The sequence below is a fragment of the Bufo gargarizans genome, chromosome 6 (genome assembly GCF_014858855.1).
Source record: "Bufo gargarizans isolate SCDJY-AF-19 chromosome 6, ASM1485885v1, whole genome shotgun sequence".
NCBI lineage: Eukaryota > Metazoa > Chordata > Amphibia > Anura > Bufonidae > Bufo > Bufo gargarizans.
Genome location: NC_058085.1, coordinates 46,715,422 through 46,787,510, shown reverse-complemented (window position 1 = coordinate 46,787,510; position 72,089 = coordinate 46,715,422).

Genomic DNA, 72,089 nt, shown 5'->3' with positions numbered 1-72,089 from the left:
AATCTATCCCTAAAAGGGTAGATCATATTGAAGGTGCACATAGGGTCATTCAGAATAACTTCACACACCCACTACTGTGCATTTCCAAGTCTAATTCTGTCAGTAAACCCATACCTGTCACCCAGCGCCTAAATACTAGGCCTCAAATTTATATCCAGCTAAATCTGTGGTTATTGCTTTGGCTGGGCAAGTTATTTAGTGTCCGTTCAAGCACATTTTTTGTTCTGGGTTGAAATACAATTCCCAATTTAGCAATTTCAAAATTTTGTGGTTTCTGCTGTATCAGAGCTATTTGAAATCTATCCCTAAAAGGGTATATCATATTCAAGGTGCACATAGGGTCATTCAGAATAACTTCACACACCAACTACTGTGCATTTCCAAGTCTAATTCTGTCAGTAAACCCATACCTGTCACCCAGCGCCTAAATACTAGGCCTCAAATTTATATCCAGCTAAATCTGTCGTTACTGCTGTAGCTGGGCAAGTTATTTAGTGTCCGTTCAAGCACATTTTTTGTTCTGGGTTGAAATACAATTCCCAATTTAGCAATTTCAAAATTTAGTGGTTTCTGCTGTATCAGAGCTATTTGAAATCTATCCCTAAAAGGGTATATCATATTGAAGGTGCACATAGGGTCATTCAGAATAACTTCACACACCCGCTACTGTGCATTTCCAAGTCTAATTCTGTCAGTAAACCTATACCTGTCACCCAGAGCCTAAATACTAGGCCTCAAATTTATATCCTGCTAAATCTGTCGTTACTGCTGTACTGTTGTGGCTGGGCTAGTTATTTAGTGTCCGTCAAAGCACAGTTTTTGTTCTGGGTTGAAATACAATTCCCAATTTAGCAATTTCCTCATTTAGTGGTTTCTGCTGTATCAGAGCTATTTGAAATCTATCCCTAAAAGGGTATATAATATTCAAGGTGCACATAGGGTCATTCTGAATAACTTCACACACACGCTACTGTGCATTTCCAAATCTAATTCTGTCAGTAAATCTATACCTGTCACCCAGCGCCTAAATACTAGGCCTCAAATTTATATCCAGCTAAATCTGTCGTTACTGCTGTAGCTGGGCAAGTTATTTAGTTTCCGTTCAAGCACATTTTTTGTTCTGGGTTGAAATACAATTCTCAATTTAGCAATTTCAAAATTTAGTGGTTTCTGCTGTATCAGAGCTATTTGAAATCTATCCCTAAAAGGGTATATCATATTGAAGGTGCACATAGGGTCATTCAGAATAACTTCACACACACGCTACTGTGCATTTCCAAGTCTAATTCTGTCAGTAAATCTATACCTGTCACCCAGCGCCTAAATACTAGGCCTCAAATTTATATCCCGCTAAATCTGTCGTTACCGCTGTCCTGTTGTGGCTGGGGAAGTTATTTAGTGTCCGTTCAAGCACATTTTTTGTTCTGGGTTGAAATACAATTCCCAATTCAGCAATTTCATAACTTAGTGGTTTCTGCTGTATCAGAGCTATTTGAAATCTATCCCTAAAAGAGTATATCATATTGAAGGTGCACATAGGGTTATTCAGAATAACTTCACACACCCGCTACTGTGCATTTCCAAGTCTAATTCTGTCAGGAAACCCATACCTGTCACCCAGCGCCTAAATACTAGGCCTCAAATTTATATTCAGCTGAATTTGAATACAATACATTGGGCCAAATAATATTTTTGTTGTTGTGGTGAACGATAACAATGCGGAAAACATCTAGTAAGGGACGCGGACGTGGACATGGTCGTGGTGGTGTTAGTGGACCCTCTGGTGCTGGGAGAGGACGTGGCCATTCTGCCACATCCACACGTCCTAGTGTACCAACTACCTCAGTAGCCGCCAGAATTTACAGCGATATATGGTGGGGCCCAATGCCGTTCTAAGGATGGTAAGGCCTGAGCAGGTACAGGCATTAGTCAATTGGGTGGCCGACAGTGGATCCAGCACGTTCACATTATCTCCCACCCAGTCTTCTGCAGAATGCGCACAGATGGCGCCTGAAAATCAACCCCATCAGTCTGTCACATCACCCCCATGCATACTAGGGAAACTGTCTCAGCCTCAAGTTATGCAGCAGTCTCTTATGCTGTTTGAAGACTCAGCTGGCAGGGTTTCCCAAGGGCATCCACCTAGCCCTTCCCCAGCGGTGAAAGACATAGACTGCAGTGACGCACAACCACTTATGTTTCCTGATGATAAGGACATGGGAATTCCACCTCAGCATGTCTCTGATGATGACGAAACACAGGTGCCAACTGCTGCGTCTTTCTGCAGTGTGCAGACTGAACAGGAGGTCAGGGATCAAGACTGGGTGGAAGACGATGCAGGGGACGATGAGGTCCTAGACCCCACATGGAATGAAGGTCGTGCCACTGACTTTCACAGTTCGGAGGAAGAGGCAGTGGTGAGACCGAGCCAACAGCGTAGCAAAAGAGGGAGCAGTGGGCAAAAGCAGAACACCCGCCGCCAAGAGACTCCGCCTGCTACTGACCGCCGCCATCTTGGACCGAGCACCCCAAAGGCAGCTTCAAGGAGTTCCCTGGCATGGCACTTCTTCAAACAATGTGCTGACGACAAGACCCGAGTGGTTTGCACGCTGTGCCATCAGAGCCTGAAGCGAGGCATTAACGTTCTGAACCTTAGCACAACCTGCATGACCAGGCACCTGCATGCAAAGCATGAACTGCAGTGGAGTAAACACCTTAAAAACAAGGAAGTCGCTCAGGCTCCCCCTGCTACCTCTTCTGCTGCTGCCGCCTCGCCCTCTTCTGCTGCTGCCGCCTCGCCCTCTTCTGCTGCTGCCGCCTCGGCCTCTTCCTCCGCCTCTGGAGGAACGTTGGCACCTGCCGCCCAGCAAACAGGGGATATACCAACACCACCACCACCTCCGTCACCAAGCGTCTTAACCATGTCACACGGCAGCGTTCAGCCCTCCATCTCACAAACATTTGAGAGAAAGCGTAAATTCCCACCTAGCCACCCTCGATCCCTGGCCCTGAATGCCAGCATTTCTAAACTACTGGCCTATGAAATGCTGTCATTTAGGCTGGTGGACACAGACAGCTTCAAACAGCTCATGTCGCTTGCTGTCCCACAGTATGTTGTTCCCAGCCGCCACTACTTCTCCAAGAGAGCCGTGCCTTCCCTGCACAACCAAGTATCCGATAAAATCAAGTGTGCACTGCGCAACGCCATCTGTAGCAAGGTCCACCTAACCACAGATACGTGGACCAGTAAGCACGGGTAAATGTAGTGGCAGCTGGGCCCCAGGCGGAAAGCTGTTTGGCGCACGTCCTTCCGCCGCCAAGGATCGCAGGGCAACATTCTTTGCCTCCTGTTGCCACCTCCTCCTTCTCGGCTTCCTCCTCCCTTTCTTCCACCTGCTCATCCAGTCAGCCACACACCTTCACCACCAACTTCAGCACAGCCCGGGGTAAACGTCAGCAGGCCATTCTGAAACTCATATGTTTGGGGGACAGGCCCCACACCGCACAGGAGTTGTGGCGGGGTATAGAACAACAGACCGACGAGTGGTTGCTGCCGGTGAGCCTCAAGCCCGGCCTGGTGGTGTGCAATAATGGGCGAAATCTCGTTGCAGCTCTGGGACTAGCCGGTTTGACGCACATCCCTTGCCTGGCGCATGTGCTGAATTTGGTGGTGCAGAAGTTCATTCACAACTACCCCGACATGTCAGAGCTGCTGCATAAAGTGCGGGCCGTCTGTTCGCGCTTCCGGCGTTCACATCCTGCCGCTGCTCGCCTGTCTGCGCTACAGCGTAACTTCGGCCTTCCCGCTCACCGCCTCATATGCGACGTGCCCACCAGGTGGAACTCCACCTTGCACATGCTGAACAGACTGTGCGAGCAGCAGCAGGCCATAGTGGAGTTTCAGCTGCAGCACCCATGGGTCAGTCACACTGCGGAACAGCACCACGTCACCACCAATGACTGGGCCTCCATGCGAGACCTGTGTGCCCTGTTGCGCTGTTTCGAGTACTCCACCAACATGGCCAGTGGCGATGACGCCGTTATCAGCGTTACAATACCACTTCTATGTCTCCTTGAGAAAACACTTAGGGTGATGATGGAAGAGGAGGTGGCCCAGGAGGAGGAGGAGGAGGAGGAGGAAGAGGGGTAATTTTTAGCACTTTCAGGCAAGTCTCTTCGAAGTGACTCAGAGGGAGGTTTTTTGCAACAGCAGAGGCCAGGTACAAATGTGGCCAGCCAGGGCCCACTACTGGAGGACGAGGAGGACGAGGATGAGGAGGAGGTGGAGGAGGATGAGGATGAAGCATGGTCACAGCGGGGTGGCACCCAACGCAGCTCGGGCCCATCACTGGTGCGTGGCTGGGGGGAAAGGCAGGACGATGACGATACGCCTCCCACAGAGGACAGCTTGTCCTTACCCCTGGGCAGCCTGGCACACATGAGCGACTACATGCTGCAGTGCCTGCGCAACGACAGCAGAGTTGCCCACATTTTAACTTGTGCGGACTACTGGGTTTCCACCCTGCTGGATCCACGCTACAAAGACAATGTGCCCACCTTACTTCCTGCACTGGAGCGTGATAGGAAGATGCGCGAGTACAAGCGCACGTTGGTAGACGCGCTACTGAGAGCATTCCCAAATGTCACAGGGGAAGAAGTGGAAGCCCAAGGCCAAGGCAGAGGAGGGTCATTCTGAATAACTTCACACACACGCTACTGTGCATTTCCAAATCTAATTCTGTCAGTAAATCTATACCTGTCACCCAGCGCCTAAATACTAGGCCTCAAATTTATATCCAGCTAAATCTGTCGTTACTGCTGTAGCTGGGCAAGTTATTTAGTTTCCGTTCAAGCACATTTTTTGTTCTGGGTTGAAATACAATTCTCAATTTAGCAATTTCAAAATTTAGTGGTTTCTGCTGTATCAGAGCTATTTGAAATCTATCCCTAAAAGGGTATATCATATTGAAGGTGCACATAGGGTCATTCAGAATAACTTCACACACACGCTACTGTGCATTTCCAAGTCTAATTCTGTCAGTAAATCTATACCTGTCACCCAGCGCCTAAATACTAGGCCTCAAATTTATATCCCGCTAAATCTGTCGTTACCGCTGTCCTGTTGTGGCTGGGGAAGTTATTTAGTGTCCGTTCAAGCACATTTTTTGTTCTGGGTTGAAATACAATTCCCAATTCAGCAATTTCATAACTTAGTGGTTTCTGCTGTATCAGAGCTATTTGAAATCTATCCCTAAAAGAGTATATCATATTGAAGGTGCACATAGGGTTATTCAGAATAACTTCACACACCCGCTACTGTGCATTTCCAAGTCTAATTCTGTCAGGAAACCCATACCTGTCACCCAGCGCCTAAATACTAGGCCTCAAATTTATATTCAGCTGAATTTGAATACAATACATTGGGCCAAATAATATTTTTGTTGTTGTGGTGAACGATAACAATGCGGAAAACATCTAGTAAGGGACGCGGACGTGGACATGGTCGTGGTGGTGTTAGTGGACCCTCTGGTGCTGGGAGAGGACGTGGCCATTCTGCCACATCCACACGTCCTAGTGTACCAACTACCTCAGTAGCCGCCAGAATTTACAGCGATATATGGTGGGGCCCAATGCCGTTCTAAGGATGGTAAGGCCTGAGCAGGTACAGGCATTAGTCAATTGGGTGGCCGACAGTGGATCCAGCACGTTCACATTATCTCCCACCCAGTCTTCTGCAGAATGCGCACAGATGGCGCCTGAAAATCAACCCCATCAGTCTGTCACATCACCCCCATGCATACTAGGGAAACTGTCTCAGCCTCAAGTTATGCAGCAGTCTCTTATGCTGTTTGAAGACTCAGCTGGCAGGGTTTCCCAAGGGCATCCACCTAGCCCTTCCCCAGCGGTGAAAGACATAGACTGCAGTGACGCACAACCACTTATGTTTCCTGATGATAAGGACATGGGAATTCCACCTCAGCATGTCTCTGATGATGACGAAACACAGGTGCCAACTGCTGCGTCTTTCTGCAGTGTGCAGACTGAACAGGAGGTCAGGGATCAAGACTGGGTGGAAGACGATGCAGGGGACGATGAGGTCCTAGACCCCACATGGAATGAAGGTCGTGCCACTGACTTTCACAGTTCGGAGGAAGAGGCAGTGGTGAGACCGAGCCAACAGCGTAGCAAAAGAGGGAGCAGTGGGCAAAAGCAGAACACCCGCCGCCAAGAGACTCCGCCTGCTACTGACCGCCGCCATCTTGGACCGAGCACCCCAAAGGCAGCTTCAAGGAGTTCCCTGGCATGGCACTTCTTCAAACAATGTGCTGACGACAAGACCCGAGTGGTTTGCACGCTGTGCCATCAGAGCCTGAAGCGAGGCATTAACGTTCTGAACCTTAGCACAACCTGCATGACCAGGCACCTGCATGCAAAGCATGAACTGCAGTGGAGTAAACACCTTAAAAACAAGGAAGTCGCTCAGGCTCCCCCTGCTACCTCTTCTGCTGCTGCCGCCTCGCCCTCTTCTGCTGCTGCCGCCTCGCCCTCTTCTGCTGCTGCCGCCTCGGCCTCTTCCTCCGCCTCTGGAGGAACGTTGGCACCTGCCGCCCAGCAAACAGGGGATATACCAACACCACCACCACCTCCGTCACCAAGCGTCTTAACCATGTCACACGGCAGCGTTCAGCCCTCCATCTCACAAACATTTGAGAGAAAGCGTAAATTCCCACCTAGCCACCCTCGATCCCTGGCCCTGAATGCCAGCATTTCTAAACTACTGGCCTATGAAATGCTGTCATTTAGGCTGGTGGACACAGACAGCTTCAAACAGCTCATGTCGCTTGCTGTCCCACAGTATGTTGTTCCCAGCCGCCACTACTTCTCCAAGAGAGCCGTGCCTTCCCTGCACAACCAAGTATCCGATAAAATCAAGTGTGCACTGCGCAACGCCATCTGTAGCAAGGTCCACCTAACCACAGATACGTGGACCAGTAAGCACGGGTAAATGTAGTGGCAGCTGGGCCCCAGGCGGAAAGCTGTTTGGCGCACGTCCTTCCGCCGCCAAGGATCGCAGGGCAACATTCTTTGCCTCCTGTTGCCACCTCCTCCTTCTCGGCTTCCTCCTCCCTTTCTTCCACCTGCTCATCCAGTCAGCCACACACCTTCACCACCAACTTCAGCACAGCCCGGGGTAAACGTCAGCAGGCCATTCTGAAACTCATATGTTTGGGGGACAGGCCCCACACCGCACAGGAGTTGTGGCGGGGTATAGAACAACAGACCGACGAGTGGTTGCTGCCGGTGAGCCTCAAGCCCGGCCTGGTGGTGTGCAATAATGGGCGAAATCTCGTTGCAGCTCTGGGACTAGCCGGTTTGACGCACATCCCTTGCCTGGCGCATGTGCTGAATTTGGTGGTGCAGAAGTTCATTCACAACTACCCCGACATGTCAGAGCTGCTGCATAAAGTGCGGGCCGTCTGTTCGCGCTTCCGGCGTTCACATCCTGCCGCTGCTCGCCTGTCTGCGCTACAGCGTAACTTCGGCCTTCCCGCTCACCGCCTCATATGCGACGTGCCCACCAGGTGGAACTCCACCTTGCACATGCTGAACAGACTGTGCGAGCAGCAGCAGGCCATAGTGGAGTTTCAGCTGCAGCACCCATGGGTCAGTCACACTGCGGAACAGCACCACGTCACCACCAATGACTGGGCCTCCATGCGAGACCTGTGTGCCCTGTTGCGCTGTTTCGAGTACTCCACCAACATGGCCAGTGGCGATGACGCCGTTATCAGCGTTACAATACCACTTCTATGTCTCCTTGAGAAAACACTTAGGGTGATGATGGAAGAGGAGGTGGCCCAGGAGGAGGAGGAGGAGGAGGAGGAAGAGGGGTAATTTTTAGCACTTTCAGGCAAGTCTCTTCGAAGTGACTCAGAGGGAGGTTTTTTGCAACAGCAGAGGCCAGGTACAAATGTGGCCAGCCAGGGCCCACTACTGGAGGACGAGGAGGACGAGGATGAGGAGGAGGTGGAGGAGGATGAGGATGAAGCATGGTCACAGCGGGGTGGCACCCAACGCAGCTCGGGCCCATCACTGGTGCGTGGCTGGGGGGAAAGGCAGGACGATGACGATACGCCTCCCACAGAGGACAGCTTGTCCTTACCCCTGGGCAGCCTGGCACACATGAGCGACTACATGCTGCAGTGCCTGCGCAACGACAGCAGAGTTGCCCACATTTTAACTTGTGCGGACTACTGGGTTTCCACCCTGCTGGATCCACGCTACAAAGACAATGTGCCCACCTTACTTCCTGCACTGGAGCGTGATAGGAAGATGCGCGAGTACAAGCGCACGTTGGTAGACGCGCTACTGAGAGCATTCCCAAATGTCACAGGGGAAGAAGTGGAAGCCCAAGGCCAAGGCAGAGGAGGAGCAAGAGGTCGCCAAGGCAGCTGTGTCACGGCCAGCTCCTCTGAGGGCAGGGTTAGCATGGCAGAGATGTGGAAAAGTTTTGTCAACACGCCACAGCTAACTGCACCACCACCTGATACGCAACGTGTTAGCAGGAGGCAACATTTCACTAACATGGTGGAACAGTACGTGTGCACACCCCTCCACGTACTGACTGATGGTTCGGCCCCATTCAACTTCTGGGTCTCTAAATTGTCCACGTGGCCAGAGCTAGTTTTTTATGCCTTGGAGGTGCTGGCCTGCCCGGCGGCCAGCGTTTTGTCTGAACGTGTATTCAGCACGGCAGGGGGCGTCATTACAGACAAACGCAGCCGCCTGTCTACAGCCAATGTGGACAAGCTGACATTCATAAAAATGAACCAGGCATGGATCCCACAGGACCTGTCCGTCCCTTGTCCAGATTAGACATTAACTACCTCCCATTAACCATACATTATTGTACTCCAGGGCACTTCCTCATTCAATCCTATTTTTATTTTCATTTTACCATTATATTGCGAGGCTACCCAAATTTGAATGAACCTCTCCTCTGTCTGGGTGCCGGGGCCTAAATATATGCCAATGGACTGTTCCAATGTTGGGTGACGTGAAGCCTGATTCTCTGCTATGACATGCAGACTGATTCTCTGCTGACATGAAGCCAGATTCTCTGTTACGGGACCTCCCTCCTCTGCCTGGGTGCTGGGCCTAAATATCTGACAATGGACTGTTGCAGTGGTGGCTGACATGAAGCCTGATTCTCTGCTATGACATGCAGACTGATTCTCTGCTGACATGAAGCCAGATTCTCTGTTACGGGACCTCCCTCCTCTGTTTGGGTGCTGGGCCTAAATATCTGACAATGGACTGTTGCAGTGGTGGCTGACGTGAAGCCTGATTCTCTGCTATGACATGCAGACTGATTCTCTGCTGACATGAAGCCAGATTCTCTGTTACGGGACCTCTCTCCTCTGCCTGGGTGCTGGGCCTAAATATCTGCCAATGGACTGTTGCAGTGGTGGCTGACGTGAAGCCCGATTCTCTGCTATGACATGCAGACTGATTCTCTGCTGACATGAAGACAGATTCTCTGTTACGGGACCTCTCTCCTCTGCCTGTGTGCTGGGCCTAAATATATGACAATGGACTGTTGCAGTGGTGGCTGACGTGAAGCCTGATTCTCTGCTATGACATGCAGACTAATTCTCTGCTGACATGAAGCCAGATTCTCTGTTACGGGACCTCTCTCCTCTGCCTGGGTGCTGGGCCTAAATATCTGACAATGGACTGTTGCAGTGGTGGCTGACGTGAAGCCTGATTCTCTGCTATGACATGCAGACTGATTCTCTGCTGACATGAAGACAGATTCTCTGTTACGGGACCTCTCTCCTCTGCCTGTGTGCTGGGCCTAAATATATGCCAATGGACTGTTGCAGTGGTGGCTGACGTGAAGCCTGATTCTCTGCTATGACATGCAGACTAATTCTCTGCTGACATGAAGCCAGATTCTCTGTTACGGGACCTCTCTCCTCTGCCTGGGTGCTGGGCCTAAATATATGACAATGGACTGTTGCAGTGGTGGCTGACGTGAAGCCTGATTCTCTGCTATGACATGCAGACTAATTCTCTGCTGACATGAAGCCAGATTCTCTGTTACGGGACCTCTCTCCTCTGCCTGGGTGCTGGGCCTAAATATCTGACAATGGACTGTTGCAGTGGTGGCTGACATGAAGCCTGATTCTCTGCTTTGACATGCAGACTGATTCTCTGCTGACATGAAGACAGATTCTCTGTTACGGGACCTCTCTCCTCTGCCTGTGTGCTGGGCCTAAATATATGCAAATGGAATGTTGCAGTGGTGGCTGACGTGAAGCCTGATTCTCTGCTATGACATGCAGACTGATTCTCTGCTGACATGAAGCCAGATTGTCTGTTACGGGACCTCTCTCCTCTGCCTGGGTGCCTGGGCCTAAATATATGACAATGGACTGTTACAGTGGTGGCTGACGTGAAGCCTGATTCTCTGCTATGACATGCAGACTGATTCTCTGCTGACATGAAGCCAGAATCTCTGTTACGGGACCTCTCTCCTCTGCCTGGGTGCCTGGGCCTAAATATCTGACAATGGACTGTTCCAGTGTTGGCTGACGTGAAGCATGATTCTCTGCTATGACATGAAGACTGATTCTCTGCTGACATGAAGCCAGATTCTCTGTTAAGGGACCTCTCTCCTCTGCCTGGGTGCCTGGGACTAAATATCTGACAATGGACTGTTACAGTGGTGGGTGACGTGAAGCCAGATTCTCTGCTGAGGGACCTCTTTCCAATTGATATTGGTTAATTTTTATTTATTTTATTTTTATTTTTATTCATTTCCCTATCCACATTTGTTTGCAGGGGATTTACCTACATGTTGCTGCCTTTTGCAGCCCTCTAGCTCTTTCCTGGGCTTTTTTACAGCCTTTTTAGTGCCGAAAAGTTCGGGTCCCCATTGACTTCAATGGGGTTCGGGTTCGGGACGAAGTTCGGATCGGGTTCGGATCCCGAACCCGAACATTTCCGGGAAGTTCGGCCGAACTTCTCGAACCCGAACATCCAGGTGTTCGCTGAACTCTACTGGTCATCTATCATCCTCCACTCCCCTTTAGCATCTCCAACCCTTCAGCGAAAACCAAAAGTTATACCCGTCACCACTCTATTGAACTTCACTACAAACCATCCCTCGTCCCTGCAGTGCCCCAGAAACAGCAGCATAGGGGCCTCCAGATCGTTACCCACACTGTCAACATCAGCCCCTATCGTGCTACACCAATTTCTCCAACAACCCCAAGCCCTAGCAAATGCGTCCCACGTATTCGGGGCCAACGACGACCGGATCAGCCCTGCTACCATTCCTCCTGCAGATCCCACAAAATTGGGCAGGGGGACCTCCTCCACCTCCGGTTCCAGCATCCGAAAACGCTACCACTGGAAACGAGAAAGCGCAACATGAACTGCTACCACCCAAGTATTCAGCGCCAAACAGTCCAGGACGAAACGTTGCAACAATTGCCGACGCCAACAATGAATTGATCGCCTGAACCACTCCCAGATTATCGCAATGGAAACGCACTTTACTGTTATGAAATCTTTTGCCCAAAAGGAAAACCGCCACCAGGATCGTAAAAAGCTCGAGTAAAGCTACATTGCGTGATAACCACTCCTCTGGCCATTTTTCCACGCACCACTGCCCACCACAATAAACTCCAAACATCCGAGAATAATTCAAAATCAAAACAATTCACTGCCTTGCTCCAAAAATAGCGACCGCCCATTATAGGAGGCCAAAAAGAAACCCCAAACTTTGAAGTCGGCTCGCAATTCCCTTCCCAACCATATATGATGATGAGGCACCAACGCCTTGGAAGTCGCCATCGACAATCGCCGTGAAAAAACTTGACATGCAAAGTTTAATGTTCCTAAAAGCGACTGCAAATCGCGTAGTTGACTCTTATTCAGACACTGCACCCGCTGCACCATATTTTTTTAATCCTCCAGCTTGTCTGGCGGCAACCGACATTCCATCCTTTCAGTATCAATGATGATAGCCAAAAAACTTAGCTTGGTCTCAGGGCCAACAGTCTTCTCTGGTGCCAACGGGACTCCAAAACAGACAAACAACATTTTTAGCATGAGTAACAATAAAGACCAAACTGTCGAACCCGGTGGGCCTATGCATAGGAAGTTATATATGCTCCTTCTTGGGCACAACTCCCAGCAGTGACAAACGCAAATCTAACACCGGAGGTTTCAGAAAACGGCCCTGCCATTCGTCCCAGCCACACTTCCTCAAACAGCTTCTCCGTGACTACCTCCTTGTGCTCGTACACCGAACGCAAATTCCTTTTTAACAAAAACTCTTCCCCCGGAACAAAGGGGATTTGAAAACCGAACTGGAAGCCATCCCTTAACAAACGCGCCACCTCCCCATCAGGGTACCTATTCAGAAATGGCACCATCCTTTTTATTTGCACTGGTGTCACCCCCTTTTAAAGCTGCGACCCATCCCCTTTGCCCATTTCCTTTGAAACATCTACTAGCCCCATGTGCATTCATGCTTAAATTTGCACTTCACCCCAAACTTACACCCTCCCTCATTAAACTAAAATCACATTCCCTTGGCCGACGCTGTAGTAAACGTTGATTAGCCAGATCCTCCTGCTTCCCCCCCGAAGGGACTGAGCCGTTCTAACCGGTGCCGTGACTTTTAGCCATAACGCAATATCCTTGTGGTCCCAACGAATGTTGGGACGGACAGCCTTAGGCCGAATGCACACGGCCGTGAGCAGTCCGTGGAACCACGGGCTGGATTCCTGCTGAGAGCAGGAGCGCACGGCGTCATTGGTTGCTATGACGCCGTGCACTCCCTGCTGCCGCCGCAATACAGTAATACACTGGTATGATCTATACCAGTGTATTACTGTACTGTGGCAGCAGCAGGGAGCGCACAGCGTCATAGCAACCAATGACGCCGTGCGCTCCTGCTCTCAGCAGGAATCCAGCCCGTGGTTCCACGGACTGCTCACGGCCGTGAAAAACGGCCGTGTGCATTCGGCCTTATGCTGACGAAATTGTTAGCCAAGCTTGGCCACCATAAACCCGGTATTCCTCACTAATCGTGTCAAGGTAGCAAAAAAGAGCCGAAGAACATTCGGGTGCTTTTTCTCCAATAACACTGGCTAAAATAGCAAAAGCTTGTAGCCAGTTCCTCAAACGAACCCCCAGTCTGCATCTGTACTGACACAGACCCCACTCCCGACAGCCCTGCGTTTCCACGCTATGTAACTGGTTGAACCAAGTCCCTGATATACTTCATGCAGGGAGCGGAAACCCCCCGCATGGCCCCCACCCCACTGCTATCGCCGCCAAACTCACCAGTACATTGACAAGGCCCCCTCCCAAGTCCCCTGAAGATCCCTCAACCCCTCCGCCCCCAAAGGTACTAAGGCTAGATAGGAAAGGTCCCCATGGCAACTCACCAGGCTGCATGGGCGCTGTGATCCCACCAGCCACAGATCCTGACACCCGTCCAGACGGCGTTCCCGAAACCTGTCCATCCAACGATCCAGAATCCAGTGCCAGTAGATGATGCCACTCCCAGAGGCCCCGAAGAAGAAACGCTGGTGCTTATTGATGAAGAGACGGGGCCAGCATCCTGCTGCCCGTTTTCCACAGCCAACCTCATGCTGGCTATGGCACTGGCAAAGTGGGGGGGGCCAGTGTCCTGCTGCCTGCTCAAATGTCTCGGCCTGCCTATCCCACTGCTGCAGGGGGAGACAGCCCCATCCTCATCCCTATGTCTGCGCTGGGCAGCCTTCCCTGTAACTGATCCTGCGCGTCTCCTGTTGCAGGGACCTGTCCACTACCTCCACCTCGCTGAGCAGGCCCTGAAGCAGGGCCTGTAACCATTCTGGTCCCTGCGCCACAGCCTTCTCCCACAGCTGGCGGATTAACCCCTCAACCTTGGCCATTACAAGGTGAGCTGCCTGCATTTACTGTGCCCTTGACTGCTGGTGTCTTTTCTATAAATGGCCAATTCTTCCCCTCCAGTCACCTTATTTAAGGCCCCCCTTTTACTCCACCCCTACCTTTCAACTGGGGTTTCTTGGGAGGGGTAGTACCTCTGGTGGAGGGCATGTCATGCTCTTTTTAGGGCAGCTTGTACACCTTTGGTCCCCACCTGACACTCAGCTCTCACCTATGGCTCCTAGCAGCTGTCACATGCGCAGTGCAACAGCTCTCACCTATGGCTCCTAGCAGCTGTCACATGCGCAACAGCTTTGACAGGCTGGCTAAGCCAGGTTGAGAGTATCCATTGGGTCTTTGACCGTCGGTAACAGAGGGATTTGTCTATCCAGAGCATGCAAAGACAGAGTCTGGCGGAGTGAGCGGATGAGCGCTACTAAATAGGACCAACTGTCATGGAGGCAGTAGCTGCAAGCGATGTGGTACGCTAAGAGCACGTCAAGACACAAAAGATGCCCTGGTCAACCACTGCACCCAGCCTACCTCCAACCATCTCGACTTCTGTCCTGCCATTGGAGCAAGATGTAATCTGGGAAGAGAGAGAGAGGCTGACTCTGCGCACCTCTGCCTCAATTAAATCCAATTCACGTGCAAGTCTTGGCATCTCGACCAGTTCAAACTCCTGTAGCGATAGGCGAGCAATGAAGCAGCAGATGTGAAATCACTGGGAGCTGTGGACGCGGACCTGCACACAGGCAGCTCAGGTCTAATGGTCGTCTTCATGCTGACGAAGCAACAGCTGGATTTGGCATCTACCTGAGTGACTGAGCAGCCTTCTTTAGGATAACACTGCTCACCTCCGTAGTATGAGGAAGGGGCTATAAAAGGTGCCCTAAACATTGTTGCTTCTCTGAAAACCCTGTCCAGCTTACCGTGGCTGGAGAGAATCCCTTTTTATGTGGAATACAAAACCCAAGATGGGACAAAAGGTATTACCACTTACTATTGGTACATGGAATGTACTGTACGTACACTTCAAGACAATCCATTAGCAGATCGCCAAGAAAGAACAGCTCTGGTAGCTAGAGAGCTTGCAAGGTTTGTCATTGACATTGCGGCCCTGTGTGAAACTCGCTCAACAAATTAATGTTTTTAGCAATGCTGTCAGATGCCTTACAGAACAGTTCACTGGGAATCAATCTGAGGTATAGAACCGATGGGAAACTGTTCAACCTACGAAGACTCCAGGCTGTCACCAAGGTGAAAGAGACTGTGCTTCGTGAGTTTCTTTTTGCTGATGATTGTGCCCTAAATGCGGAATCAGAGCAGGCAATGCAAGACAGTATGCACAAATTTGCAGCAGCATGTGATAACTTAGGTCGCATCATCAGCACAAAGAAAACCAAATGAATGTACCAGCCAGCTCCGAATGCCCAATATCAAGAACCTACCACCATCACAGTAAAAGGACAGAAGCTGCATGCAGTGAACCAATATACGTATCTTGGCAGCACCCTCTCCCGTGCAGTGACAATTGACATCAAGGTCAACTGCGGAATTGCAAAGGCAAGTTCTGCATTCGAGTTAAAGTGATATAGTGGCTCACCTATCTGTCAGAAAGGCAAGTTCTGCATTTGGCAGACTGCGGACCATTGTGTGGGACCGCCGTGGAATAAGCCTACCAGGCGGTAGTGTTAACCACCCTGATGTATGCTAGTGAGACCTGGACAGTATACAAAAGACATGCTAGACAGCTGAACCACTTTCACATGACTTACCTCCGTAGAATCATGAGGATCCAATGGCAGGACTAGTTGCCAGATACAGAAGTCCTCTCCAGAGCCGGCTTACCATCAGTTTACACCTTATTGATGAAATCCCAGATGCGCTGGAAAGGCCACGTCGTAAGGATACCAGACCATCGCATCCCTACACAGATCTTCTATGGTGAGCTGTCCAAGGGTAAGCTATCGCACGGGGGTCAAAAGAAGCGATACAAAGATACACTGAAAGCCTCTCTCAAGTCCCTGGATATCAACATCACCTCATGGGAATCTCTGGCGCATAATCGTTACACATGGCGTTCCCTGCAACAAAACATTTAATGCCAACATAGGCCTTATTGGCCATCTAAGGATACATTGCTAATGGCCGAAGATCTATCTATCAGATGTCAAGGTCCTCATCGGAAACGATGGACAAACAACAATTATACTGCTCCTACAGCAAGCCTATAACTACTATAATACTGCCTCCTGTGTACAAGAATAACTACTATAATACTGCCTCCTATGTACAAGAATATAACTACTATAATACTGCCTCCTATGTACAAGAATATAACTACTATAATACTGCTCCTATGTACAAGAATATAACTACTATAATACTGCTCCTATATACAAGAATATAGCTACTATAATACTGCCTCCTATGTACAAGAATATAACTACTATAATACTGCCTCCTATGTACAAGAACATAACTACTATAATACTGCTCCTACGGCAAGCCTATAACTACTATAATACTGCCCCCTGTGTACAAGAATAACTACTATAATACTGCCTCCTATGTACAAGAATATAACTACTATAATACTGCTCCTATGTACAAGAATACAACTACTATAATACTGTTCCTATGTACAAGACTATAACTACTATAATACTGCTCCTATGTACAAGAATATAACTACTAGTGTTGATCTTAAATATTATAATCGCAAATTTTTTTGGCGAATATTGGTACTTCGAGAATTTGCGAATATCTAGAATATAGTGCTATATCTTCATAATCGCGAATATTCTAGATTTTTTTTCTTCCGTACCCATGATCCCTCGCTGCTTCTTGCTTGTGGGCCAATGGTACCACAATAGACATCCTACACAAGATAGCAATTATGTGGATGTGATAATCAATATAACAAAATAATAGCAAAGACAGGTGCACTCTGCGGTCTTACTAAACCCTCAAACTGATTTTAAAATTGAGAGATTAGCCAACATATCCTCCTGTGGAGGACATGTCTGAGCCCGAGCACCGCGCCAAGGTTTCTCAAGTAGCTCGGGACCTAACACTCACCTACCTGGGCCATGTGGGCAATACCAGGAGCCAGTAGGCAAATTACAGGAGCATGAGGCCGACTCACAAATAACTCACCATTTACCTCCAGCATGTAACCATGCTTGCAATGGGAGGAGGGAGGAGTCTGCGAGTCCCACTCAAGACTGGCTGATATGGCCCAGGCCTCACAGGTGCACCCAAATGTAGCCTGTAGATGGAAAGCAGGCACATTTTACTGTATGCATTTTTGCTGGGGATCGTCATTGGCAATGGGCCACAAGTGCAGGATTTGCTCCCCTATATATACAGTCATGTGAAAAAATTAGGACACCCTTTGAAAGCATGTGGTTTTTTGTAACATTTTTAATAAAAGGTTATTTCATCTCCGTTTCAACAATACAGAGAGATTAAAGTAATCCAACTAAACAAAGAAAACTGAAGAAAAGTCTTTTCAAGATCTTCTGTAAATGTCATTCTACAAAAATGCCTATTCTAACTGAGGAAAAAGATAGGACACCCTCACATGTATTCCCTCTTAAATTGGCTCAGATCTCACACAGGTATATCACACCAGGTGCACATAATTAGTAGATCGTTACTCTGCATGTTGAATGAGGCTTGCCCTATTTAAACCTCAGACATTTAGTTTGGTGTGCTCCTGACTGTTGAAGTGAGAGTGAGCACCATGGTGAGAGCAAAAGAGCTGTCAGAGGACTTCAGAAAAAAGATTGTAGCAGCCTATGAGTCTGGGAAGGGATTTAAAAAGATCTCAAAAGATTTTGAAATCAGCCATTCCACTGTCCGGAAGATAGTCTACAAGTGGAGGGCTTTCAAAACAACTGCCAACATGCCCAGGACTGGTCGCCCCAGCAAGTTCACCCCAAGAGCAGACCGCAAGATGCTAAAAGAGGTCTACAAAAACCCTAAAGTGTCATCTCGAGAACTACAGCAGGCTCTGGCTACTGTTGATGTAGAAGTACATGCCTCTACAATCAGAAAGAGACTGTACAAGTTTAACTTGCATGGTAGGTGTGCAAGGAGGAAACCTTTGCTTTCCAAGAGAAACATCGAGGCCAGACTGACATTTGCCAGAGATAAAGTTGACAAAGACCAGGACTTCTGGAATAATGTTCTTTGGACAGATGAGTCCAAAATTGAATTATTTGGACACAACAGCAGAGGACATGTTTGGCGTAAACCAAACACAGCATTCCAAGAAAAGAACCTCATACCAACTGTGAAGCATGGAGGTGGAAGTGTCATGGTTTGGGGCTGCTTTGCTGCAGCAGGACCTGGTCAGCTCACCATCATAGAATCCACGATGAATTCTACTGTGTATCAGAAGGTGCTTGAAGAACATGTGAGACCATCAGTTAGAAAATTAAAGCTGAAGCGGAACTGGACCATGCAACATGACAATGACCCAAAACATACTAGTAAATCAACCAAAGATTGGCTGAAAAAGAAGAAATGGAGAGTCCTGGAATGGCCAAGTCAAAGTCCAGATTTGAATCCCATTGAGATGCTGTGGGGTGACTTGAAAAGGGCTGTACGTGCAAAAAACCCCTCAAACATCTCACAGCTGAAAAAGTTCTGCATTGAGGAGTGGGGTAAAATTTCCTCAGACCGATGTCGAAGACTGGTAGATGGCTACAAGAACCGTCTCACTGCAGTTATTTCAGCCAAAGGAGGTAACACTCGCTATTAGGGGCAAGGGTGTCCTATCTTTTTCCTCAGTTAGAATAGGCATTTTTGTAGAATGACATTTACAGAAGATCTTGAAAAGACTTTTCTTCAGTTTTCTTTGTTTAGTTGGATTACTTTAATCTCTCTGTATTGTTGAAACGGAGATGAAATAACCTTTTATTAAAAATGTTACAAAAAACCACATGCTTTCAAAGGGTGTCCTAATTTTTTCACATGACTGTATGCACAACTGCATGTGGGTTTGAGCACTTCCTGCCTGTTTAATACCACGCCATTCTTTTCAGTTTGTATATATAGAGATGTCTGGAGGTGCATAAACTCCAATTTAAATGTGCCTGCTTTCCATCTACAGGCTACATTTGGGTGCACCTGTGAGGCCTGGGCCATATCAGCCAGTCTTGAGTGGGACTCGCAGACTCCTCCCTCCTCCCATTGCTAGCATGGTTACATGCTGGAGGTAACTGGTGAGCTGTTTGTGAGTCGGCCTCATGCTCCTGTAATTTGCCCACTGGCTCCTGGTAATGCCCATACGGCACAGGTAGGTGAGTGTTAGGTCCCGAGCTACTTGAGAAACCTTGGTGCGGTGCTCGGGCTCAGACATGTCCTACACTGTAGGACATGTTGGCTAATCTCTCAATTTTAAAACTATTTGGAGGGTTTAGTAAGACCGCAGAGTGCACCTGTCTTTATTTTGTTATATTGCGGGCCAATGAGAAGGCTGCAATATCTTTGACAATAGGAGTAGTGTTGATCGCGAATTTTCGTATCGCGAATTTTCTGATTGACGTTTTTTGCAATCAAGAAAATAATGACAGGAGATCACAAATTCTTGAATACATAAATATATGATGAATATTCGCTCAAATATTCACGAAATATCGCAAATTTGAATATTGCCCCTGCCGCTCATCACTGATAAGTACTATAATACTGCCTTTTATGTACAAGAATATAACTACTATAATACTGCTCCTATGTACAAGAATATAACTACTATAATACTGCTCCTATGTACAAGAATATAACTACTTCAATACTGACCCCTATATACAAGAATATAACTACTATAATACTGCTCCTATGTACAAGAATATAACTACTATAATACTGCCTCCTATGTACAAGAATATAACTACTATAATACTGCTCCTATGTACAAGAATATAACTACTATAATACTGCCTTCTATGTACAGGAATATAACTACTATAATACTGCCTCCTATGTACAAGAATATAACTACTATAATACTGCCTCCTATGTACAAGAATATAACTACTATAATACTGCTCCTATGTACAAGAATATAACTACTTCAATACTGACCCCTATATACAAGAATATAACTACTATAATACTGCTCCTATGTACAAGAATATACAGACGTGGACAAAATTGTTGGTACCCTTTGGTCAATGAAAGAAAAAGTCACAATGGTCACAGAAATAACTTTAATCTGACAAAAGTAATAATAAATTAAAATTCTATAAATGTTAACCAATGAAAGTCAGACATTGTTTTTCAACCATGCTTCAACAGAATTATGTAAAAAAATAAACTCATGAAACAGGCATGGACAAAAATGATGGTACCCCTAGAAAACACAGAACATAATGTGACCAAAGGGACATGTTAATTCAAGGTGTGTCCACTAATTAGCATCACAGGTGTCTACAACCTTGTAATCAGCCATTGGGCCTATATATATGGCTCCAGGTAATCACTGTGTTGTTTGGTGATATGGTGTGTACCACACTCGACATGGACCAGAGGAAGCAAAGGAAAGAGCTGTCTCAAGAGATCAGAAAGAAAATTATAGACAAGCATGTTAAAGGTAAAGGCTATAAGACCATCTCCAAGCAACTAGATGTTCCTGTGAGTACAGTTGCACATATTATTCATAAGTTTAAGATCCATGGGACTGTAGCCAACCTCCCTGGACGTGGCCGCAGGAGGAAAATTGATGACAAATCTAAGAGACGGATAATCCGAATGGTAACAAAAGAGCCTAGAAAGACTTCTAAAGAGATTCAAGGTGAACTTCATGCTCAAGGAACATCAGTGTCAGATCGCACCATCCGTCGTTGTTTGAGCCAAAGTGGACTACATGGGAGACGACCAAGGAGGACACCATTGTTGAAAACGAATCATAAAAAAGCAAGACTGGAATATGCCAAACTACATGTTGACAAGCCACAAAGCTTCTGGGAGAATGTCCTGTGGACAGATGAGACAAAAATCGAAGTTTTTGCCAAGGCACATCAGCTGTATGTTCACAGACGAAAAAATGAAGCATATCAAGAAAAGAACACTGTCCCTACTGTGAAACATGGAGGAGGCTCTGTTATGTTCTGGGGCTGCTTTGCTGCGTCTGGCACAGGGTGTCTTGAATCTGTGCAGGGTACAATGAAATCTCAAGACTATCAAGGAATTCTAGAGAGAAATGTACTAGCCAGTGTCAGAAAGCTTGGTCTCAGTCGCAGGTCATGGGTCTTGCAACAGGACAATGACCCAAAACACACCGCTAAAAACACCCAAGAATGGCTAAGAGGAAAAAATTGGACTATTCTAAAGTGGCCTTCTATGAGCCCTGACCTCAATCCTATTGAGCATCTTTGGAAGGAGCTGAAACATGCAGTCTGGAAAAGGCACCCTTCAAACCGGACACAACTGGAGCAGTTTGCTCATGAGGAGTGGGCCAAAATACCTGCTGAGAGGTGCAGATGTCTCATTGACAGTTACAGGAAGCGTTTGATTGCAGTGATTGCCTCAAAAGGTTGCGCAACAAAATATTAAGTTAGGGGTACCATCATTTTTGTCCATGCCTGTTTCATGAGTTTATTTTTTTACATAATTCTGTTGAAGCATGGTTGAAAAACAATGTCTGACTTTCATTGGTTAACATTTATAGAATTTTAATTTATTATTACTTTTGTCAGATTAAAGTTATTTCTGTGACCATTGTGACTTTTTCTTTCATTGACCAAAGGGTACCAACAATTTTGTCCACGTCTGTAACTACTATAATACTGCCTCCTATGTACAAGAATATAACTACTATAATACTGCTCCTATGTACAAGAATATAACTACTATAATACTGCCTTCTATGTACAGGAATATAACTACTATAATACTGCTCCCTATGTACAAGAATACAACTACTATAATACTGCTCCTATGTACAAGAATATAACTACTGTAATACTGCCTCCCATGTACAAGAATACAACTACTATAATACTACTGCTATGTACAAGAATACAACTACTATAATACTGCTCCTATGTACAAGAATATAACTACTATAATACTACCCCCTATGTACAAGAATATAACTACTACACTACTGCTACTATACACAAGAATATAACTACTATAATACTGCTCCTATGTACAAGAATATAACTACTATAATACTGCTCCTATGTACAAGAATATAACTACTAACTACAGGCTTCTAGTATCCGTAGTTTCAGGTGCTGCACATCTCGTATCTTCACAGCATATGCTGTGAAGATACGAGATGTGCAGAACCTGAAACTACGGATACTGGAAGCCTGTGCTAGCATTTCTCCTGCGGTGTTGCTATCACTGTGTGAAGAGTGGGAGAAGAGGGTTGCATTGACAATCCAACATAATGGGCAGCACATTGAACACATTTGTGGTCAGAAACTTGTAAATATATAATGAAAGAATAAAGTTATGTTAAAACCAAGCACACAGTTGTTTTTCTTGTGAAATTCCCAATAAGTTTGTCACATGACCCTCTTCCTTGTGAAAAAACAAAAGTTGGATTCAAAATGGCCGACTTCAAAATGGCCGCCATGGTCACCACCCATCCTGAAAAGTTTCCCCCCTCACATATACTAATGTGCCACAAACAGGAAGTTAATATCACCAACCATTCCCATTTTATTAAGGTGTATCCATATAAATGGCTCACCCTTTATAATACTGCCTCTTATTTACAAGAATATAACTACTATAATACTGCCTCCTATGTACAAGAATATAACTACTATAATACTGCTCCTATGTACAAGAATATAACTACTATAATACTGCTCCTATGTACAAGAATATAACTACTATAATACTGCCTCCTATGTACAAGAATATAACTACTATAATACTGCTCATATGTACAAGAATATAACTAGTATAATACTGCCTCCTATGTGCAAGAATATAACTACTATAATACTGCTCCTATGTACAAGAATATAACTACTATAATACTGCTCCTATGTACAAGAATATAGCTACTATAATACTGCCTCCTATGTACATGAATATAACTACTATAATACTGCTCCTATGTACAAGAATATAACTACTATAATACTGCTTCTATGTACAAGAATATAACCACTATAATACTGCTCCTATGTACAAGAATATAACTACTATAATACTGCTCCTATGTACAAGAATATAACTACTATAATACTGCTCCTATGTACAAGAATATAACTACTATAATACTGCTCCTATGTACAAGACTATAACTACTATAATGCTGCTCCTAAGTATCAGAATATAACTACTATAATACTGCCTCCTATGTACAAGAATATAACTACTATAATACTGCCCCTATGTACAAGAATATAACCACTATAATACTGCTCCTATGTACAAGAATATAACTACTATAATGCTGCTCCTAAGTATCAGAATATAACTACTATAATACTGCCTCCTATGTACAAGAATATAACTACTATAATACTGCCCCTATGTACAAGAATATAACTCCTATAATACTGCTCCTATGTACAAGAATATAACTACTATAATACTGCCTCCTATGTACAAGAATATAACTACTATAATACTGCTCCTATGTACAAGAATATAACTACTATAATACTGCTCCTATGTACAAGAATATAACTAATATACTACTGCCTGCTATGTACAGTAATAAATCTACTATAATACTGCCTTCTATGAACAAGAATATAACTACTAGAATACTTCTACTATATTCAAGAATATAACTATTATAATACTGCCCCTATGTACAAGAATATAACTACTATAATACTGCTCCTATGTACAAGAATATAATTACTATAATACTGCTCTATGTACAAGAATATAACTACTATAATACTGCCTCCTGTGTTCAAGAATATAGCTACTATAATACTGCCCCTATGTACAAGAATATAATTACTATAATAGTGCTCCTATGTACAAGAATATAACTACTCTAATACTGCTCCTATGTACAAGAATATAACTACTATAATACTGCCTCCTGTGTTCAAGAATATAACTATTATAATACTGCCCTAATGTGCAAAAATATATCTATTATAAGGCTGCCCCCAATGTACAGTGCAAGAATCTAACTATAGCTATTACATTGACTCTATAGAGAATATAACTACTAGCATTAACGCCTCAAACTAGACACCAAAAAGTAACAATTCAACTGTAGAAATAAACACAGCGACATTCTCATTAGCGACATGAGTGTTAATGTGCCTTTAATAAAACTGTCTTGTCAAGAACTGTGTTTTGTGCAGGAAAGAATAAGGTAACCTGAACTTCAGAGTAAAAATAACTCCTCATTTAACCTGTGTCATTAGGACGGTATGTTTCATTTATCAAATCTATCATATTGTGGGTCCTGTTTCCAATTCATTTCCAATATAAGTCGTGTAAAGCAAACAATTATTATAACCGTTGTACGACCAGTGCCAAGAATCTGATTTTAAAACAATACGTCTGCAGTAATTATGCCTGAGGAAGATGAATAAAGGGTTCAGTTTCAGAGAGTTTGTTGTTTCTAGAATATTAAAATGGATGGGATATTACAAGGCGTAGAGCGAGGAGCCGGGGTAACTCAGTGGCAGCAGACTGCCCCCTGCACACTGCAATGCCTCGTACACACACAAGGGTAGGGTATACTGTAGACTAAAGCCATTACTACACAAACATCAGCAGTTCTACTACTTAAAGGGCTTTTCCATTTTCCTGAATATATAATGGGTTATTCCCATCAGCAAAAGTATGGAATATCTACAGGATATTCCATAACTTTTCGAATGGGTTCTGGTCCCCAAGAGCCCTCAGCTATTTTTGGAACTCCCATACCACACATGTCCACTCATTCCAGGGGTCCCATAGGTGGGATTAGTATCTGTTGGAAATATATGGCATAATCTGCAGCAATGCCATAAATGTTGAGATGAGAATACTTCTTCTTTAAGTCTGACTAGTTGAGGTCCAACCACAAGAAACTCCATCCGTTCCATTGTCACCGGAGAAGTAACTGACCACGTCTCGTACACTTTTGTGGCACGTCAATTAGAGTGCTTGAAGGGAAAATCCCTCTAAAGGCGATTTCTCCTGAAATATCTGTTCTGTGACTGTGGAACTGATGGTTAATCCATCAATAATTGATCAATGGTGGTCCAATTCTTGACACCTTCACCAATCTGTTGAACATAGCCACTACCAAAAGTACGGAACTGCGTCTTTTAAACAATAAAGAGGATCTGGCACTTGTTGGACTATTTCTAGCACAGGTCATCATTATAGTAGTGCTGGAAAGACCTTTAAGGTCCTTGAATAGTCTTCTGCATAAATTTTGCTTAGTCGTCTCCTTCCTACCTATATCAGCTTCTGAAAATACTAGATGATATCCAATATGGCTTCCACTACTGTACATCTCACACTGCACTGAAGTAGGGACCTCCTTGTGAACTTCTCTAGATTCATGTAGAGCATTTTTGGGGTGTAATTCCTGCATTTCACCATTATAATGGCTCTACTAAATTCTGTAACCTAAAACGTTGCCTAAGACCTCATGCACACGACAGTATTTTTTCACGGTCCGCAAAACGGGGTTCCGTTGGTCCGTGATTCGTGACCGTTTTTTCGTCCGTGGGTCTTCCTAGATTTTTGGAGGATCCCCGGACATGAAGGAAAAAGTCGTTTTGGTGTCCGCCTGGCCGTGCGGAGCCAAACGGATCCGTCCTGACTTACAATGCAAGTCAATGGGGATGGATCCGTTTGACGTTGACACAATATGGTGCAATTGCAAACGGATCCGTCCCCCATTGACTTTCAATGTAAAGTCAGGAGTCCCTTTAATACCATCGGATCGGAGTTTTCTCCAATCCGATGGTATATTTTAACTTGAAGCGTCCGCATCACCATGGGAACGCCTCTATGTTAGAATATACCATCGGATTTGAGTTACATTGTGAAAACTCATATCCGACAGTATATTCTAACACAGAGGCGTTCCCATGGTGATGGGGACGCTTCTAGTTAGAATATACTACAAACTGTGTACATGACTGCCCCCTGCAGCCTGGCAGCACCCGATCTCTTACAGGGGGCTGTGATCAGCACAATTAACCCCTCAGGTGCCGCACCTGAAGGGGTTAATTGTGCGTATCATATCCCCCTGTAAGAGATCAGGCCAGTGTGCGGCCCCCCCTGGCCCCCCTCCCTCCCTCTATCATATTATCATTGGTGGCCAGTGTGCGGCCCCCCCCTCCCTCCCTCTATTGTATTTATATCATTGGTGGCACAGTGTGCGGCCCCCCCCTCCCTCTATTGTATTTATAACATTGGTGGCCAGTGTGCGGCCTCCCCTGGCACCCCTCCCTCCCTCTATTTTATTTATAACATTGGTGGCCAGTCTGCGCCCCCCCCCCCCCCGGCCCCCCTCCCTCTCTCTCTTGTATTTATAACATTGGTGGCACAGTGTGCGGCCTCCCCTCTCCCCCCCCCCCGATCATTGGTGGCAGCGGAGTTCCGATCGGAGTCCCAGTTTAATCGCTGGGGCTCCTATCGGTAACCATGGCAACCAGGACGCTACTGCAGTCCTGGTTGCCATGGTTACTTAGCAATATTAGAAGCATCATACTTACCTGCTGCGCTGTCTTCAAATCATGCATTGCATGGAAGGTTCCCCTGCTCAAGTCATCACATTTCCAGGCCCGTCTAAAGTTTGCAAATGACTATCTGGATGATCCAGAGGAGGCATAGGAGAAAGTCATGTGGTCAGATGAGACCAAAGTAGAACTTTTTGGTCTAAACTTCACTCTTCGTGTTTGGAGGAAAAAGAAGGATGAGCTGCATCCCAAGAACACCATCCCAACTGTGAAGCATGGGGGTGGTAACATCATGCTTTGGGGGTACTTTTCTGCGAAGGGGACAGGACGACTGCACTGTATTAAGGAGAGGATGAATGGGGCCATTTATTGTGACATTTGGAGCAACAACCTCCTTCCCTCAGTCAGAGCATTGAAGATGGGTCGTGGCTGGGTCTTCCAACATGACAACGACCCAAAGCACACAGCGAGGATAACCAAGGAGTGCCTCCGTGAGAAGCATATCAAGGTTCTGGGGTGGCCTAGCCAGTCTCCAGACCTAAATCTAATAGAACATCTTTGGAGGGAGCTGAAACTCTGTGTTGCTCAGCGACAGCCCTAAACCTGACAGATCTAGAGGAGATCTGTGTGGAGGAGTCGGCCACAATCCCTGCTGCAGTGTGTGCAAACCTGGTCAAGAACTACAGGAAACGTCTGACCTCTGTAATTGCAAACAAAGGCTTCTGCACCAAATATTAACACTAATTTTCTCAGGTGTTCAAATACTTATGTTCAGCCGTGCAAGACAAATACATTCTTTACAAATCATACAATGGGATCTCCTGAATGTTTTTTTTATTCTACCTCTCAGAGTGGGAATGCACCTACAATGTGAGTTTCATCCCCCCTACATGATTTCTAAGTGGGAGAACTTGCAAAATCGCAGGGTGTTCAAATACTTCTGTTACTCACTGTATACTGTAATGTACAGCTTGGTGATCTGCTAAATATGTTCTCAAGATCATCACGTCTTCTAAGTGGACTTGTCATTCTGCTTGCCAAACCATCTCCCAAGACCGCCATCATTAGGACAAGGTCCAAGGGAATTCCATGAGGTCTAATGAACCCTCAAAACCGCATGTGCTGGAACAATATATTTCTTCTAATCTACAGTAAGCGGTTTTTTTTTTTCGTAAAAGGTTAGAAAACTGGCAGCCGCGGAGAAGCTAGGTCTTTATACGGCGGCCAGATAGGACATGGGAAGCTTCTTTGGTCTGCTACATGTTCCTGCCAGTGTCTTCACATCACACTTGTAGGGGCAGACCTGGGTAGGTGAGAAGTGATTAAATTTCTATGTCTGTTCTGTTCTGAGCTTTTCAAGAGCAGAAACGACCGTCTTGTCCGTGCCAAAGTTTGAGCAGTGGTTACTGGAAGTTACAAGCTGGTTTCTCATGAATGCTAATTTCTAAGCCCTTCACTCTGCAGCTTTTTTATATCAGTGTGCCAGGATAAATTTATATGTGGCATTTTATTTGATGGAACTGCTTCATTTGGAATAGGGGAGGAGGGGGGAATGCCGAAAACCGCTAAGACTTGTATCAAACATGAGCCAGTTTACGTGCAAGAGTTACATATTGGTACTTGAATGGAAATTAGTGATATGATTGCGTTTCTTCGATGTACCATACTGTACAATCTATTTCATTTTCCATCAGTGTAATAGCTATCCTATGAGAGTCACCAAGCTTTATACCTAATCTACAACAATTATCGGATGAGGTTCTTAAAGGTGTCCCCAGGACTACAAATTTGAAGATCAGTCCACATTATCAGATCAGTAGAGATTTGACTCTTGGGACTGTTGTGGAAATTTTATTAGGATGTGTATTTAATATATTGTGTATTGTCATCATGTCTCTCAGTGTCAGGGTAAACCATTGGAGTGGATATCTTCCCGTGTATGTCCTGTCACAGCTGCTGGGCACAGATGTCTCCGTCGGTGAATGGTCCATGGGCCGGGGGAGACTGATGTGTTCAGCAGAGCAGTGTTTTGTTGGCTGATGTATGGACGCCGGCTAGGGCCCCCACGCAAGACGCAGATTTATTGGCTTGGCGGGGATGCATTTGTTAAGAGAGCAATATAACGAAAGGAACGTGCGTTTGTTGTCTCTAGTGCGCCTGATCAGCCGCTGGAGATAATGACGTTGTCCTGTAAATAAACATGCATGAGGATCACAGTAACTTTATCTGGCATTGATCACTGAGCAAGGCCTGATAAAATTAACTCCAGTGGTAATGGTAGATTATTGCGTACATGTGTTTGTTGGCTAGGGTATTCTAAATGATGGTGTCTTGTCTTCCTATGTCATCACTTCCTGTATGTCATCACTTCCTGTATGTCATCACTTCCTGTATCCTTGTTATAGGCCAGCCCCTTTTATACCTTTTGTGAGTAAATAAAAGTGAACAGACTCAGCAGGGCGGGGCAGTTGCTCAGCAGAACTTAACATGATAACACCTTTGGCTGACTGCGGTTGAGATTTTTACCTTTCCTTACACAAAGACATTGGAGATCGGATTACAACTATTAATATTTCTACAACAGGACGCCCACTGATCAGCTGATAAATGGGGCCATGGGGACTTCATTGTGTACAGGCTCAGTTCTGTGCTATTGGTAATGCCTGGTATTACAGTTCAGTTCCATTTTATGTTATGTAATATTAGGCATAGCCACTACTAAAAGTACGGAGCTAAGTCTGGTAAACAATGAACGCACCACCGACCTTTTAGTTAGTTGATCCATGGGGGTGCCAAGAGTGGGATTTGATATTGCTGGCCTATCCTAAGGCTAGGTTATCAGTTTTGCAGTTGCAGTAGTTGGCTTTGGGGTGGACCTAAAGCTGAGTCCCGGAGGTGTTACTGGGATGGTAGGGAGTGGTGAACCCCAATGGGAAATAAGTCCAGAGAGAGTCAGGGTTTGCAGTAAACCAGTGTGCTTCTTTACTGGAGAAACTCAAGTGCCAAAAATACAGGCAAGGCACTGAGCTGGCTTCTTCAGTCTCCTCCCTGTGCTGAGGAAAGACCTCTCCTTATATACAGTTTCTGACTGAACTAGAACCATATATAGAGAAGGATGGAGTGGAGAATTACAGCCTAAACAGAAACAATGTTGCAATTTCAAAGTGTCATAGACTTGTATAGAGTTTCCATACAAGTCTATGGAAGTGTCTAAGCAGTTTTTCCAGTCTTCAGGCATAAACAACAAAGGTAAACCAGACAGTCAAAAGGTCATAGTTAAAAAGTCTCACAGTCTGCCAGTATTAGCTGGTTATCCAACCCCTTTAATGCCCCCTAAAAAGTCCACAGCCCCTCATACTGGTAATACTTACCCTTTTCCCTGGCACCCGTGCGGATCAAATCATCCAGCAAGAGGGAGTTGTTGGGGGTGGATGGTGCAGTCAACAGCAGGCGGAGATGGAAACGAGCCTCCGTAGAATTGAGGGTGACTGCTAGGAATGCAGCGGCGGTCGTCTGGGGCATCACGGGTACCAGGGAGAGAGGTAAGTACAATCTGTGTGAGGGGCTCAGGCATTTTGGGGGCATTATAGGGGTTGGATATGCAGTAAGCCAGACCGACAGGGGAATTGTATGTGAGGTCACGGTGTGAGCAATAGGTGGGCCGAGGTAAATACAGTTCTGGTTACTCACGGTTATGTCGTCCCTGGGCAGGCCTGCACAAGTGATGAGGAGAACGGCACAGGAATTCTCTGGGGCACACTCTGGTGTAAGGGACACAGGCCAGATAATGGTTTGAGGTGCCCTTGATGGTCTGTATTAATGTGCCTATGGCAAGGTCCCTTGTAGTCGTAATGCCAGTACCTTTTATGGTGGTACAACCATTTACTGTAGTGTTAACTGAGGAATTGGAGACTGAGACAAGGATGGTGCAATCCAACCTATAACTTTTACTGAACGTTGCTCCTGGTAACGGTTACATCCAAGTATAAAACAGTCTCTAGTACACCCAGATATGAAATACAGTAGGATAATGTAAGTCCTCAGGTAAAACAGGCTCTTTGTCCTTTATATATATGAAAGCTACTGCTTCAGATTAGGCTTTTGAAGTATAAATTGAATACTTGCTGTTTGCAGCTTATCACTGGTCATCCCGGTGGAGCGAGATTTCTCACCTCTGGGTGGAATCTTGTGGCTTTAACCTTCTTTAAAGTTCTTCTTGCCCCGCACAGAACGTCCTGATGTCGCTGCGTCAAAACATAGGAACACTGTGGGCATGGTGATGGTGACACACAGGGAGACACACACAGGGACGGACACACACACATACATACAATAAATATGATCACATCACGGCTCCTGCCTGTCTGCTTTGGTAAAGGCGGGCATAGCTGTGCTATGCCAGGCTTTAGCAAAGTGGGCACAGGACAGTGGACACTGGGCAAGATATGTATGCGAGCACAGCGGAGCGAGTGCATGGCAAGGGCCCGCATACACATCGCTCCTCCTGCCTGTCATACCACCCCCCCACTGGGCATTTTTGGGGGCATTAGGGGTTGGATGATGTGGAGTGTGCACATAGCCACCAATCATATCCCCCCCCCCCTCCTAAAGGTAACTGATGTGCTGGGGGGAGGGGAATATGATTGGTGGCTATGTGCACACTCAACATCAGCAGAAAGGAGTTAAAGTCCAACCCTTAATGGCCCCCAAAATCCCTGGGGGGGGGGGGGGTTGATGTAGTAGCAGGAAAGCACACTGTCCCCTTTCCTCTATGAGCCCCCCTGAGTCCTCTCTGAGCCCCCCCCCCCCCCCACACACATTTCTCCCACTCCATCATGGGCCTGTGGCAGATGGGATCCATCCAGTTATCTTTGTACCAAATACCTGTAACTTCTGTTGGAACTTGGCTCAGGCTGTGCCGTGGGCCTTCCCTGGCAGAGACTGAGTCTGCTGTGGCTGCTGGCTGGCGCTCGGGCTCGCTCCTTCTTCTCTCTGGGGGTTGAGCTCAGTGGCAACGTCAAAAGCAAAGACGTGCCTGTGCGGCAGCTGCGGCACGCTCCAGCAGCCACTGGTCTGCTCTCTTAAAGAGACAGGCAGGCCAGGCAGCAGAGCGGAGCCCCGCCCCCTCCTCACTCTTTCCAATAGTCTGTGTGCTTTCAGTGCTGTTAGTCGGCCGGCGGCCGCCCGCCGACCGCAACAAAATAGTAAGTAGACTTAGTTAGCTTGCGGCGGGCTGTCAGCCGCCTGGCGCCCCGCTTGCTATGGCGCCCTGTACGGTCGCACAGCCCGCACACCCCAAAGGCCGGCCCTGCTTCTAAGTGCACTAAAGTAGTGAGTTGATGGATTCTCATGTACTATAGCAGTAGAGGGTAATGTCCACAAACATTCATAGTCCAAAGTACTCTTGTTCTAGGGCACTACACAGACCCGGAAAACCCCTTTAAGTGTAATTCAGTGGAAGAACCAGGGGCGTTGCTAGGGTCTCAAAAGATCCGGGGCACAAGCCCCAATAAATATGCCCCCCCCCCCCGCACTTTGCTGTACTTGCTATACAGCGGCACTTACCTGTTACATCCAGGGCCTCCAGGTGACGTCTCCTCTCTGTCATCATCTTCTCGGTCTGGACAACTTCTCTCAGCCGCCTCGTCTCTGCAGAGTGTGACACACAGACATCTTAGCTTCCTCACTTTCTATCATTATCCCCCAACTGGAGTCCCCACAGTGTTATCCTGCTGCTTTCTATGCCAAAACCTCAACCCCCCCCCCCCCATACCCCCAAATACTATCCTAAAGAAACATTACTGCCCCCCATAGTAATAGTGCTCCTCATAGTCCCAACAATAGTAATTCCCTTCTAGAATGCCCTTATTAGTAACACTGCCCCAACCGTGATAATGCTCCTCAACAATGCCCTTCCATATTAATAATACCCTCACAGAGTCCCTAGTAGAAATAAGGCCCCCTATTGTTCCCCCAGTGGCAATAAAGCTCTCTACAGACCCCACAGTAGTAATAAGGCCCCCATAGTGCGCTTAGTAGAAATAAGGCAGATCTACAAGACCCTCCTATAGAGCCCCCAGTAGTAATAAGAACGCCTATAATGTCCCCTGGATTTGCAGTGCCCCCTGCAGTTATAATCCTCCCTCCACCATACAGTCCCATGTAAATAACATCACCTCCTCCCTAGCCGCCTCCAACGCACAATCCCATGTAAACATCACCCCCTAAGGCTACTTTCACACTTGCGTTCATGTACTTGTACAGGACGGATCCGCACCGATATAATACAAACGAATGCATCCGTTCAGGACCAATTTGTTTGTATTCGATTTTAATTTCTAAGTCCCAATACGGATCCGTCCTGACTTACATTGAAAGTCAATGGGGGACGGATCCGTTTACAATTGCACCATTTTGTGTCAATGCAAAGGGATCCGTCCCCATTGACTTACATTGTCAGGACGGATGCGTTTGGCTCCGCAAGGCCATGCGGACACAAAAAACGCTGCTTGCAGCATTTTGAGGTCCGCCTCCAAAATGGAACGGGGGACCGCACGGAGCCGAACGAATGCATTCTGAATGGATCCGCATCCATTCAGAATGCATTGGGGTTAAACTGATGCATTTGGGGCTGCTTGTGAGAGACCTGAAACGGATCTCACAAGCGGATCACCAAACGCAAGTGTGAACGTAGCCTAAACATTAAGTCCCATGTACATAAACATCATTCCCCCCCCCACCATCCACTTTCAACATACAGTCCCATGTAAATAACATCCCTCCCTCCCCCAGCCACCTCAAGCACACAGTTCCATGTCAATAACATCCCTCCCTTCAGCCCTAAAATACATCCCAGTTAAATAACTACAACTCCCAGCATTTCTCTGCCTCTCCCTTCACTTACCTCGCCTGTACAGACATCACTATTAGGCTCCTTCTCCTCTTGACTCCGGTCCAATCCTGAACTGGGAAGAGGCGAAAGACCTTTGGTGACATCACAGGCCATGTGATCAGCAAAACAGGCTGTGATAGGATGACCTGGATGGTGACATCATCCAGGTCATCCTATCACAGCCTGTTTTGCTGATCACATGACCTGTGATGTCACCAAAGGTCCTTCGCCTGTTCCCAGTATAAGATTCAATTGTATTTGCCATTCTGTGTACGGCAATACAGTTGCATCTAGCAGGCAGGCAGGACATTCGGGGCATGGGACAAAACATCCGGGGCCCAGGCCCCGAATGTTTTAACCTAGCGACGCCCCTGGGAAGAACCATGTTTTTATCACTGGGGGAAGTTGCATCTAGACATATGCACGTCCCCTGCTGTGATGGCAAAAATGTAGCATTACATCACGACCTTTCAGATAAACGGTCTTCTACAGTATGTAATGCACAGACTTCTTGGGTCTCGGAGCTGGCCTCCTATCTGCTCCACCTCCTTGTCCTAATTATGTCCACATCCATATGGACAGGTGTTGCTGTACTGAGATGACCCCTTTAATATGTGGCTGCAGACCAGAGTAACACTTTCTGGCAGAAAGAAGCAAATTTATTCACCAATTTATGCTAGTTTTCTAGCACATAAAAATCACACATTTTGGCACATGCCATATTGTCACTAAGGTTTGCAACTTTACTACTTGCACCACTTTTGAAAAGTGGTAAAAAAAAAAGTGGGCAGGGTCAGGCGGGGGTAGGCAGGCTATGGTCGGCCCTACACCAAGAAATTAGGGTAATAACATGCATAGATTTAAATTCTTGAGCCAAGGACGGACCAAGCAGCATGCATAAAATTACAGTCTAGAAGTGAATCGCCCTAAAATTTCAGAAGCTCCCTACACCTTTCAAGCACTCTTAATTCTCGAAATGCATGTGGCTTCTGAATTTTTAATGTCATTTGTTTCTGGACTGTAATTTTTTGCATTTTAAAATGAAAGGGAGATTGGATCTGCTTTTCTTCTATGTGCTGAACAATTTCTCTCTTTTATTGTATTACGCAAAGCCAGGGGCTTTTTCTACCATAGAAGGTATCTCCACTAGTGAATTTAAAGGGAACTTGTCACTTTTCCTGACATGTCTGGTTTAGTAACTACGTGCACTCTCTATGTAATAACAACTCAGGAGCATTTATTCTTATGAAGTGCCATTCCTCTATTATTTCTGCTATAAGTTAGCTAGCAGTTTGCAATGAAGGTCCAGCTAGGTGGTACTAGTTGAGGTCGTGTCCCTGCACAGCTCGACACTGGCAGCACTCATTGGCTAGTGTCAGACTGTGCAGGGACACACACCCAGCTTGACCTTCATTGCAAACTGCTAGCAATTCATTCATAACTTCTAGCAGGAATAATAAAGGAATAGTGCAGTACGCAGCGCTGCAGGGTATTGCGATGGTGAGGTCACGGTTACTTAGGAAAACGAGGGTTGCTCTGTGTTACTCACAGTTTCTTGAAAGACCCTGGGCAGGTGTACAGCAGTGATGGAGAGGCTGGCACAGGAGACCTCTGGGGCACTCTCAGTGTATAGCGACCTGGCCTGATGGTAGATGAGGTGCCCTGGATGTTGCAGGTGTTTAATGTGACGGGGGCAAGGTCCCTTTAAGATTCGTGACGCCAGTGCCGGTAACGGTGGCACACCGATTTATAAGAGGAATAGTTGAGGAACACGATGTTGTAGTGAACCAAAACTTCCTTTTACTGGAAACAGTCAACTTTGTACAGTCTAGGTTCAGTTCCACATGGCAGTAGCAAATAATTAGCATGCACAATGTTCTTGCAAGATACTCAGAGGGTTAAAACACTTACAGAACAGGCTGCACTTTTCCTTTAGAAATCCTGTGCACTATTCCTCAGAAATCCTGTCTGTCTTTATCCCAAGGCCCGTATGCCCTAATGCTGGCTTTATCCTTGGTCACTAAAAAATTCCTCAGGTATATATATATCCTTGCATTAAGTAAATCCTTCTGCCCTTCAGCTCTCTGGTTCAGCTGGTTACTCTTCTGCTCTGCTCTGCACTTTGCTTTGTGTGAACTGCAGGTTTCTCAGGAGGTAACTTCTTCTCCTGGTGGTCAGCTAGAAGCCTGGGCTATCTAACTGCATGTCAGAGCCTGCACCTGAGCTCCTCTCTGGCTAAAGTGTCTTCTTGCTTCTGACTCTGCACACAGACTGACTCCTCCCTGTCTGGGCCAACTATATGTATTAGGGGTTCCCTCTACTGTCTAGGAGGAGGAACTACACCCCAACAGGCCTGATACACAGATAACAGGGGAAATGCACATAAAAACATATAAAAATACATTAAAATGGACTGTTAAATACAATGCCACTGTTCCACAGGAGGTGGAGAACAACGTGACCCAATTGACCCTTGTGTAGTGCCCACATTTACCTAGTGGGACACTACAATAGTATAACATAGTGTAAGGAACCATACTCACTTGACCAGTGTACAGAGGCAGGGACACCCCAAAGTTTATCAAAGTCTTCTTTATTTAGGCTGAGTGTTACCTCTCACTGACTACTTTCTTCCCCAGACTGAGACAAACCTAAGTCCAGCAGCAAGATTAAATAGAATCCCTGGGCATGAGCATGCCCCAAGTCCCAGACTGGAGCATGGGGAACAGGCACCCACCCAGCACATTGCCTGTTCCCAATAAAAGCCTGACCCGGACTACCTGGAACCAACTATACTATCTATCATGGTGTCCACCAACTACCTTAGTGGACCCCTATTCTAGGGGCCTTTGCTCTACCAAGTCCGGGCACCTTGGTGACACGTTCTCGGGGGAAACAAAACCCCTTTTAGAATGCTTCCTGCAGCATTCTGGGTGACACATATCTCCCATCATAAGTGACTCCTGTCACTGCCTCACAATAGACACATAAGAACAGGTGCTCCAGAATAGATATTTCACATAGGAATACAAGTACAGGCATGTCAGAATAGGGGACATGTCCTCTTTACGCAATTAAGCCCTGACACCCTGTGATAGAGATGTCTTACGATGAAAAACTCCAAAGGCTGTCCAACACAGTCTACAGTATCCTGACTATAAAACAGGCAAATGATCAAGTAGAAGGTTTTATAGCAGGTAGGAATGGGCAGGCTGGGTGGCAAATTCCAAATTTCTGCAGCATCAAGGATTTTTATTTGCTTCATTTTGATTTACAACTAAAAAAATACCCTTCTTGTTTTAAGCCGTGCCTTGGCACAGATTCAGCATCATAAAAGCTGTGATATTTTTAATGTGCTTTTTTTCCCCTCCATGTTAAAAGCATCTCAGTTCGTTTCAATAATAAAAACTTGGTGACAGAAAGCGTCGAGGCAAAGAGCTGACAACTGAGGTCATTTTACCGACTTTGTGACTGACCAGCTGTCATCTACGTGAATAATCCCTGCACCTGAGCCTTTGACGACGAAGGGTTAACTGATCTGACACTTGATTTGATTTGCGATGTGTCTCAGGCGATCATCTGAAATAATTTTCTCCAAATCATTAGCCTGCGAGACTTTCTGAGGAAGTTCTCCAGACGACTGGCAAGATCCAGAAATTAATGGCATATTTTATTAGCTGAGAATCATCAGCGGCTGGAGGAACCTGGGAGGGGCAAGATTTAGAAAATTCTGGAGAAGACAAATAACGCTTATTAACCCTCCCTTCAAGGACCATAGACACAGGATTAAATCCTTGGAGGGACACTAACCTAAAATCTTGATTCTTTTCAGTCGCTGTGCAATTAATTGCGATCTATTGCTCTTAAAGGGGCTGTCTCACTTCAGCAAGTGGCCTTTATCATGTAGAAAAAGCTAATACAAGGCACTTACTAATGTATTGGGATTCTCCATATTGCTTCCTTTGCTGGCTGGATTCATTTTTCCAGCACAATATACACTGCTTGTTTTCATGGTTACGACCACCCTGCAATCCATCAGTGGTGGCCGTGCTTGAAGACTATAGGAAAAAGTGTCAGCCTCTCTGGGGGCCAGGACTGTGTGGAGCACACATAGGCTGGTGCTTTTTCCTATAGTGTGCAAGCATGGCCACCGCTGATGGACTGCAGGGTGGTCATAACCATGGAAACGAGAAGTGTATAATGTGATAGAAAATTAATCAAACCAGCGAAGGAAGCAATGCGGATACTAACAATACATTAGTAAGTGCCTTGTATTAACTTCTCTACATAATAAATGCGATTTTCTGAAGTGAGACAGCCCCTTTAATTTCAGACCAACAGTAGCTGAATGTAGTGGATACATCCCGCACATATCTCCATCGCTAGGAACCTTCAGGATCATTTACATCCATGTGTGAATGATACCCGGGACTTCATTTTTGAAGGTGAGATACAGATGCACTAACCCAGTGATATCAAGGAAGGTCCGAGCAGGGACATATAAAGGCAATTCTCAACAATCTCCTCTGAAAAGGGTTGTGCCACCATTCAATGCTACTTTAATATCTCAGCTGAAAAAAATTGTTAAATTTGTAATTAGCTTTCTGTTAAAAAATGCTCCAGTTGTTAGATATTCTCTTTACTTTGTTATAATGGTGCCCCCTATTGTTTAATCTGTATAGTAATGAGCACGTCCACCTACTGAGGTGGACGCACATGCTCAGTTATATCCTTCAACTGCTAACAGCCAGTTATACTGTTAGAAGCTCGGACCGTTACAGGGAGAGAGATTCAGCAGAAAGGACATACCCTCTAAGAAAGGACACGCCAGCTGAAAGAGAATCTAGCAGAGCAGTTGGAGCAACGAATGAGGAGGATCTCTGGATCCATGTGAGGTACAGAGCTGGTTCTACTTGTCATCTACTATATATGATGGTTACATTTTTTGCATCAATGATATAATCCCTTTAAATGTCTTTACAAATTAACAATCATTTGAAAATCTTAAAATCCTGGGTTAGAAGGGAAAATATTATTACATAAATATAGCATTTTTATTACTTTATATGCCCCTGTTTTCTGTCCTAATAGATGGAAATTCCAGTAATGGAGATAATTAATGTAATAGAGATAATAACCATAAAATAATTCTTTTGAATCTGATAATTTCCTCACTGGTGGCATATGTCTTATTTCTCTAGGGTTCCATTGAGACTTTTGGATGTGCTAAATATGCAATAAAATTTACTCAGGGACACATTTCTAGATGCCGGTCTTAATAAGCTCCTGTGCTGGCGTTGGAACCGCCGGAATTATGAAGAGGAGCTTCCTTGCTGTCTTACATTTAGACCATTTTCTACACCTAAAACAGGCACAGAAAATGATAAATCAGACGAGCCTACCGGCCCATCCCCTTCCCCGCCCTCATCACACTGCCTTTTTTAGACTTGATGTGAGCAGGGAAGAAGTTGCGGATTCACAAAAGTGGTGTAAGTGTAACTGCGCCTGTCGCTCCGCAATAAACGTAGTAAAGTCATTTTTCATGGGGTTCCCTGTAAATCTATAGGCCTTGTAGTATAAAGACACAAAGGTAAATCCTGTTCGTGATGCCAATTGCAACGTGCCGCCTCCCCTAAGGGCCCTCTATATCGCGTCCCAGGTTTGGTAGGAATGCCGAGTGGTGTAGTGCAGCCTAAATGTCTCTTTATGTGTGTCACGGTGCTCCTACCTGGATAACGCTCTACCCCAGGCTTTGGCTCCGAAGCAATAAATAGGGGGAATAATTGAGGGATTTGAAAGAATAACTTGAGTCCAGACCTTGAGATGAAGTTCAATGGCAGCTTTACTTGAATAATCGTTTCTTCAAACAGTTTATAGGCTTTGTCTTCGTTCCAGCAGGCTTTAGCATTAAACTAGCAGGGAAACTCAACTCTGCTATATATTTCTCTCACTCTGCTGCACTGACAGGCTGGCTGTATAACTCAGCTTCTTCTGTATGCTGCACTTCTTCTCTGTAGTCTGACTCTAGGTTATGGCAGGGGACTTTCCTTCTGGCTTCTGGTTTCTGGTACTGACTGGGTGGTTACACTGGCGACGGCTGCGGCTACTTGCTGCTTAAGTTAAGGGCGGTGTCAGCTTGTACTTTGGGGTGGCTACCCCAGACCATTTCACCCCAATTGGGCCGCAGAGGACGCACCATTTTGTCTTTCTCTGTCTCTCCAGCACACACAAAAAAAAAAAAAAAGGGCGTACTCTTTGAGGTGGAGTCTTCAATTCCTACACTTGCACTAAGCAGTTCCCGGCAGGCAGGGCTATCTTTTCCTGCTCTTGGGCTGGGCGTTTCCCTGTTTTCCCGCTCTTGAGGTACAAGAAGAACATACGCCATAACTGGCAAAGATGGCAGATTAACGCCTCAGTAGCCGGCTTGCACTTTCCTGCACCTGTTGCTCTGCATTCTCTCTAAAGGACTCTTTATGTGTGTCATGGTGCTCCTACCTGGAGACCACTGGACTCCAGGCTTTGGCTCCAAAGCAATAAATAGGGGGAACTATTGAGGGATTTGAAAGAATAACTTGAGTCCAGACTATGCTGGTACACAGTAAATATTTATATTATTGTAGATAGGAATTGATATAGTTTATTCTTTGAATTTATATAATTTATTCTTTATTCTCCCTTCCCTGAGATCTATGACTCATTTCCTTTGTTTGCAATGCTCCACCCTTCTTCTGGAGTACAGCACTTTCTGTATCATGGATGCAGCTAGCAGGCCACATGTAACAGGGACACATATATTTTTCATGGTACGCTAAATAAAGTATCATCTTTTGACCGTATAATACTGAGATCCATTCATTGTTCTGTATCCTGTTGTCTGATGTACAGAATAAAGCAACTTTGTGGATGAACACGGTATTAGTGAGTTCAGCTATTTGATGAGGATTTTCCGCAGTGAATATATCTGCTTATACAGGCCAGGCATAGAGGTCTTACAAGGGATAGATCGCTATCAGTGCAATCGGAGTCAGAATACAGACCTTGAGATGAAGTTCAATGGTAGCTTTACTTGAATAAACGTTTCTTCAAACAGTTTACAGGCTTTGTCTTGGTTCCAGCAGGCTTTAGCATTAAACTGGCAGGCAAACTCAACTCTGCTTTATCTTTCTCTCACTCTGCTGCACTGACAGGCTGGCTGTATAACTCAGCTTCTTCTGTTTGATGCACTTTTTCTCTGTAGTCTGACTTAAGGTTATGCCAGGGAACTTTCCTCCTGGTTCCTGAGGCTTCAATCTTTGGCCTCCATGGCCAGCAGAGCTTAAGTGCTCTGGCTGGCATGGGCACGTCCAGCAGACACGTGCCCCTGCACACCCTTCCCCTAGCTGTGGGGTAGACTAGACCTAGAACTGACTTTAACTGGTCTCCATCCTTCCTGCAGGAAGTAGGAATAGCCCACTTCTCACAAGAGGGGGGTTAGAATGGAATAGCAAGTTCCATTCTCTCTAACTATAGCTCTGCCGTATTTGCTGCCACCTGCTGGTGAACCAGGCGCATTACATGAACATAACAGTTGCATAAAGATATTAGGGATGCACATTGTGGAGGACCTGAACAAAATACATAAGATGACATTGTGTTAGCCTATTAGAGATAGTAGCAGGATGCAAGAGTGGTAACACCACTCTGGGGTGTTACATAAGTCTGTTTGTAAATGACCACCTCAATGTTTTCCTTTGGTGGAAAACAGTAGTGTTCTCCCACAGTAGTCATGGTCAGTGGTGTCTGGCAGTATTTTCAATTTGGCTTCAGAGTGCACGTGCCTGTGATGCCAGGAAGTTAACGGGCAGCTGTCGGATGCTCGATTGGTCACCTGAACTTATCCAAACAGTCACTGTCAGGGAATATAATGATCTGGCACTCCAAGCGTTAATCAACTCTGGGAACGCCAGGTACTTATGTACATGATCCGGCAGTCCCCAGGACAGGGCATTACGGGGGGCACCATGGGGGAATTTTAATACTGGGGACAAAATAGGGGGCATCACTGGGGCATTTTTAATACTGGGATACTATAGAGGACATCAGCAGGGAATTTTTGACACTTGGGGCACTATAGGGGCATAACTGGAGGCACTGGGGACATATTAATACAGGGGCACCATAAGGGAATTACTGGGGCATTCTTTTTTATATAAGGGGTACTGTAGAGAAATTATTAGTACTGGGGCATTATTATTATTGGGTGCACAATCGGGGGACATTATTATTGCTGGAGCCACTATAGCGGACATTAATAATACGGGGGACATTGTAAGGGCATTAATAATGGGGATAATGTGGGGTGTATTATTGCTGAAGGCAATGTGGGGGCATTTTTATTACTGTGACATTTTAGGGGGGCATTTTTCCTGGGGGCACTATACAAGTATAATTACTGGGAGCACAATGGAGGTAATATTGCTGGGCCATTTTAGGACACAATATTATTACTGGGGAGACTATAGGGGTCATTATTAATACTGGGGGCCACTACATAGGCACTATTCTTAATAGAGGAATTTTAAGGGGCATTATTACTACTGGGCACTCATTTTTCAGCAGTATAGTATTTGGCGGCAGTGGGGAGCACAACAGGCACAGGGAAGTGGCAGCAGGATGACACTATGGGGGCACCAGGATGGGGAGTTTATGTTAAAATGGTGGAGAGGATAATGGAAAAGTGACAAACCTAAGATATCTGTGTGAAAAGGCCTTCAGAAACAAGATGTCATGAGGGTCTTGACCGAATGGAGAAGATGAGGAAAGAGAAAGTCTACATCAGAGGAGACATCACTGGATGGAAGAGGTATATTGTTCTGTATTATTCTGTATGACCGTGCAGCATGCTGGTTCTGCTGGGTTGTATTTTGCCCTGCACCGTTCTAAAGCAGAACCAAATACCACAATGCAGAACACAACACTACCTCAGCAGAACCAAATACCACAGTTCTGCTTGGGCAGTATATTGTGTTGGGCTATTGTATTTGATTCTGCTAGGGCATTAAATTGTGCTGCATTATGGTAATTACTTCTGCAGGGGCAGTATATTTTGCTGCACTGTGGTATTTGGTTCTGCTGTGGTGGTATTCTGTGCTGCACTGTGGTATTTGGTTCTACTGGGGCAGTATTTTGTGCTGCACTGTGGTATCTGGTTCTGTTGGGCCAGTACATTGTGCTGCGGTTTGGTATTTGGTTCTGCTGCACTACCAAATACCAAATTGTAGCACGAAACACTTCCCCTCTACGGTATCGCTGACCCTATCTATGTGTGTTAGTCACACCCACTTAAGTTGATCCTGCCTAGTCATGTTGCATAACCTTCTGTTAATTTAGGCCCGTCTACAACATAAGGCCACTTTAAATTCCCAGTCTGTCCCTGTGCTCCCCTCTCTTTGGTGGTGCCATAGATACCTGCTACTCTGTTTACCACTCCTTTCTCTCTGGCCCTGATAGTGAGTCTTCAGACTTGGTGCCTAGGGTGGCACCAGATATAAATACAGCTCTGCAGAGGGGTACACTGATCTCACAGCACCCCATAGCAAACGATAGTGTGGGCCTCCCATTTCCCACCCAGTTTCTCAGTACACACCTAGTAAGTAACAACACTGAACACAAAATTCAGTTACCCACGAACGTTTAATAAAAAAAAAAAAAAATTATGAAAAAAAGTAGCCCTCCACCGCTCCCAATTTATGTCAGAAAAATTTGAACAGGTGCTTTATAAGCATGGCGCTCATTCTGAACACGATATCACTCCATACATTTACACCAGAAAATTGGCATGAATACACTGATAAATCTCTTGCTTCCCTTCACATAGTATATAGTAGTGTTGGCGAACCTATGGCACGGGTGCCAGAGGTGGCACTCAGAGCCCTCTCTGTGGGCACCCACACCCTGGAAAAAGTCTATGGTGTATTAATATGCCTTAGACTTTTCCTGCCATTCATCAGTGCAGGGCGCACCAGGCAGCGCATTGAATGCAGGCAGGTTATTGTAGCTAAATGATAAAGTAAATAGAAGATATACTATATTGGACTGTTGTATTCGGGGTAAATTGCCGTGTTGGCACTTTACGATAAATAAGTGGGTTTTGGGTTACAGTTTGGGCACTCGGTCTTAAAAAGGTTCACTATCACTGGTATATAGCATCATAAAATTGACTGCCTTTCACCACCACTAGGGGGAGCTCAGTGCATTGGAATTTATACAAGTCAGTGGCAACTGTAAAATCTCTTGTCACTAAGCACCACCTAGTGGTGGCTGCAAGAAAAATGCTGTGTTGGTAAGAAGAAGGAGTTCAGCACTGGGAGAACCTCTCACCATGGTCCCCATAACAGTTGTGTGATCTGCTTCTACGGTAAGTACGTCCTTGCTTACGGTGGACTACAGTAGCTGCTCACCACAGGGAGACAGATTACATCCTACTAAAACCTGTGTGTGAAAAGTGTAGTTAGAAACTGGAGCGTCTGTGTGATTGCAGTCCTCCTTCTTCTAGGCTCGGTTACTTGTTGCTTTTGTTGTATAGACTATAGTTCACATTTGAAATCCCACTCGTGATTTCTTTCCATTATATTTCTATGTCTTGTTACATCACAGATATCCCGATTTCTCTTAAGCATAAAGTCTAATCCCAGAAAACTCTTGTGAGGAGTCAATGTCTGAGCCCTGATTTCAGTGAAACTTCCAGCGTATTTATCAAGCAGACATTTCCTGATGTGATTCCTAAGCGGCCATTACCAATTCCCCTGCCCTCTTTCCTTAATGTTTTAATTGCCTAATTTGAATAAAATCCAGACACTTATGCGGCTCATTTTTATTTTGTCTCTTTCGTCTTCGTGTCCCACACAAAGGCAGGACAAAGGGACAAAACCTCTCTCTCCGATCTCCCTCCTCGGTTTTGTTTCATTTTTAATGTATTGTAATGAATGCTTTGAAAATTAAAAGAAAATTGTAACAGTGTTACAAGTTCTGATAGCGGAGGGAGGAGGACTGTCTTTGTTGAAATTCCCATAGTTACCAAACGTTTTGGAAAAGTCAAAACTTCAAGCAAGAAGATTCATTCAATACTGGGGGGAAAAAAACGATATACATATAAAAGATATACCAAATATACTAAATAGAGTGGAGGAAAAATTAAAGGAAACGAATTGAAATGACAGGTAGGTAACAGAGTGTAGGCAGTCGCTATATAATAAAAACTAAAAACAAACAAATACAGGTAAAAAGCATATTCTAGAAAATAATTATTATTTAGGATTCTGGGAAAAGGTGGGTGACAACCCTGTGGAGCAGAGATGTACAAAGACATCATAAGGCCTCAGAAAATTATTATTTCTTTTACATGTACCATTAATTCTATGGCGCTGTACATATAAAAGGGTATATACAGTATATATACGGCATATTAATGGAATATGTAAAATATTTTAGTACTCAACTGTACCTAGTGGTGAATGCCAGAAATAGTTAAAATGGAGGGCCCACCCACCTTTAATTCCAGGGTGCTGTACATATAAAAGGGTATATGTGTGTGTATATATATATATATATATATATATACTTTATATTAATTTAATATGTAAAATCTTTTTGTTAATAAGCTCTCACTAGTGGCGGCTGCTGGAAATAGCTAAAATAGACGGCCCACCCTCCTTTAATTCCAGGATGCTGTACATATGAAATGGTTTCAGCATGGGCATACACAAATCTCGTAGGGTCCCATAGCAAAATTTAGTATGAGCCCCCATACCCTATCTCTGGGAGATTTAAGACAAACTCTTATATATATTTTTTTTACAAATTGGTTAAAAGAAAGTTGCCCTGCGCCACAACCACTTAATCCACAGCATATTTCTCAATGTATATACACCAGACAACTTGCATATATGCATTTATAAATCTCCCTCCCTCACGCAGCTCTTTCTTCTGTTCACCTTCAGTACATGTATAAACTGGCTGTCTGCAGCCAGCACTAGGGGGAGCTCCATGCATAGGAATGTATACAGTTATCATTAAAATTAATGAAAGCTGTAAAAATATCTTTGTACTGAGCTCCCCCTGGTGACAGCTGCTGGAAATAGCCGTTGTTTTATGTCGGGAACAGAGGAAGGAGTGCAGCTCCAGGTTTATCTTCGACTGGGACCCTATTGCAGTTACATAGTCTGCCTCCATGGAAGGTATGCCACTGGGGTTCACATACATAATATCATTCAAAAACATGTACAATAGACATGAACTAACTGAAAGATAGACTGTCTCAGCAAGGAAGAGAACCCTGCCCATGAGGTCTTACAATCTATAAGGAAAAGGTGGAGGAAACAGTCGGCCCCACTCCTCACTGTGAGCCCCACCAAATGTACTAAACATTAAAGGGGTATTCCCATCTGAGACAATGGGGGCATATTGTTTGCATGTAGCCCCCATGTCTGATAGGTGCGGGTCCCACCATAAAATAGATTGAAAAACTTAAATTAAAGGGTCTTTCCCATCTCAGACAATGGGGGCATATTGTTTGCATGTAACCCCCGTGTCTGATAGGTGTGGGTCCCACCATAAAATAGATTGAAAAACTTAAATTAAAGGGTCTTTCCCATCTCAGACAATGGGGGCATATTGCTAGAATATGCCCCCATTGTCTGATAGGTGCGGGTCTGGGACCTCTGGGACCCGCACCCACACTAAGAACAGATCCCTGACCACCACCAAGCGTTCTCCCCGTATTAGTGAATGGGAGCGCACTGTGCTTGCGCAGCCACCCTCCATTCATTTCTATGGGGCCGCCGAAAATAGCCAAGCGCTGGCTCAACTATTTCTGTCGGCCGCAAAGAAATGAATGGCAGCGATGGCCGTGCAAACCTGGTGCGCTCCCATTCACTAATACGGGGAGAGCGCTTGGTGCTGGTCGGAGGACCGTCCGTTCTCGGTGTACGTGCGGGTCCCAGCGATATGCCCCCATTGTTTCAGCTGTGAATACCCCTTTAAAGGGGTATTCCCATCTTGGAAATTGGGGGGCATATCCTAGTGTTCTAGGTGCTGGTCCCACCTCTGGGTCCTGCACCAATACTTAGAACGGAGGCCACAAAATGCTGGAGGCTACCCCCCATTTATTCTTATGAGGACTATTTGGTGGGGACTTTTCAGGCATATCCACCATTCATTCTTATGAGGACTATTTGCTGGGGATTTTTTAGGCATATTTTTTTTAGGGATATTTTTGCAGGTATATGTTAGGAACTCCATACATGGTTTATGTTACTTCGTATTCTTTCCTGCAGGTCTGTGCTGGGCTTGTTACAAGCGGTTACATAACTCAGGCAGTTCACGCTAGGAACGGTGCCAAGGACAACATGTGTGCACACCCTCATCTGCCTCCTTCAAAGTAATGCACAGCTGTCCCCTAGGACAAGACAGTAGGAGACTGGGGAGGGGATATTAAAGTGGAGGCTCAGAGCCTGGAGCTGGTGATTTTGCTAAATCTAGGTTAAGAGACGAATGCCACACACACAGTCAGCCATTCCTGACTCCTAGATTAAGATAAGATTCCAGCGTGCTAAATCTGTGAATTAAGACTTCCTCGCTCACAAGCTGCAGCGCCTTAATAACTTTATAATACTAGAATATGCTTTAAAGTGGTAAGAGTTGAGGTGTGAACTTTTCCAGGACCTGCAGACTGGCAAAGGAGGACAGATGTCACTCTTCTTGCCCTGTGTGCATGTATATACTGGTATCAAACTGCAAGGTCAGCTGTGGCAGAGCTGAATTGGTCATTTAGCTGGGATTGCACCATGTGCACCGGATTGGGTTTACTTGCAGTACTGTCTAATAATAAATAAAAAACTGTTACGTCACTAATGGAGTTCATAATTATGAAATTGCAGCAGCACCACAGACCCATCTGGTGGCTGCTAGTAGACTGATGCCATTTGCTTTTTTTCAGGTTTGGCCAAGCTCTGCTGCCCATAAGAGGGCATCCTTCTCTTAGGCGCTCTTTCCAGAGTCGAAACTCCTGGTCTCCACCCTGCTTCCATATCAGGACACCCTTTCTGCCCTCCTGTTCACCGGCGACCTATTCTGCACCCTGCCCATTCCCACTGCCTTTCTGTCTCTCAAAGGGACAGTGTGCAGGAAATACATGGGCCCCCATGTGACTTTTCCCTAGACTTATTTTAAGCTGCCTTTCTACAATGCTGTAAGCCTGAGAAATTAGGTCCACTTGGTCCCTACTGTTCCTGTGATTCCTAGTGTGTTGACCTCAATTTCCCATCTGCCAACAGTCCTGACCTCTGCCTGTCTACTGACTGTAACAAATCTTCACCAAACTGGGCCGTCTGACCATGATTACTGTCTACCACTTGGTACCATGTCCTGCTGTCATGCACTCCATGTGGAGTCCGCATCATCTCCAGTAGTCTTGTTATATATTTTCTTTAGGTTTTTGTGGTTCCAGAACATGTCCTATACATCTATATAGGGGTGGCAGCTCATTTTCTCTAAAGCTTTGGTCCGTAGGGCTGTGCCCCTTGGCTTACATAGTTTGCATTGCTTGACACCCTAACTTTTCAAGCTCTCTAGCAGTGCCATGACCTTCTTCAATGGAGAGAACCAGGGTACCGTTCTCTCCATTGGATGACAGGCCGAACTGGATGGACAAATGTCTTTTTTCGGCCTTATGTACTATGTTACTATGTTACTATGTTACCGTAGCAAACTTGGAAAGAAAACAGGGAGAGGCTAACAAAGAAGTGCTATCTGAATCTCGAAGTACCAGGTACTTGACAAAGACCTCCGTCCAGGGTGGAAAAACATTGTACATGTAATTCTTAAACAATAAAGGATACCTTCTCCTAAACCATATCGTATGGTCCTCTCTCCAAGAAATTGAGAGCAGCTCCAAAAAAGTTGACATTTTCATCTTGCTATACTATGGTATTCCTCAATGTAAGTTAAGGGACCACATCTCTCACTCATTATGGACTGGAAAGCTTATCTGTTGTAGACATATATAGGAACCTGTTATATACATGTAAACGTCAGCCTGAAGAAAAATCTGCATGGAAAGGAAATCAGGACAATTTCTCCCGTTCGCCCCATTATTTTCTTGGCTGAACGAGTAGGCACCAGAAATAAAGCACGTGCCATAAATAATGCTCCCGTCAGCCAGAAAGCAGGATGTGCTGCAGATTGTGCGGCCCAATTACAATAGTTTTAGACAATGATTAATATGCAGTCATTTCCCTTAACGAGCACTTCCCAGGTAATCATTTACTAATTAGGACACCAATCAGAAGGACTGGACTAGGCTGCTAACATTGTTATTGCAATCTAATGGTCGGGCCGTTGCCATAATCTATAAAAGATTATATGAAATGAGCAGTGTAATTAATGGGCCATCATTTTCATGAGGGAGGTCCAGACTAAAACGCTCGGCTTCATTTAATGTCACCGATGTGGCTTGTCAAGTGCTTGGAAATAAGTCAGAAAACAAGTGCAGTAGAAGTCTCTGATTTCATTCAAGTTCTGTGGTCCGTGGATACAGGAGCAGGTTTATATGTGTCACGTCTGAGGTTCATGTAAAATTCCTTTAGTCTGGAAACAGATGGTCTGCTATTCCCAGTGAATCTTAACCTTCTTTTGTTTGTTTTTAAGCCCAAAAACGATTAATTTCTTAATTAATATATCTTTATAGTGGTCAGAGTTCCATTTTTATGACACAGAGTTTTGTTTCTACTCCACTGCATATATATATATATATGTATTAAGGCTGGTTACAGCCTGTATTTGTGGGCGGGGCTGCTGGCTATATCTTTCCACACGTCCTCCCCCTGAGGACGGTCGCTTCATGCTGCTCTTTCTTGGTCCGGTCCGTCACTTCCGGTTCACGGCCACGTCACTTCCGGGTAAGTCTCGGCGCTCTAGGCTTCCTCAGCTGGGGGCAGCGTTCGTCCGCCGCCCGGCCGGGCCCGGCCAGTCTTCCTCTCCCCTCCAGCTCCGGGGGAGCCTCCTCACTACAGGTGTGTTTTCTTGTCCGCAGTGGGGGTTCGGCGGGACCGGCACCCACGGCGCTTCAGGTGGGGCGGACCGGTCCGCTGGGCTCAGCCTGCGCCTCAGTTCCCTAGCAACCGGCTTGTTTGGGTTAGCAGAGCCCCAGATTCTGCCAGTATACAGCCACCATATAATGAAGATCACTTCATAGATACGCCTATAAATTCCCTGCTCTGCACCTGAGCAGCGTCTTCATGCTCCAACGTGTGCCCCATTTACTTAGTAGTCATGGTCCTGTAATTGTTGCGGCGAAATAATTGTCCTACTACAGGCGACATCTTTTTAATAATTGAAAAAAAAAAGAAAAAAAAAACGATGTTATCTCTTGTTGGTGCAGGAAGGCTTTGTCGCCCTGCGCTCAGCTGAGGTGCGGTCTGGCCCTCACACGGAGCTGCAGTATCTTGCAATAATACCAGTCTGCTTGAATGTATGGATGTATTTGTTTAGGGAACGTTTTCTGTGGATCATTAAGCGCTCTGATTGCCTTCTGTCTACCACGTTCTCTTTTTCTTCTTCTTCTTCCATTTTTAAATGCGTGATTAAATCTTATTTAAAAGACCGTATAACAGCGTCTGATTAACCAAGATTCATATCTCTCTTGTTGAAAATTGCCTTTAATACACAATGTGGGTGGAGGCTGCAGTCCTATCACGTCAACCGGAGGTACTGATGCCGCTTCTGCCAGCGTTCTCTTAACAACCCGTCTCGCTTAGAACAATTCAGCAGTGATGGCTTCAGGTATGGTTTATGGTACACTACATGTGGGCAGCCACAGACATGGAGCTGTATGGCGAGATTTATCGGTGTGTGTATGCCAGTTGTACATTGTAGAGTATGATGATCAGAATGATGTTCACTCCGGTGGGTGCTGCGGCCTCCTCAAAACTTAGAAGCTCCGCCCGCTTCATTATTACAGCTCAGCTCCATTCACTTGAGTGAGACTGAGCTGCGCTGTGGCCACGTGACCAATGATTGTAATGTCAGAGGTAGAGGCCTAAGTACCCACCGGGGCGACACAGCCTCTTTAACAGCTGTTTGGTGTGGGTACAGGCATGCACATGCCTGTGACACCTGTCGTGCCGCCCTCCTGTTCACGCATACATCTCACCGCAGGTCATTCCACCCTCCTGAGCACTTGGTTATAGCGCAGTGGTGTGATGCCGCACTCCCCTGCGCACGTGTGCGGCACCCCTATCTTGTGCCGCCCTTCTGGGCACATTACACGGCTTAGCGGTATTGAGCCACCCTCCATGCTCGGGTACCTGGCACAGCTGTCTCGTGCCGCCCTCCTGTGCACATGCGTGTGGCACTGCCATGTTTTTCCGCCCTGCCGCGTGTATGGGGGAAGGCGCGACAACCATTAAACGGGCCCTTCCTTTCTCAGGTGCAGCGGCGGTTTTCCGGCTGTCTTATGTGCCATTTCGGGCTCAGGGCTGTCTTCATGAGCTTGTTGTCTTTATCTAGGTGTTGATAAATTTTTCCAAAATGAACAGGGCTGCAGTACCGTCTGATATCCAGTCTTCCGGTTCGGCCAAGTTGCTGCTCAGCTTCCCGAATTTCTTCAGGTATCACGCACACGTCATTTTGTCCGTTTTCCATGCTTCTTGTCTCACTCTCACACTTCATCTGTAGTCTCCCTGGATCTCCCAGGCTCGTTCCGTCTCTGTCATCCTGGATCTCCCAGGTACACGCTGTCTCTGGTACACGCTGCCTCTGTCATCCTGGATCGCCCAGGCCCACGCTGCCTCTGTCATCCTGGATCGCCCAGGCCCACGCTGCCTCTGTCATCCTGGATCGCCCAGGCCCACGCTGCCTCTGTCATCCTGGATCGCCCAGGCCCACGCTGCCTCTGTCATCCTGGATCGCCCAGGCCCACGCTGCCTCTGTCATCCTGGATCGCCCAGGCCCACGCTGCCTCTGTCATCCTGGATCGCCCAGGCCCACGCTGCCTCTATCATCCTGGATCGCCCAGGCCCACGCTGCCTCTGTCATCCTTCCTTGCTCCCCGTCCACGGTCCTCCGTTCCCCCATCTTCCTTCTCTTCCTGTCTCTCCTAAAGCGGTGTCTATTAAAATAACAATATTAAAATCTAATTGGTACAAGTACTTCTTCAGTACACCGGACCTGGGGGCATCTACAACTGTGTTAGGTATAATTGCATGTATTGTTTCCTATTTTCATTCATTTCACAGTGCATTTCAGCCGAGGAGCCATGGTTGGCATCAGTTGGCAGGCACGGGGCTTGCCGGCCTGTTTTTCCATTCCGGTGGGAGTGGGCTGGTCTTGCTTCTGCTAGGGGGAGAGTTCAGGTATGAAGACAGAGAGGGGAGGGAGTGCATGCCAGAGCGTCTATTCCTGGGAACAGAACAAAAAAGAAAAAAAAAAGGGGTAGCTAACTCCTGAAGGTTGTCTTAGTGGTGGGGTTTAGTTGCCGCGCTATTTTCCGGTTTCCTAAGGTACCATTTTTGGCACTCTTTTCTTAAAACAAACAGGGCTGCGGTACTGTCTGATGTTCAGTCCTCCCGATCAGCCAAGTAGCCGCTCATCAGCTTCCCGAACTCTTCAGGTGTCATGCATACCTCTTCTGTCTGTCTTCCCTGCATCTTGACGCACTCTCACGTCATCCGAAGTCCCCTGGCGGGTCCGCCCAGGCTCGCTCTACCCCTGTCATCCAGGATCGCCCTGGCCAGTTCTGTCGTCCTGGGTCGCCCAGGCTCGCTCTGTCTCGGCCATCCTGGATCGCCCAGGCTCGCTCTGTCGCTGCCATCCTGGATCGCCCAGGCTTGCCCTGTTTTCTGCCATCCTGGATCGCCCAGGCTCGCTCTGCTTCTGTCATCGTGGTTCGCCCAGGCTTGCTCAGCTCCTGTCATCCTGGATCGCCCAGGCTCGCTCAGCTCTTGTCATCCTGGATCGCCCAGGCTCGCTCCGCCCCTGTTATTCTGGATCGCCCAGGCTCGCTCTGTCTCTGCCATCCTGGATCGCCCAGGCTCGCTCTGCTCCTGCCATCCTGGATCGCCCAGGCTCGCTCTGCTCCTGTCATCCTGGATCGCCCAGGCTCGCTCTGCTCCTGTCATCCTGGATCGCCCAGGCTCGCTCTGCTCCTGTCATCCTGGATCGCCCAGGCTCGCTCAGCTCTTGTCATCCTGGATCGCCCAGGCTCGCTCCGCCCCTGTTATTCTGGATCGCCCAGGCTCGCTCTGCTCCTGTCATCCTGGCTCGCCCAGGCTCGCTCTGCTCCTGTCATTCGGCATCGCCCAAGCTCACTCTGCCTCTCTCATCCTGGATCGCCCAGGCCCACGTTGCCTCTCTCATCCTGGATCGCCCAGGCCCACGTTGCCTCTCTCATCCTGGATCGCCCAGGCCCACGTTGCCTCTCTCATCCTGGATCGCCCAGGCCCACGTTGCCTCTCTCATCCTGGATCGCCCAGGCCCACGTTGCCTCTCTCATCCTGGATCGCCCAGGCCCACGTTGCCTCGCTCATCCTGGATCGCCCAGGCCCACGTTGCCTCGCTCATCCTGGATCGCCCAGGCCCACGTTGCCTCGCTCATCCTGGATCGCCCAGGCCCACGTTGCCTCGCTCATCCTGGATCGCCCAGGCCCACGTTGCCTCGCTCATCCTGGATCGCCCAGGCCCACGTTGCCTCGCTCATCCTGGATCGCCCAGGCCCACGTTGCCTCGCTCATCCTGGATCGCCCAGGCCCACGTTGCCTCGCTCATCCTGGATCGCCCAGGCCCACGTTGCCTCGCTCATCCTGGATCGCCCAGGCCCACGTTGCCTCGCTCATCCTGGATCGCCCAGGCCCACGTTGCCTCGCTCATCCTGGATCGCCCAGGCCCACGTTGCCTCGCTCATCCTGGATCGCCCAGGCCCACGTTGCCTCGCTCATCCTGGTTCGCCCAGGCCCACGTTGCCTCGCTCATCCTGGATCGCCCAGGCCCACGTTGCTTCTCTCATCCTGGATCGCGCAGGCCCACGTTGCCTCTCTCATCCTGGATCGCCCAGGCCCACGTTGCTTCTCTCATCCTGGATCGCGCAAGCTTGCCCTTCCACTGTCATCCTGGACCGTCACTTTACTAACTACCCGGTGCCTTCCCGGCTCGCTCAGGTCATTTAACAGCCCAGCTCCTGCCTGAATCACTCAGGCCCTTGTTACCTCCCGTGTCGGTCGGTTCAATTAACTATTTCCCTCCTACAGCGTGGGTAGTCTTTTTGCCCACTTATTCAGGCCTACCCCGTACTGGCTCCGGGCACAGTTCAGCCAGATGGATCATGGAGGGTGATAGGCATCCCTCCCGACTCCACGCCAATGTTCACCTCAGCCCCTGCCACAAGTATTAAGGCTGGTTACAGCCTGTATTTGTGGGCGGGGCTGCTGGCTATATCTTTCCACACGTCCTCCCCCTGAGGACGGTCGCTTCATGCCCCACCCTCCCGACCCTTCTTTCTTTCATTCCACTCTCTTGGGTGGCCCACTTATTCAGGCCTACCCCGTACTGGCTCCGGGCACAGTTCAGCCAGATGGATCATGGAGGGTGATAGGCATCCCTCCCGACTCCACGCCAATGTTCACCTCAGCCCCTGCCACAAATATATATATACACACTCACCTAAAGAATTATTAGGAACACCTGTTCTATTTCTCATTAATGCGATTATCTAGTCAACCAATCACATGGCAGTTGCTTCAATGCATGTAGGGTTGTGGTCCTGGTCAAGACAATCTCCTGAACTCCAAACTGAATGTCAGAATGGGAAAGAAAGGTGATTTAAGCAATTTTGAGCGTGGCATGGTTGTTGGTGCCAGACGGGCCGGTCTGAGTATTTCACAATCTGCTCAGTTACTGGGATTTTCACGCACAACCATTTCTAGGGTTTACAAAGAATGGTGTGAAAAGGGAAAAACATCCAGTATGCGGCAGTCCTGTGGGCGAAAATGCCTTGTTGATGCTAGAGGTCAGAGGAGAATGGGCCGACTGATTCAAGCTGATAGAAGAGCAACGTTGACTGAAATAACCACTCGTTACAACCGAGGTATGCAGCAAAGCATCTGTGAAGCCACAACATGCACAACCTTGAGGCGGATGGGCTACAACAGCAGAAGACCCCACCGGGTACCACTCATCTCCACTACAAATAGGAAAAAGAGGCTACAATTTGCACGAGCTGGAAAAATGTTGCCTGGTCTGATGAGTCTCCGCCTACTTTATGAATGAAGCAGGCGGAGCAGGCACATGACCTCCGTGAGTTACGGCCGCCCGGCCTGCCTGCTAGCTGCTAGTGCTTACTACAGGAGCGTGACATGTACCGGTAAGCACAGGGGGAGCAGGGGGAGCGCATCATTATTCAGTTTAGGCTACTTTCACACTAGCATTCGTCGGTCCGCTCGTGAGCTCCGTTTGAAGGAGCTCACGAGCGGACCCGAACGCAGCCGTCCAGCCCTGATGCAGTCTGAATGGAGCGGATCCGCTCAGACTGCATCAGTCTGGCGGCGTTCAGCCTCCGCTCCGCTCGCCTCCGCACGGACAGGCGGACAGCTGAACGCTGCTTGCAGCGTTCGGGTGTCCGCCTGGCCGTGCGCAGGCGTGCGGATCCGTTCAGACTTACAATGTAAGTCAATGGGAACGGATCCGCTTAAAGATGTCACCAATTGACTCAATCTTCAAGCGGATCCGTCCCCCATTGACTTTACATTGAAAGTCTGAACGGATCCGCGCAGGCTACTTGCGCACTTGCGAATTTTTTTAAAGTTATTAATGCAGACGGATCCGTACTGAACGGAGCCTCCGTCTGCATTAATATGAGCGGATCCGTTCAGAACGGATCCGCCCGAACGCTAGTGTGAAAGTAGCCTTAGATATTATGATTAACACTATGTATAATACAGTACATACTGAGCGGCGAGGCCAGAGTACAGTGCCTGCACTGCCCGCCACTCTCCCCGCCTACTACAGCCCCTCGTCCCTCCTCACTAATACATGGCAGTCTGCGATGCTTCAGCATCGCAAACTGCGATGTAAATTGCCAGCATTCGCCCCATAAGACTCAGGGGCACTTTTCCCCCACTTTTGGGGGGGGAAGTGCGTCTTATGGGGCAAAAAATACGGTAATTGCCAAAGAGAGTAAAACTAACCCTAAAATGTTCTTCAATTATATAAATGTAAAAAAGTATAAATCTGAAGGTGACGGTCCTTTAAAGAGTAATGAGGGGGAAGTCGCAGAGAGCGACGAGGAGAAAGCAAAGCTGTTAAATATGTTTTTTTCTCTAATGTATTCACTGAGGGAAAAAAACTGTCAGATGAAATGCTGAATGTAAAAATAAATTCCCCATTAAAAGTGTCCTGTCTGACCCAGGAAGAAGTACAACAGCGACTTAAAAAGATTAAACTAGATAAATCGCCAGGACCGGATGGCATACACCCCCGTATCCTAAGGGAATTAAGTAATGTCATAGCCAGACCCCTATTTCTGATATTTGCAGACTCTATACTGACAGGGAATGTCCCACAGGATTGGCGCATGGCAAATGTGGTGCCAATATTCAAAAAGGGTCCAAAAACAGAGCCTGGAAATAATAGGCCGGTAAGTTTAACATCTGTTGTGGGTAAACTGTTTGAAGGTTTTCTGAGAGATGCTATATTAGAGCGTCTCAACAGAAATAAGCAAATAATGCCATATCAGCATGGCTTCATGAGGGATCGGCCATGCCAAACTAATTTAATCAGTTTCTATGAGGAGGTAAGTTCTAGACTTGACAGCAGCGAATCAATGGATGTCGTATATCTGGACTTCTCCAAAGCATTTGACACTGAATGCTCGGACTGGGAGAAAACGTCTGTATGTGGGTAAGTAACTGGCTCAATGATAGAAAACAGAGGGTGGTTATTAGTGGTACACACTCAGATTGGGTCACTGTCACTAGTGGAGTACCTCAGGGGTCAGTACTGGGCCCTATTCTCTTCAATATATTTATTAATGATCTTGTAGAAGGCTTGCATAGTAAAATATCAATTTTCGCAGATGACACTAAACTGTGTAAAGTAATTAACACTGAAGAGGACAGTATACTACTACAGAGGGATCTGGATAGATTGGAGGCTTGGGGAGATAAGTGGCAGATGAGGTTTAACACTGACAAATTTAAAGTTATTATCACGACTGGCGTGCCTATCACATACGTGACACAAAGGGAGGGAAAAGGGAAGGCTCTGTCCAAGGGAGAGGGAAAGGTGGTGACCCCTATCTCACCTTGAGGCTGGCACCTGACTCCTCACCCGTACGCCGATCACGTGCCTAAAACCCTGGCTTTCTCTAAGATGAGCCCTAGATAGTGAATAGGGCGGTGGGAACACTAGTCCGCACCACTAGCTCTAAAGGAAAACACCAAGGGGAGGACAGACAATACAGACTAAACATATAATCCCAGGTGGGCGACAACAGAAGACAACAAAAAGCCCAACAGGGATCCGGAGGGTAACACTCTGGAACAACAACCAGGATTCACAGCTCCAGTGGGTCAGTATAGAAGTCCAGGCAGGAAGCTCTATATCTGGCAACCAGAGAAGTGAGAGAGGAGAATATAAGGAGATTGGGAGTGACAGACAAGAAACAGCTGAGGAGGAGAAGCTACGGATCCCTGAGTGAGACAAAAAGGATAGTAAGGCAAACACAGAAAACTATCATTAAGAAACAGCGTGATCTTTAGACATAGAGCGCGCAGCCACCCGCTGCGACTTCCTGACCCCGGGTATAACGGAGTCAGACATGGCTCTTGACACCCTCGTGACAGTACCCCCCTTTCTACGAGGGGCCTCCAGACACTCAGGACCAGGTCTCTCAGGATGAGAGGCATGGAAAGCCTGAACTAACCTGTTGGCGTTTACCTCTGACGCTGGAACCCACATTCTTTCCTCGGGGCCGTAACCCCTCCAATGCACCAGATACTGAAGAGAGCGGCGGACCAGACGAGAATCAACAATTTTGGATATTTGAAACTCCAGATTACCATACACAATAACAGGAGGGGGTGGCAGTGGTGATGGTTATAGAGGTGGAACATACTTCTTGAGTAACGACTTATGGAAGACGTTATGGATCTTAAAAGTCTGAGGTAGCTCCAGGCGAAAAGCCTCGGGGTTAATGACGGCTACTATTTTGTAAGGACCAATGAACCTAGGACCCAGTTTCCAAGAGGGAACCTTCAACTTAATATTCCTAGTAGATAACCACACATAGTCATTCACTCCTAGGTCCGGACCTGGCGACCGTTTCTTATCAGCCATGCATTTATATTTACCTCCCATATTTTTCAAGTTAGCTTGCACCTTCTGCCATACAGATGAAAGAGATGAAGAAAACCGTTCCTCTTCGGGAACCCCAGAAGACCCCCCCTCTTTGAAAGTACAGAATTGGGGATGAAAACCATATGCACCAAGAAATGGTGACTTGCCAGTGGATTCCTGACGGCGATTATTTATGGCAAACTCGGCTAACGGTAAATATGATGACCACACCTCTTGATTTTCAGACACAAAACACCTTAGGTATGTCTCAAGGTTTTGGTTGGTACGCTCAGTCTGTCCATTCGATTGAGGATGGAAAGCTGAGGGAAAAGATAAGTGTACCCCCAAACGGGAACAAAAAGCTTTCCAAAACTTTAGAAATAAATTGGGTTCCCCGATCCAAAACCACATCGGAAGGGACCCCTTGAAGCTTCACGATTTCACTGATGAACACCTGAGCAAGAGTCTTAGCATTAGGAAGTGCGGGTAACGCAATGAAGTGTACCATTTTGCTAAACCTGTCTACTACAACCAAGATAACTGTTTTACCTGCAGACAAAGGTAAGTCAGTGATGAAATCCATTGACAGATGTGTCCATGGCCTATTGGGAATTACAAGTGGCAATAAAGACCCTGCAGGACGTGTATGAGAGACTTTCACGCGTGCACAAGTAGAACAAGTAGACACAAAATCCATTACATCCTGACGCAACCTTGGCCACCAAAAACGAAGAGACAATAGCTCCAAGGTTGCTTTACTACCCGGGTGCCCAGCAAGTGCCGAATTATGATGTTCCTTTAATAATTCGAGACGCAGGTACAAACAATTTCTCTGAGGGGCAAGAGACCGGGGCGTCTCCCTGGGCCTCTAACACCTTCCCCTCCAGAACAGAGTGTACAGCAGAGACAACCACTCCTCTTTGTAAAATGGGTACCGGATCACTAACATTACCCCCTCCAGGGAAACTACGAGATAATGCATCTGCCTTGGTATTTTTTGCCCCAGGACGATAGGTGATGACAAAGTTAAACCTGGTAAAAAAAATAGCGACCACCTAGCTTGTCTAGGGGTGAGACGCTTAGCCGATTCGAGGTACAGAAGGTTTTTGTGATCCGTAATCACCGTGACGGGGTGGATTGCTCCCTCTAAGAAGTGACACCATTCTTCAAACGCTAGTTTAATCGCTAATAGTTCCCTATTTCCAATATCATAGTTTTTCTCAGCTGTAGATCATTTTTGGGAAAAGAAAGCGCAAGGACGCCATTTGCCAGGAGACGGACCCTGAGACAGTACAGCCCCCACTCCCACCTCTGACGCATCTACTTCAACAATAAAAGGCTGGGAGACATCGGGTTGAATTAGAACAGGTGCCGAAGTAAATCTCTCTTTTAGAGAGGAAAATGCAATTTTAGCAGCGTCAGACCATTTAGAAAAATCAGTCATGTCAGTAAGGGGTTTGACGATCACTGAATAATTTTTAATGAACTTTCTATAGAAATTTGCGAAACCCAAAAACCGTTGTAGAGCTTTAAGGTTCTCAGGAAGATCCCAATCTAAAATTGCCTGGACCTTCCTAGGATCCATACGGAAACCTGAAGCAGATAATAGATATCCTAGGAACTGTATTTCCTGAACGGCGAAGACACACTTTTCAATTTTCGCATATAATTTATTCGTCCGTAGGACCTGCAGTACTTGTCTGACATGTACTTCATGTGTTTTCAGATCAGCCGAATAAATTAAGATATCATCTAGGTATATCACCACAAACCTGCCGATAAGATGACTAAAAATATCATTAACGAAATGTTGGAAGACAGCAGGAGCATTGGTCAGACCAAAAGGCATGACTAAATTTTCATAATGCCCCTCAGGGGTGTTAAAAGCTGTCTTCCACTCATCCCCTTCCTTGATACGAATCAGATTGTAGGCCCCCCTAAGATCAAGTTTGGAGAACCACTTAGCACCCGCAATCTGATTAAAAAGGTCAGGAATGAGAGGAAGAGGGTATGGGTCTCGGATGGTTATCCGGTTTAGCTCGCGGAAATCTAGGCAAGGACGCAGGCCCCCATCTTTCTTTTTAACAAAGAAAAACCCTGCAGCCACGGGTGAAGAAGAGGGTCTGATGTGTCCCTTAGCCAAGCTCTCGGAGATATAATCTTTCATGGCTTGTCTCTCTGGACCCGAAAGATTATATAACCTGGTCTTGGGTAATTTTGCACCGGGAATCAGGTTAACCGGGCAATCATAAGGACGGTGAGGTGGTAACTTCTGACAACCCTTTTCAGAAAAAACGTCCTCAAAGTCTGAAATAAATGTAGGTAGGGTAGCTATGGAGGCGACTAAGCAATTGCTATTTAAGCAATTTTCTCTGCAATGCTCACTCCACTCCAATATCTCCCTGGCCTGCCAATCCACCACAGGATTGTGCGCTACCAACCAGGGAAGACCCAATACCACAGGAGAGGGAAGGCCCTCCAGAACATAACATGAAAGACACTCATTATGATGGTCCCCTACTCGAAGGTGTAAGTTATGGACAATGTGAGTGAGGTTTCTCTGAGACAGAGGAGCAGAATCAATAGCGAATATGGGAATAGGTCTCTGCAGCGTACAGAGAGACAAACCCATAGTGCGGGCAAAATGGGCATCAATCAAATTTACCCCTGCTCCACTGTCTAAAAAGAAAGAAATAGTCTCCTTCTTAACACCAAAAACAATAACCGCTGGCAACACAAATTGAGATGTTCGTATAGAGGAAACGTATACCCCCCGGCTGACATCCTCCGCACAGCCTGGGGTTAGTGGTTCCGACGGTCTTTTGTTTTTGAGAAAGGAAGGACAGACATTAATGAAATGACCCCTTTCCCCACAGAAAAAACAAGCCCCACACCTATGGCGAGCCTCAGGAGGATGGACCTGACGAGTAGTTCCTCCTAGCTGCATTGGCTCGTCTAGGTCAGTACAGACTAACTGCTGCTTGGGAGAGGTTACCAATTGCTCAGGAATTTTCAATCTCTCCCTAAGACGTCTATCTATTCTGATAGAGAGGGAAATAACAGCATCAAGGGAAAGGGGGTCTCATACAGCGCAAGCGCATCCTTAACCCTTTCGGATAACCCAGAACAGAACTGACTCCTGAGAGCCGGGTCGTTCCACTGGGTATCCGTAGCCCACCTACGGAACTCTAAGCAAAATTCCTCTGCTGGCCTATCTCCCTGTAGGAGTCTCCGTAACTTCGACTCAGCCAGGGCGACTCGGTCAGGGTCATCATATATGAGACCCAAGGCCCCAAAAAATTCATCCACTGACCGGAGAGCCTGGGAACCAGGGGGTAAAGAGAACGCCCAGGATTGCGGGTCCCCCTGAAGCAGGGAAATAACAATCCCCACCTGCTGTTCTTCATTACCAGAGGAGTAAGGGCGCAGCTTAAAATATAATTTACAGGCCTCACGGAACGTCACAAACTTGTCCCTTCCCCCAGAAAATCTGTCAGGAAGAACAACCTTGGGTTCTGCAACAACCTGGTTACCCATAGCAACCGCTGGGCTTGCGGTCTGCTGCATTTGCTGCTGTTGCTGGAGGACCGACGCCTTCAATCCTGCCACCTCCAAAGACAGGCCTTGAAGTTGCTTTGCCAAAGTAGCAATAGGATCCATACTGGATTCTAAATAGAGAGAGAAAAAAAAAAAAAATTTTCTTCCCAGAAAATAAGGGCTAGATATAATATCACGACCGGCGTGCCTATCACATACGTGACACAAAGGGAGGGAAAAGGGAAGGCTCTGTCCAAGGGAGAGGGAAAGGTGGTGACCCCTATCTCACCTTGAGGCTGGCACCTGACTGCCCTGACGTCCCTAGACGGGTTCCTCACCCGTACGCCGATCGCGTGCCTAAAACCCTGGCTTTCCCTAAGATGAGCCCTAGATAGTGAATAGGGCGGTGGAAACACTAGTCCGCACCACTAACTCTAAAGGAAAACACCAAGGGGAGGACAGACAATACAGACAACATATAATCCCAGGTGGGCGACAACAGAAGACAACAAAAAGCCCAACAGGGATCCGGAGGGTAACACTCTGGAACAACAACCAGGATTCACAGCTCCAGTGGGTCAGTATAGAAGTCCAGGCAGGAAGCTCTATATCTGGCAACCAGAGAAGTGAGAGAGGAGAATATAAGGAGATTGGGAGTGACAGACAATAAACAGCTGAGGAGCAGAAGCTACGGATCCCTGAGTGAGACAAAAAGGATAGTAAGGCAAACACAGAAAACTATCATTAAGAAACAGCGTGATCTTTAGACATAGAGCGCGCAGCCACCCGCTGCGACTTCCTGACCCCGGGTATAACGGAGTCAGACGTGGCTCTTGACACCCTCGTGACAGTTATGCACATGGGAAGGAATAATGCAAGTCACCCGTACAGACTGAATAGTAAAACACTCGGTAACACTGACATGGAAAAGGATCTAGGAATTTTAATAAACAGCAAACTAAGCTGCAAAAACCAGAGTCAGGCAGCTGCTGCCAAGGCCAAAAGGATAATGGGTTGCATCAAAAGGGGCATAGATGCCTGTGATGAGAACATAGTCCTACCACTTTACAAATCATTAGTCAGACCACACATGGAGTACTGTGTACAGTTCTGGGCTCCTGTGAAAAAAGCAGACATAGCAGAGCTGGAGGGCAACTAAAGTAATAACTGGAATGAGGCAACTACAGTACCCTGAAAGATTATCAAAATTGGGGTTATTTACTTTAGATAAAAGACGACTGAGGGGAGATCTAATTACTATGTATAAATATATCAGGGGTCAGTACAGAGATCTAGCCCATCAGCTATTTATCCCCAGGAGTGTGACGGTGACGAGGGGACATCCTCTGCGTCTGGAGGAAAGAAGGTTTGTACACAAACATAGAAGAGGATTCTTTACGGTAAGAGCAGTGAGACTATGGAACTCTCTGCCTGAGGAGGTGATGATGGTGAGTACAATAAAGGAATTCAAGAGGGGCCTGGGATGTATTTCTGGAGTGTAATAATATTACAGGCTATAGCTTCTAGAGAGGGGTCGCTGATCCAGGGAGTTATTCTGATTGGAGTCGGGAAGGAATTTTTCATTCCCCTAAAGTGGGGAAATTTTTATTTTTTTTTGCCTTCCTCTGGATCAACTTGCAGGATCACAGGCCGAACTGGATGGACAAATGTCTTTTTTCGGCCTTATGTACTATGTTACTATGTTAGTGTCCTGCAAAGGTGTGCTGCGTTATGTTTGTCTGCCTATGTACCAACTTCTGCCTGTTTCCTAAATTTGACTCTTTACTGTTTCACCTGACCTCTACCTGATCTCTGTAGTGACCCTCAGATGCCTGACCTGACCTCTGCCTGATCTCTGTAGTGACTCTGAGCTGCCTAACCTGACCTCTGCTTGTCCCTAACTATGATTTTGCCTGCTCCCTTGGTGCTCCCCAACGGTGTCTCTTGACCCCTATGGGTCAGCCGTCACATGAACAGAGACTACTCCAAAAGATAGCAGCCTGGTGGTTCCCCTGCAGTGAAGTCCAGATCTTTGAACAGGGTTTGAAGGGTGAAAAACAGGGATGCCACTTAGATAATGCCCAAAGCCAAATCTGTTCAAGTGACACAGATAATGTCTTACTTAGCACTGCTAACCAGTCATGTTAAACAAGCAGTCTGGTCCGCTAGGCGCCAGAACCATGTTATGGATTGGAGAAGAATCTGCTGGGCAGATTGAAATATAGTGCTGTGGTAATAATTTCAGTATAACTTGAATTTCATATCTCTGCTCTTATGAGTCCAGTGGGTGGTCCTACTCAGTGATTAACAGCTATCTGTGTATTCCTAGTCATGTTGGGGGGCCTGTCAATCACTCATAGATCCACCTGCTAGACTCCTAAGCATAGAAAGATAAGGATTTTGATCAATAAATTACAAATTATACTGGATCTTTTCCCACAATCTGCTCAGCGTCTCCTGCACTATATCATGATGCCACCAGATTGGATAGCATTTTCATGGCAATATGTTCCCTTTAATAAAAATCCCTCAGTTGTATCTACACTACACGTACATATAAGGTTTTAACCTCAAATTGCTATTCATCAGGCCATAATATCCTTCCAGCAGGGACAGATTTCATCCCCCAACTCCCTGAATCCGGTAAATAAGACCCCTTTTGAGCTATCACTGTTTATCCTGAACCTAAATCCCCCTGGCACAACAAAACTAAATGCAGTGTTGTGTTTTGTTTTTGTTATATCTACTTTTTCCTTTAAAAAAACTTCCTTTTAAAACTTGAGTACAATCCAAGATAACTTAAACGCGGAGCAAAAGCAAGGCAAAAAAAATACAGCTACATTTCATTTTGGCTTCATTAGAGTGCAGTCATTTTTGTAATGCGTCTTAATTAAATTACCCTCCGCATTACCTTGGGTATCAGGTTATTGGCTCATTTTCAGTATGTCGATGGTGTCGTCCACATTTCTGGCGTTCTTCTCATTATTACGTATAAAAATTATACGGCAGGCTCCAGGAGGCTAGACCTCGGATCTCCAGTTTTCACCGATCCTAATGCACCCATACAGTCTCATCAGATTGCCTGCTTTATTAAATCACACTTGGTTCCAGGATGTATATGTATCATAGGCAATGCACAAAAATGGCCATAAATAAACACGCTGAGAAAACCTATGAATTGTTGGAAAGGAGGAAGGGGGGTTGCAAGCCATTGGATATATTTGCTTTTTCTATAAACACCTGTGAAAACTACCTTATGGCCATAAATTACTTATATTTTCTGCCGCAGGACCTGTCCCCTCTCCTGACATGTCTATTTTGGCAATTACCCATAAGGGGGATGAGAAGTGGTAGTGTGTCTTATGGAGTTAATATTATTGGAAGCGCTCATTAGCACACAATTGGAGCGGGGGAGCGGTTTGTGTAGCTCCTCTGGTGCTGGATGTACTCACCGCTCCCTGATCTTCTCCAGGTGCCGCTCTGCAGTGTCCTGACTGTGTACAGTGTCAGGACATAGTGCGCACACTATGATCTGACATGTATGACGTCAGGTCACAGGGTAGCAAGGAGCGCAGAGAAGATCTAGGGTTTTCAGGTGTCACAAAGTCTAGGTACGAGGGCATGCAATCATCTACCTCTGAGACCCTTGTATGTGCTTAGCAGTCAGGGTGAGCACTTAGGGTTTTACAGGGGTCAACTTTATGCTCCTTAGTTTGGGATCAAGCCAGTCGGATGTTTATCAATAACTTCCAGCTATCTGCAATATAATCTATGACATTATAAACCGCCATTACCGTCTTAAGTATGGATCCAGTTTCAGCCTTGATGGACCACATGCAGGGTCTTTCACTGGAGGTAGCAGATCTCCGTAAAACTGTGTTCCAGTTTCAGGTGACCGGTTCTGCTTGCGTTCATGGAGTTTGTTCAGAGCCTAAGATCTCGCTTCCGGATACGTTCTCCGGGAGTAGTGAGAATTTTGTTCGCTTTAGAGTGGCTTGCAAACTCCATTTTCGCCTACTTCCCCATTCCTCTGGTTATGAGGAGCAGAGGGTGGGGATCATAATCTCGCTGCTCAGGGATAACGCTCCGTCTTGGGCCTTTTCGCTGCCGGTGGGGGCACGGCCTCTCCGATTGGTGGATGAATTTTTTGTAGCCCTGGGGCAGATATATGATGACCCGGATCGTATTGCTCTGGCTGAATCTAAACTGCGCCTTTTATGCCAGGGTAAACAGTCCGCAGAGATATATTGTTCTGAATTTCGGAGATGGGCAGCTGATACTGGTTGGAACAATGCTGCACTCCGAAGTCAATTTTGCCATGGTCTTTCAGAGGGATTGAAAGATGCATTTGCGTTTCATGAGAGACCAGCCTCGCTAGAATCTGCCATGTCTCTAGCTGTCTGTATTGACAGGCGTCTTAGAGAAAGAGGAGAGACCACTCCTTCATGTCATATTCAGTCCAAGGACAGTGGAGCAGTCTCATTCAGTGTGCAGGGGCCTCAGTCTCTCTCAATCCCATCTGAGGAGGAGGCCATGCAGCTGGGTTTGCTTGCCTCTGATAGTAGAGGATTCAGCTCTCAGAGGAGGGTTTGTTTCTCTTGTGGGGGAATAAATCATTTGGCTAATGTTTGTCCCTCTAGGAGATTCAGGGAGTTTTCTGAGGGTAATAAAGAAACAAAAATAAAAAAACCCTCTAAAAACTTTCTATTTGCTACTATTGGCAAGGTTGATGCGGAAATTGAAGGTTTGCCGTTTGCTTGTAGTTCCCGTTTTGTCCTACCTGCCAGGGTGGCGCTAGATAGCAAGAACATTGTTTGTGAGATTTTTGTAGATAGTGGAGCAGCTGTAAATCTCATTGATAATCACACATGGTTTCCAGGTATGCACTTTGGAAAAGGATATACCTGTTTTTGCTCCACTTTCTCAAAAATCGTTAAAAGGTATAGTTCACAATATCCGTTTGACTATGGGTGATGCTCATGTTGAGGATATGTCCTGTTTCGTCCTAATCGGATTACCTACTCCTCTAGTGTTGGGGCTACCCTGGCTCACTAATCATAACCCCACCATTGATTGGCAAGCAAGGCAAAAAAATGGTTGGAGTGACTTTTGCAGAGAGAATTGCCTCTCAGTGTCTCTTTCAGAGGTTTCTACCAAGACTGTACCATCTTTTCTCTCTGAATTTTCGGATGTGTTTTCCGAGAGTGGTGTCCAGGAGCTGCCCCCTCACCGGGAGTACGATTGCCCTATTAATCTCATCCCAGGCGCCAAGCTGCCAAAATCTCGTTTATACAATCTCTCCCAACCTGAAAGAGTCGCTATGCGTACTTATATCTCAGAGAGCCTGAGAAAGGGACACATCCACCTGTTGCCGCTGGGTTTTTTTGGGCTAAAAAAAAAGATGGTTCTTTAAGACCTTGTCTGGATTTTAGGGAGCTGAACTGTATCACAATTCGTGACCCATATCCGCTTCCTCTGATCCCGGACCTGTTTAACCAGATTGTTGGGGCTAAAGTTTTTTCTAAGTTGGATTTAAGAGGGGCATACAACCTAGTCAGAGAAGGGGATGAATGGAAGACGGCCTTCAATACCCCTGAGGGTCATTTCGAGAATTTGGTTATGCCATTTGGTTTGATGAATGCTCTGGCCGTCTTCCAACATTTTGTGAACAGCATTTTTTATCATTTAATGGGGAAATTTGTACTGGTGTATCTAGATGACATTTAGATTTTTTTCTCCTGATTTCAAAACTCATAGGGACCACCTATGTACGCTAAACTGGAAAAATGTGTGTTTGCGGTTCCGGAGATCCAATTTCTTTGTTTTCTTCTCTCCGCTTCTGGTTTTTGCATGGACCTTGAGAAGGTCCGCGCTGTGCTTGATTGGGAGCTTCCTGAGAATCAGAAGGCGCTGATGCGGTTTTTGGGTTTTGTCAATTATTACAGAAAGTTCATTTTGAATTATTCCTCTGTTGTTAAGCCACTCACTGATATGACTAGAAAGGGGGTAGATTTTTCTTCCTGGTCGGTAGATGCACTTAAGGCCTTTTCTAGTATCAAAGATAGTTTTACTTCCGCTCCCATTTTGGTACAACCTGATGTCTCTCTACCTTTTATTTTTGAGGTGGACGCACCTGAGAAGAGGATTTGGGTTCCCAGTGGCGGACATTAAGGCCACTCGTCTCATCAGGGCTTTCCATAGGTCCCATCCTGAGAAGGTGGGCTCTGAGTGTCCGGAGTCCACTCGTAGAGGGAGGGGTACTGTCACCACCAGCTCTCAGAGAAGGTCTGGCAGACGTTCTTCTGTACCTCTTGCATTATGTTCTTTGTTTTGGTTTGACTTTGTCATTTCCTTTCTTTCTCCCAGCTGTCACCTATTCACACTAATTGCCTCCCTTTATATTTCCTCCCATACTGCCTCACTTTGCGGTTTATACTACTTCCTGGATTGAAGTGATCACTGCTGGAGACTTCTGTTACTGCTTGTTCAGATAAGTCCTTTCTTGTATTGTGTTTCTTTGCTGGCTTGATTCTAGGTGACCCTGACTCCCTCCGTATTAAGTGCAGGGAGCCGGTGGTCGTGTCCCCTCACTATTATAGGGTTTTCAGGTGTCACAAAGTCTAGGTACGAGGGCATGCAATCGTCTACCTCTGAGACCCTTGTATGTGCTTATCAGTCAGGGTGAGCTCTTAGGGTTTTACAGGGGTCACCTTTATGCTCCTTAGTTTGGGATCAAGCCAGTCTGATGTTTATCCATAACTTCAACTATCTTTAACCATAACTCCAGCAATCTGCAATATCATCTGTGACAGCGGCGAGTCCAGGAAGAGCCACTGGATCTGTAGAGTGGCGACTCTGTCAGGAGCAGGAGAAATAATTCAATTTATTTATTTTATGTCTGATGGGGTTCTAATAATCAACAGGGGGGGCTAATTTGGTGGTCTTATCTGAGCTCTAATAAGGAATGGAGGTCTGATTTGAAGGGTCTGATCTGATGTCTGATGAGAAATTGGGATCTGATTTAGTGGTCTGATCTGATGAGAAATGGAGGTCTGATTTTAGGTCTGATGAGGATTCAGGGTCGGATAAACATTGGAGACTGATCTGAGATCTGATAAATATTGGGGGTCTGATTTGGGGGTTTGATGAATACTGGGGGTCTTATGTTGATTGGGGTCTGATTTGGAATGATTGGGGGTCTGATCTGAGGTTTGATGACAAATATATAAATACATTTTCTTATTTTCTTCCTCTAAATCCTAGGTGTGTCTTATGGAGCGAAAAATATAGTACATGCATTCCCAATGTAATAACAATTTTGGAGCATCTGTTCTTACAACTCTATGTTATGCCATTCCTCTATGATTCCTACTACAAATTCAGAAATGGATTACAAGCAGTTTGCAATGAAGGTCCAGCTGGGTGTTACTAGGTGAGATTGAGGATTCAATGCTTTCAATGGATGTCTTTGCTCCTTCAGAGCAGAGCGCTGCATTTAGTGATACTGTTGGGTTTTGCAGGGGAGATAACATAGAGGTATAACATGGAGTTGCCTGGAGCATGGAGCATTCAATTCTAAACCTCTGATCTTCTGCAATTCTGAAGCAAGCAACTATAGTCTATGACACCTGGACCAAATAGATCTCCATTGTTGCAGTTGCAAAAAAGTAAGCTGTGGGCTTGGAATGTGGGACAAAGTGATGAATGGATATGATGATTTGGAAGCGACAACCTCCTGGGGATGGTGAGAGCCTGAGCAATCCATCATCCTCCTGCTTTAATGTACAAGCACCCAGCCGCATGCAGGCCGTCACAAGTTATTCTTCAGGAATACATCCGGCATATCTTATCAGATTGCAGAAGGAACATTATCAATGTCTTCAATCTTTGGGCAGAGGTTTTATACATACAGCAATTCAATGTAATAAGTACGCATCTTGGATAAACTGTATATTCGGTGATGGAACAATTCCACATACAAGACCCCACTCCAGGATGTGCACCTTCAGAAGCAAGTGAAAACCCTCTGAGTATTTAGGTCGCTAACCTGCCCCCTGTAATTTTTCTTCCGTTCCTCGCTCTCCCCATCTGCCTTTAATTTCCACTCTCTGACTCCATCGTCATCATGTTTGCCAACTTTTTAAAATTGGCTTTTGAGAAGTCTGCAGTGATCAAATTTATGAAGCAGCGCTATCCCGTCAATGTGCGTGTGCACACCAGTGGCTAACACAGAATCCTGGTGCCACACACATCCCGAATTGGTCTCCGCCACCTGGCTTCTTTGGCTTCCAGGAAATTTGCTAAACCTTCCAAATATTTAGGAGCCTTCTGGACATTTCAGGAGAGTTAGAATCTATGATCTTCATACACAATGATAATTTTCTGTCACCTGTATATAGAGATTGGCCACCTTAAAGGGGTTGTCCGGTTTCATGGTATTGATAATGCAGCAAGCCCTGGAGGGCAAAGCGAGACGAGGAGAGTGGTTGTGGTAGTGGCAATGATGGGGCGGTAGCTCTCACAGTGGCAGTTTTAACCCTGGCCCTCCCTGGGCCATGCAGTGTTGGGAGGGCTCACCCTTTCTTTCTTCAGAGCATGACCTGGACTTTAGTAGTCTCCTGCCTGATGGTAGTTGAGGTGCCCTTGATGGTGGATGGTTGGCAGGGTGCAAGGCAGGAGGGCAGGTGTAGGACCACCAGATGGATGGGATGGATGGTAAAGTCAATGACCAGGCCAAATTTAGTACAATAAATAAAGTCTCTCCTAACTAAATAGATGATGGGAGTTGCAGTACATATAGCAGCAACAGGCAGAGTTCTGAGGTATATTACAGAGTAGGCTTCCTAATAGCTGTGTACCAGCAATGATGGTAGTTATAGTCCTTCCATGAGTTTCTCTCTCTAAATATACTTTGCAAGCTTCCCAAATACCTACAGGCATGCAGGTCCATTCTCCAGTGCCCAGTCTGTCAGGTGCTCACCTTATCCATTTGAGCGCAAAAAGGCCGCCGTGTCCATCTTGATTGAAGAACCAGCGTGAAATCTCAATTAGTGCATGATGACATCATCACGCTGGTTATACATCACCGCGCACAAGCTTTTGTGTGGGTTTTTCAATCAAGATAGCCACTTTGCACTCATATGGTTGAGGTGAGTATGTTTTTTACGCCATTTCAGGGAACATTGATTTGTTACCACAAAGCACAAGGAAATTTGCCTTCGCGCCAAATCTAATTTTCCCTGAAATTCGGATTGAAGTCCACTTCAGATACTTTGATTCGCTCAACCCTAATTGTAAGCTGAGATGCGAAGAGGGTATGTCCTTACCAATCGCAGATTGAGAGGGTTCTAGCCCTTGTCCTTGGCCACAACCTCACATCTCTTGCATAGGGTCATGGAAAGATGCATTTTTACCCGTAATGGATCTGCCTTTCATTTTTAGGAGAGCCACACCAGGGCAGATACCTGACGTACAGTACGTATGGTATATTTACAGTACAGGATATGGCGATGCCCAGTACAAAAAAATCTTCCTTGTAGAAGTCTTCATCTTTCATGAGAGCTCTGCTAGTGCTCAGCTGATAAGGAAGCTTTGCCATCTCCATACTGGGTGGGCCCAATTCCTATGATATCTGTTCAAATCTGACATTCACGGGAAACAGAAGGATAATCCCCATTCTGAAACTCAGCAAACCAATAGCAGCTGAGTGTTAATCATGGCTTGATCCCTGGAATCCTGATAATCATGAACAGCTGCTACTTAATACTTAGCCATGAAACCATGCCGGGCCGCCTAAAGTAGGCGCACACATATTTCCTCCATCTACATGTCTGTACCACCTATGTTTGCAGTTATCTACTGATAGCCACTTGCTTTCATCTGATGGGCATGTTCCAGCATATGTTGGGAGATAACGTAACCCCCGTGGTATAGTCTACAGTCAAGACATTTTAGAGACTTCTCCCTCCTTACCACGTCGCACTATAATACCTTAAAGTGACCTCAGTGTGAAATGCATTACAATATTTCGCTGGTGTAAACCTACAGCGGTGAGAAAAGCTGTTCAGGATTTACTGCCTTAAATTAAAAAATCCTATCTCTTTCTCTCGCTTCCTTAGCTAATCCGGAGCCTTTGGCAAGTCATTCATGTTGATATCTTGCATTGTCACACATGTATAAAAGTGTGAGCTTCGTGTATAAATTGCAGACAAAAAATAAGAGGGGCATTTGCCATAAGCAGCCCAATTATTATTTTTTTTATGTAAGATTTAATTTTAAGAAGAAAATGAAATCACAAAACCTAAATAGTGATTCTGGGTTGAGGACGTACAAGGCGGTCCAAGGTTTTGGTAAATGTTGGGAATCCAGTATCAGAAGCAGAGGTGACCTTTAATATCTTGGTACCAGAGATGAGCGAAGTATTGGAAAATTCGATTCGGCTGCTTCGCCAAAGTTTACAAAAAAATGTGCTTCTTGTTACAGTAGTGGGTGCAATGACAAGGAGTGGTGATTGCGCAACTCCCCGTCATTGTACCCCTCAGCTGCCGCGTTCATACGTGATCGAGGCATCTGATATACATAACATGGTGTAAAAAAATATAAAAAATGATATAAAAAAATCATACTTACCTGATCCATTTGCTCGCGAGGGGCTGGCTGCCGCCATCTTGCTTGAAGATCTGGCAGGAAATCTTGCGCGGCCC